Here is a 72089-nt window from a genome sequence, read left to right on the forward strand (position 1 = left end):
GGGAGGATCCTCTTCAAGTACTGTGTGCATGTATGTCCCTGTCACTCTGAACTTCATTATAATTTATGATTACAATGCACCAATAAAAGTATATTGAAAAGTAAAAATAAATCTTGAACTCTAAATAATATATAGTTTTATTTCAGGGCTCTCAATTCTGTGTTTTACATACCAATCCTTCATTTAGTAATATGTTGTCATTATTAGAGTAAGTTTGCAGTAAATTTTCAGTGCAAGAAATATTTTTCTCTCCTACAGTTAAAATTTTTCTCCTTATTTTCTTGGAATTAACATTTTGATTATATGATGTTTGCGTATGAATTTTTTGCATTTATCCTACTCAGAGTTCCTGAAATTTGGGATCGTGTAAATTAATATTTTTCATTTGGGATGTTTACTCACATCAATTCTGTAACATGTTTGCTCCTCTTCTGCCACTTCTATATTGCTGTTATGATAAATGACACCCTCATTTCTCTGAGCCTCTTTTTCTTCACTATTTTTTATCTTCGTTTTTAAACTGATAATCTCTATCAACCTGATTTGTAGTTTGCTGATTTTTTTCTTCTACCAGGACAAATCTGCTGAGCCTCTTTAGTGAATTTTTCATTGTGATTATACAACTTTTCAACTCTCCAATTTATAATTGGTTCTTTTAGAATAATTTCCATATAATTATTACTATTCTCCATTAATTAGACATTGCCATCATATCTTGTTTTAGTTAAACATAATTTCATTTGTTTTTGTTAGTGCATTGTAAACATACATCAGGATTACATGATGTGTGTATACATTTGTATGTTTGTGTGCATTTGTGTGTGTGTGTGTGTGTGTGTGTGTTTATTTGCAACTATATTGTCAAAATTAATGAATATACTGGTTCTGAGCTCAAGAAAAATAAGAGCCAGACCAGTGTGTTTTACTGGTGATTGAACCCAGGGGCATTTTATCCCTGAGCTACACCTCCAGCCCTTCTTATTTCTTATTTAGAAACATAGTCTTACTAGGTTATTGGTCTTCAACTTGTGATTCTTTTCTTTTGACCTCTAGAATTATAAGAGCTGCTTTAATGTCTTTATTAAGTTCTAAAACTGGATCCCATCAACATCAATTTCTATTGAGTGCTCTTTTTCTGTTAATGAGGCATATTTTCTTGTTTCTCTGCATGTTTTCATAGTTTTGTCTGCTATAATGAATACTATAAGCTAAGATGTGTAAACAGCAAGAAAAAAATATGTTTTTATAGTTCTAGTGACTGTGAAGTCCAGGAGAAATGTGCCTGAGGATCAATGTCTGAACAGGCATTTGTCTTGATCTTCTTGTCTCCTCTTGCCAGAGGAGGAAAAACTAAAAGGTAGCTCTTCTCAGGCACTAATCCAGTTCATTAGGATAACTACCACTCAAAGTTTCCATCTCTTAATTCTATCAAGTTGGGGCTTAGGATTTAAACATATGAATTCTGGGAAGATAGGTCCATTCTATTCATATCATGGAGCTTACAATTTTGTGTTGAAAACTGGATATTTGAGATGTTGTAGTGCACCGAATGTGGATATTAACCCCTCCAGGGCTTGTTGTTGCTTAATTACTTGTTGATAGTTTGAGTAGTGCACTTTTGTAAAGTATGTTTGTTCCACAGTGAGAGGCTTCTCATGTTACTCCTCAGATGGCATAGATGGAACTGTATGGTCTCTGGTTCCCCATGAGCTAAATGACGATTGTGTCAGGCCCTTTTGCAAGAAGGGAAATTTAGGCTTAATCTGACCTCATGATAGAAGGGCCCTTCTTAGCATTCTTACCTTCTTAGCATTCTTACCCTGGTTCTGGTAAGCCTGGAATTGGTCTCACTCTTTTTTTCTTTAAAGCTCAGAACCAATATCTCCATTACTTTTGACAAAATAGTTGCAAATAAACATCTACATTGTGTTCCAAATGAAGTTTTTTTCCTTAGGGAAAACTAGGGAGTCTATTCTTATATTCTGATTCTCAGCTGATCCCCAACTATGTGATCCTAAACTGGGTGAGAGGACAGCGACTCACTCCTGGAGAGAAATTCCTCCTCTTTAGGTGCTTGATGGGGATTTTACTCCCTAAGTATCTCAGCTTTCCTTTGCAGTGTGGAATCCCCAACATTTGAGAAAGCCAGATGAGTGTCACCAGGGCTCATTTTCTTCTATCAGCTATGACTATGATATAAATTTTAACCTACCAAGACTCAGGTGGGATGAAAACCTTGTATTTCTTAACTTAGCCTACCTGGAAAAGAGTTTCTACATCAAGAAGAATGGGGAAAAGTTTGAAGAAAAGAAAGAGGAAAGATGTGAGATGCCTGCTCCTAGAACAGGTAATATTTTAGCCCTAATCTGGATTCTAGGGGCAGAAAAAGTATGTTTTCTTGGCCATATAGACATGGAATAGAGTTTTATCACACCAGGTTGAGGCAGGTGGAGAATTGCAACACAGAGTCTGTTTTTACTAAAATATAATATATTCTCTTGAATAATGTTTCTATATTTGCAATATGTCCTTAAGATAAATTTCAAAGATTTTAAATATTCTTTGTTTTCTTCAAATTATCACATTAAATAGTTGTTCCACTAAAAATGTTCTCATATCACCTTTTCCCATTTTATTTTTCCAAGGTGCCTTTGAAATATTTTTTACATTCAATATTTTCAAATGTGGCCATTTTTGTAACATTTTCTTTCATTTTTTGTTTAAAAATAAAAGATGAAAAATTAGAACAATGAATCATACAGAAGTCCAGTTCTGAATCAGATGATATGTATACATAGATTGATACAAACTGTCAAAGTCTAATAATGGTTTGTCAATTCTATAATTCCATATAACTTAGGACCAAACATACTGGTTGATGTTTCCCACCTAGAGAACTGACAAATATACTCTGGTAATAAAAGATTTTACCAGACAGATTGCTATGGACAAAACAAGGTGATGAGAAAAATACTCTGTTTGAGAGAGAGATGATACAAATGAAAGTTTGATCCATAAGGACTAAGCTACTGCAGCCTGTTACATATTAGTTTTTTGTAGCTGGATTTAAAGTCAAACTTAGCTGAATACATTTGTCCTTTGCTCTATGAACTTTACTTAGAGAGTAAGAGAAAGGGATTGAGAGAGCTAGTGAGACAGTCATTGGCGATAGATTTTTACCAAGAATACCAATTTTTTAAAAATGAGCAGTTTAAAAAAGGATTCTTAAAACACAAACATACATTCATAGAATGTACAGTAGATTCAATGAGTATTCAATGAATAGAAGTAGTGGTTTGTCCTTAACAAGAAGCCCAAGGAGAAGACTGGGTCTGAGCTGATGTTCTTGAGCTATGAGGCGAGGTGGATTCTGTTGGATCTTCTTGGGGTTTCAAGAATTTTAAAAGACATCCAATCCCAAATCACACCAAAATCATCGGAAAAACCCATTAATAAAATAAGGATAGACTTATTAAACTTATTTTCATTAGAGAAAAACATGAACTTGGCAGGACTTTGTGTCTCAGAAGAGGAAAGGCAGAGTATGTGATTTAGAATCTTAGGATTTGATTTATTAATTTTTAGGTAGATTATGCAAAAAAGGGGGGCTTGGAATTAAGCAGAGTTTATGACATAATAGCTTTGGATTGCTGGGCACTATGAGAGAATGGGCTTAACATGAATCTTGATCTTGTTTTCAGTTTTGACTTGTAGGATGATTTGAATGGCTTACAGATTTATTCTCTGAGGAAATATTTCCTAAGGCCAACTGCTAGTTTATTTTTGTTTGGTCTAAGAGTTGTTAAACTAGGGATAGGAAAATATGCCTGGTTTCATTTTTTACACAGGGACAGGTAATTATATAAGCTTCATTTTTCATCCTCTGCATCTTATTTTGGTGAAGGAACATGGAGTAAATAATGTCTGAAAAAATAATGTTCCAACAAATCAGCTACATATTCAACACTTAGGACCTGATTACATTTGGTGTTTGAACTCTTTCTACATAATAAATATATTTAAATCAACAATGCTAAAACAAGGAATAATCTTTTAACCTTCACTTTTAACCTTCTTCACTGAAGTTTCATATTTCTATTGAAGTTACTCATGTGAAAATGTAAGGTCACACTTCTCTTCAGGTTCCTTTGAAATGTGGTTCTTTGTTTAAAATTATCCCAAGTATCTGTTTAAATTTGTCCTTTGGTTTTAATAATTTGTTTAATCTAATCTTTGGTTGCTTTTTTTACTTTTGCTAATGGTCCACAAATTAAAGGTATGTAGAATGAGTGTGGATCACCTTCCTTTGAGCTAATTAACAGATTTTTTTATTATAATGAATAAGTGAATATTGTTGAAATCTGCACAAATTAATGTGCTAAGATATCTATCATTTTGGTCACATTTACCATCATTGTCTCATCCCCAGAGTCACTTATTTTCTATATATTTTCTCTGCCTTTTTATCTCATTATTGAGCTGTATCAGTCTATGAATCTAATTTATGACTCTACTTAATCTAAGCTCACAGTGACACAAAATTATTATAAAGACCACTTCTTCCCTCTTCACTTGCCTGCAACAATTATTGCTAATAATAGTCTTCTCTTCTTCATTGTTCTGAGTTCAGCCATTAAATGCTTGTTTGTTTTCCATTTTTTTTAATCACGTGGAATTAATTCCTCATTTTATTGAAGTGACCTACAAGTTATTTCTGACATATGCCATGGAAGAGATAAATTCTAGATGTTTTTGATATCCAAAGTTGCCTTTATTCTGTTCTTCACTTAATAGTTCTATGATATAAAATTCAAATTTTTAATTCTTATTATTCAGAGTATTGTCTTCAGAAACCAGTTTGATGTTTATATGATTAAAATTACTTTGTTTTCCTAGTTCAGAGTTTCTTGAGTTCTCTGTATATTCTAGATATCAGTCCTCTATCAGAGGAGTAGTTGGCAAAACTCTTCTCTCATTCTGTTGGCTCCTGTTTGACATTCTTGATAGTTTATTTTGCTCTAGAGAAGTACTTCAGTTTAATGCAATCCAATGTATTGATCTCCCTTTTCGTTTCTTGTTTTGTACAGAAAGATTTTACCTGTGCTTATGTGTTGCAGTGTTGTACCTATACTCCCTTCAAGAAGCCTCAAGGTCCCTGGTCTAATTTCCAAGTTTTTGATCCATCTTGAATTGACTCTTGTGCAGGGTGAGGTAAAGGGATTTATTTCCATTTTTCTGCATATGGTTAATTAGTTTTGCCAATACCATTTGTTGAACAGGCTATATTTTTTCCAGTCCCTTTATAAAGAATCAGTTGTCTGTAAGTGTTGTTTCTGAGCCTTCTATTCTGCTCCATTGGTCTATGTATCTGTTTTTGTGCCTGTACCATGCAATTTTATTACTATGGCTTTGTAGTATAGTTTAAAATTAGGGATTGTGATTCCTCTTGCATGTTTTTTGTTGCTGAGAACTACTTTGGCTATTCTGGGTATTTTATTGTTCCAAATGAATTTAAGGACTAGTCTTTCTATGTCTCTAGGGAATGACCTTGGTAATTTAATGAGTATTGGGTTGAATCTGTAGATCACTTTTGGAAGTATGGCCATTTTAATGATTTTTATTCTATCTATGAACATGACAGATCTTTCCATCTTCTAAGTTCTTATTTGAGAAACTCAGTACTAAGAAAACAAATAATTCAATAAAAAAAATAAGCAAGTGATGCCGGTCGTGGTGGTGCATCATGTAATCCCCACTTGGGAGACGGAGGCAGGAGGATCACACAGGTTCATAGTCAGCCTCACTGGCTTAAGAGACCCTGTTTCCAAATAAATAAACAAATATAAAATAGGTCTGGGAGTGTAGCCCTGAAGTAGAAGGGCTTCCAGGAACCCCAGTACCATCACAGGAAAAAAAATAGGCAAGTGAACTAAATAGTCACTTTCACCAAAGGAGAAATTCAAATGGCCAATAAAACCATGAAAAAATTCTTAATGTCATTAGCAATCATAGAGACACAAATCAAAACTACCTTGAGATTCCACCTAACTCCAACAAGAATGACAATCATTCAAACCGCAAACAACAAATGCTGGCAAGGATGTAGAGAAATGGGAACTCTAATACATTGTTGGTGGGATTTCAAATTAGTGCAACCATTTTGGAAAACAGTATGGAGAATTTTCAGAAGAATGGGAATGAACTTATTATATGATTCAGCAATGTCACTTTTGGGCATCTATCCAAAAAAATGGAAACCAAACTAGCAAACTAATGCATACATATCTATGTTCAGAGCTGCACAATTAACCATTATCAAACTATGGAACCAGCCAAGATGTCCATCAACAGATGAATAGATTACAAAATTATGGGAAATGTACACAATGATATTTTTCTCAACTATAAAGAAAAAACACAATTACTTCATTCACAAGAAAATGTATGGAACTAGAGAAAATTATGCTAAGTGAAATTAGTCAGTCAAAAAAATAAGAAATCAGATGTTCTCACTAATTTGTGGAAGCTAGGGAGAAAATGGGTCATAGGAGGAACGCTAGATGCAGAAGGACCTACTAAAAATGAGCAAATAAGGTGACCTAACTGAGGGGATTGGAGGGGAGAAGAGAAAAATTCATTAATATTCATGATGTACATTAACAAACACATCAATCAATAAGCCAAAAATGAGAAGGAGGGTAGGGGAGGAAATTGTACTCCATCTTGTACCATCTTGTACCATCTTGTACTTCATTAAGATACATGACTACAATGCACCAATAAAAAATTTTTTAAAATTAAATTACTTTGATTTTTTTTCCTTTCCCTCTAGAAATTTTTTAACATGTTGCCTTATTTTAGTGTTCTAAAATCTCAGAACCATAAGTTTACATACATGTCATGTATCTTTTCATTTGGTATGAAGAATAACAAAACCGGTCTCTCTTCTGATGAAGAATAGTTGTGTAAATTTTTTACAGCCAATCTTTCTGCATTTGAAATTTTGAACATTCTAATTTGATTTTTAGGTATTACAAATATTTGACTTGAGTTATTATTTCTTTTTGCAGTACTGGGGATGCCAGAGGCATTCTACCTCCAAGCCACACCTCCACCCTATTTTTTATTGTCTTTATTATGAAGCAGGGTTTCACTGAGTTGCAAAGGGCCTCACTCAGCTGAGGCTGTTCACAAACCATGATCCTCCTGTCTCATCCTCCCAACTGCTGGGATTACAAGCATGTGGAACCACGCCTGGCTCTACTTGACTTTTATTGTATCTTTTTTTCAACATTTTCTTTGTTTTTATTCCTAATATTTCTGTAATAATTTTGTAATTTAATTTATACTTCTAATATCTAAAAAATCCTTTGCCCTCTCTGATACTTCCTATTTTGTATATCTCCTGTACTTATTTTATCACTATAATATGTTTTACAATTTAACTTAGATGAATAAGTTAAGTTTACATTCAAATTGTTGGTTACCTCTATCTTAAAATCAGATTACATGTTTTATCATCCTGTATATTTTTGTCCTGATTTTTTTCAAACCTTAGGTGACTCTTGTTTCCAACTCATATTTAAGCATAAGCATAGAATAATGAAAAATGGGGAGCAGTTTAGGTGACTCTTGTTTCCAACTCATATTTAAGCATAAGTCATAGAATATTGAAAAATGGGGAGCAGTTTAGACACATCAGTGATAAGCCTAGTATAAAGAATGACCAAAGTTGAGAGTTAGTATCCTGTTTCCTAATTGGAAGTGTTGAAATATTTAGAATTTAGCTGGGTGTGGTGGCAGATGCTTTAAATCCCAGTACTCTGGAGCCTGAGACAGGAGGATCGCATATTCCTGGCAAGCCTTAGCTACTTAGTGAGGCCCTCCACACCTTAGTGAGACTCTGTTTCAAAATAAAAAATAAGACGGGCATGGTGGCGCACGCTTGTAATCCCCGCGCTTGGGAGGCGGAGACAGGAGGATCGCGCCAGTTCGAAGCCAGCCGCGCTGGTTTACGAGACCCTGTTTCAAAATATATAAAAAAAAAATAGGTCTGGGAGTGTAGCCCGGAGGTAGATGGGCTTCCAGGAACCCCGGTACCACCAAAATAAATAAATAAATAAATAAATAAATAAATAAATAATAAAAATAAGGTGTAGATCAGAGGTAGAATGCCCCTGGGGTTCAATCCCCAGTACTGCAAAAATAAATAAATAAAATAAATAAAACATTTAAAAAAGAGCTTTTATTTAGAACACTATAGCACTCTAGAGCCCTTATTATCTTCTCTCCACACAATATAATGCTACATTTTATGCCACCTATTTTATTCTTTATTGAAGACTTTTATTCACCGGTGACTGACTAATGGCTACTTGGTAAAACTTTCACAGAAAGACTGGAGAGGGTATGACTTTTCTAATGTAGTATTATACATTAATTTCCTTCTCTCTCCTCACTCTGCTCTTCACTGCATGAGTATTCATTGACTTTCTGTGTCTCAAAGTTTAAGTGGAACAAAATGAGTGAGCCTATTTCTCTATTCCATTTTGTGAGGCATTATCAGTCCAAACTATTTTCTCAGTATTCTTTCACTCACTGAGAAACTGGTCAAATCTTTTGCTTGCTGATAGCATGGTGTGTGTGTATGTGTGTGTGTGTGTGTGTGTGTGTGTGTGTGTGTGTGTGCATGTACATGTGCATGTACATGTCTACTGCTGGAGACTGAAGCCAGGGCATCTCCTATGCTATGCACAGTGTTCTACCACTGAGCACCACCCAAATCCCTTTACATTTTGCAAAATATCATTATGTTAAATTTTTAATTGGCTAAAAATGAACTCAGAAATTCAGCTTGACATCCTAATATTGCTTTGTTTCATCAATAGTGTATATATTCTTTGAAAGCACTTTTCATCTATTACACAATGGTTAGGATGTATATATTGTATCGTTGAGAGGAAAGTGGAAAGAATGACCACATACTGCTTGGAGTACTATATGTTGGTATACTTCTGGAATGAAATTTGGTTATATGGATTAAGATACTTAAAAACTAATACCTTGTAAGTGACAACATCTATTCTAAGAAAATGTCTAGAAATCTGTGTGGAAAAAATATGAACCATGTCATTTTAACAGTTTAAAAAAATGAGAGGTTTGCAATCGCCTAAATGTTAACAATTTAAGAAATTACATAAGTGACATAACACTCTTGCAAAGAAATTTTATGCAACACATTAAAATTAAAGTATGTTTAAATAATGATGGATTAGTGAGAGTTCTCAAGGGAGACATAACAAATAATAGATGGGTAGATGATGGGTAGATGATAGTAGATAGACATAAATAGATGATAGATGATGATATGTAGGTAGATATATGGATAATAGGGTATTTAGTTAGGTAATTAGCTCAAATGACAATAAGAGATAAGAATTGCCATGACAGGCTAGCTGCTAGCTGAAAACTCTGGGTTGCCAATACTATGACTTTGTCTCATCCCTCAGTATTGAAACTTGGGAGTTACTATATAATTCTCAGTCTGAAGCTGAAGGTCTGAGAACCAGAAGACTACTAGTACAAGTCCTAGAGTCCCAGGGCAGGAAAACTTGGAGTTCTGATAGCCAAGGGCCAAAAGAAGAGAGTTTTCAGGCTCCAAGAAAGAAAATAAAAATCATTTTCTCTATCTTTATCTGGATTATTGGCCTACTGCTGGGTATGCACTGCATTGAGGGCAGGTCTTCTGCTCAGTCTGGGGCTCACAGGCTAATCTCTTCTGAAATTCTTTTGCAGACACACCCAGAAATAATGCTTCACCAATTCTCCAGATGTTCTGCAATACAGTCAAGCTGTCACCTAAAATAGCCATCATGGATAACAATATGTATTTAGTGAGAAAGAAGGATAAGAAATTGTATATTCAAGATAATACAAATTTTGTGCAGATAAGTTAAATCATTTGGATTTTACCATTATATTTATTAAAAACAAATATTTCAATTTTAAATTAAAATGTATAACTACAAATAATCATCATACATGCAATTCTTTACAAAATAAGTTTTATAAATTATATAAAATATGCATTAAAATGTATACAATGAATATACAGAAGAAATGCTAACACTGGCTAGCTTCAAGTGATAGAATTACAGCTCATTTCTATTTTTCTAATTTTCTGCATAGAATTGTATTCATAATTGAAGTAAGAACTGCTGTTTTTATTCATGTTTTGGAGTTAATATTGTGAACAAAAGGTAAATTTTAAATTGTCTTAGTTATTAAATACTTATCTGAAATGAATGATGCAGATGTAGAAAAACATACCCAAGGTTATTCATTATAGTGTTCTTTTAATGTGCATGGACTGTATCATTCAGTTTCCCGGGCATTCACACTAGTAGAATAGTATACGTAGAACAAGTGCACTGATTCAAGACAGGATTTCATATTGATATTGCAGATCCTCAAATTGCTGGGTCCTGGCCGTTCCCCACTCCGTCGAGGGGAATGCATTGGCTTCTCTTTCATTTGGCTTATTTTCTGCTGCTATAGGCAGTTTTCATCTTTTGCACAGAAATCATCTTTTCTCAGTAAAAGTTCAGTGCCATTCAGAAAGATACTGGTTTAGAGGAAGGTTGGAGAAGTAAGATAAGAACATTTTAAATTAATGCATTAACAGACAAGTCTGAACTGAGTCTATTTCTGATATGCTTGCTGAGAAAAGAGCTCAGTTGACTCAATTTTTCTATTCATTCCTTGTACAAAAAGCTACACTCATTTTCAACTGTTGTAAATTTTTGTGGTCCAAAGATTTTTTATTGTTTGGGAGACATATATAAGTACATAATATTTTCTTATGAAAGTATATCTTTAAAACATGGTCAAAATATCTTAGTAGTCTCAAAAAACATATTTTGTAATGAGTTTCTATTAAATTTTCCCACCCCACTTGATAGTATAGTGTCATGACATTGCACATTGTAGATTGCAAAGCACACTTTTCATCAGGCAGTAGTAAAAAATATTTTAGGAAGCAATATATTGAGGTAGAATATGTACTTTATATACCAAATTAATAATTTCTTAGTGATTAGACCATTTCTCTGGCCCTTCAAATTAATTGCTATTCAGTATAACTGAATAAATTTATGCAAACATATCTGTTAAATTTGAATTTAAATTACATCAGGTTTTCTATATATAGCCTAGATAATAAGCTAAGGCATTTTAGTTAGTACATAGTTTTTCAAAAATTTCTTTCATAAAGTAACTTATAAATGGCATACTTCCTGAATTTAAGCTGATAGGATTCAGGTCAACACAAAGAGAAGCATCCTTGTTTGGTTAGAATAAGAGGATTACTTCACATAAAATATACTTGACTCAAACCAAATAGGCTTAAGGCAAAGATTTTCTTTTTCGAATTATGCCTGTTTTCTCAATTTCCAGGCATATGTATTTGGAAACTTAGAGAAACAATTTCAAACATGATATGAAAGCTCTAGGGTGGGTCTCCATGCCACAGGTGACTTCATCTCCTTTTATAACTGACAGTATTACCGACAGATGTGCTAGATAAGATACTAGTATTGGTCAAGTTTATACAGGGGAAGTGTGTATTTAAGGAAATACATTTTAATTACAGTTTTAAAGCTCCATCATTCATACTCTTGTTCAGTATTTAGTTAATATTAAGAAAGCTACTAAACTAAGTTATTAGTATATTTAGAAAGTAGAATAAGAAGTAAAATGATTAGATTAAGGTAGTGATACTGGGTATATTATAAATATTATGGTAGTATATTTTAAACACATAAAAATAGTCTGGCTGATGATATTATCAGATACAATTTTATTAATTGTTATTTAAAATAGCTAATGATGGGAAATTCCATCCTGAAAATAATTTATAGTAACCAGATTCATTAAGCATGTTCATTCCTGTATTCAAGTTGAAAATAACTTTCCAATCAGGGAAAAATTTGAATGTCTGAGCAACATTATTAAATAAATCATCCTCTCCCTGCCAGTGCAGGAACTGTTTCTCTTCATGACTTTTCACAGCTGCTATCTATAATCTATTCATGAAAGGAAAAGTTCTATTTTCTAGAGAAAAACATTTTCCCCCTAAATCCCAGTTTTGCTTCAAATTCATTCTTAATGTCTGTTCCCTTTTTATTTCTTCTCAGAATTATTTTCTTTTTAATTCTTTTTATTGGTGCATGGTAATCATACATCTTAATGGAGTACAGATGGTAGAGGCATACCTGCACACATCACTCATTTAGCCCTTCCCCAATTCCCTCCCCATTCCCTCCCCCTTCCCTCCTTCTCAGGATTATTAATAACTATATTCTGCTGGTAATAGTTGGTAGTTTAAAGAAGCCATAATCATTATAATCATGTCTAAAATTATATTTATTATTTTCTAAACTTTTTTATTTTGTGGATCATTTGGTGATATTATAAAGCAAAGCTATCAAAAATGTTAAGTGAAATTATTCTGTACTACATAATAATTTTCTATTTGGAAGTTTTTAAAAATAATTCCAGGGTAACAAGGTAAATATCATCATCAAAAAAGATTAGGAATTGCAAATTACTGAGAATTGCTACTTTTTATTTCAGTATATTCTGATATCATTTCTCTGACATACATCAACAAAATTGAGCATATTTCAAATATTAGTAATACTGTGTGATCAACTTCTCTAATATTTCTGTAGCAAAATGTGGAAATACACAAAGTGAAATAAATAAAGATGAACCTCAGATTGACATGAGTTATAATGAGGTTTTATAATCTGGTCTATTATGATTTGTGATTTTTCAAAAATTTTAATTTTGTCTAAGAGTCAAATTTTAATCTCATTCTGTTATGAACACATTCATAGATGTGCTAGAACTAAACTGGAAGTGGTGGTACACACTTGGAATCCCAATGACTTGGAAGACTGAGATAGGAAGGTTACAATTTCACAGACAGTGTGCCACTTAGTGAGATTCAGTTTCAAAATAAAGAATAAAAAATAGGGCTGGAGGTGCAGCTTGGAGGCAGATTGCCCCTGGGATTCATCTCATATTTAAATAAATAGGGAAAAAAGAAAAAAATAGCTATTGCCACTGTTGATGGTGTTTGAATTTTTGTCAATTTCTGTTTGTACTTCCCTTCATTAATAACAAAATTCAGTATAATATACTACTATTTATGTATTGGGTCTAGTTTCTGCTTTTATTTATAAAATAAAATTCTACTCTGTACTCCCAACTCTCAAAGACCTCAAACAAACATATTATATTTGATAAATATTTCTCAAGAAGAAAGAAAAAATACAATATAAAGAAGGTATGATAAAATTAGGACAGGTGTGGTGGTGCATGCCTATAGTCCTAGTATGTGGAAGTCTGAGACAAGAGGGCTTCAGGTTTGAGGATAGTGTATAAGTGTTTAGTTTATTTAGTAGTTTAACTAAATTAAAATAAAATAAGGCTAGGAGTGTAGCTCAGAGATAGAACACCCCTGAGTACAATCCTAGGTACCAACACCAAAAAATAACAAAAAAAGAAAATCACTTCTGGGTATCTACCCAAAAGAATAAAAACCAAACTACCAAACTAATGCCTGCATATCTCTATTTATAGTACATAATTCACAAGTGCCACACTATGGCACCAACCAAGATGTGCATCAACAGATGAATGGATTACAAACTATGGAATATGTATACAATGGAATTTTACCCAGCCTTAAAGATGAACAAAATCATGCCATTTGTGGAGAATTGGATGGAAATGGAGAATATTATGCTAAGTGAGATTAGTCAGTCACAAAAAGTAAAAAAAAAAAAAAGTTGAATGCTCTTCCTAATATGTATAAGCTAGGGAGAAAAAAGATCAAAGGAGGAAATCTAGACAAAGAAGGAGAAACAATAGACGAGCTAATAAGTCAACCTAACTGAGAAAAATGGGAGGGGGGAAGAGAGAAATTCCCTAATTTACATGATGTTCATAAACACATATCAAAATCAATCAGTAAGCCAAACATGAAAAAAAAAGAGGGAGGGTTTGGGCTGACCATTGGGGAATGACTAAATAAAGGATGTGTTCATGTTTGCCTCTACCAATTTGTACCCATTAAGATGTATGACTATAATGCACCAATAAAAAAATGAAAAGGAAAATTTCAGACAAAAAATGTTAGGTTGAATGCCAAGAGGTTTCAGGCTATTCAATGATGAGGAAGCAAAAGTCTGTTACAACATCTGCAAGCAGATGGGCTAAAAACAAAAGTGACTTCAGCCCTGAAAAGCAGGGCAGCACTTCTATTTATAGGAGATGGATGTATAACACACACACACAAACAAACAAACAAACAAAAAATACATAGTTTTTTCCAAAATATAACTTCAAGGGCATTCCGCTTATCATTTCAAAGAAAAAAAATGCAATTTGTATTACAGAGTTCAGTATTATTTTATCATAACAATCTATTTAATTTTTTTCATATAAACCTTATCAGATGGCTAGAAATACCCAAAGTATCATATGTGCTACAAAGTAAAGCATTTTATTGCTCTTTTAAGTGGTTGTACAATAGCTAAGTGGAAGAGATTAAACATAATTATATATTACTCTCTTTTATTAAAAATTCCTACAAATGGGGCAAATGTATATGTGTTGCAATTGCACCCAGGGTTGCAAGATGAAAACTGTAACGGAACAACAATAGCTTGCAAAATCCTTCAGGAAAACTTCACACTGACCTGGGTAAGACTGCTAATTTAATTTTATCGTTTCAAGTGAAAGTGACTTGAAACCAAGGGAGACTAATCTGAACAGCGAGCCTAATTGCAAATGCCTCAGTACATTATGCAGATAATAACGGTTCCCATGTGGATAATAGAAGTGAGCAAGAGTACTAAAAATTACACTTTCTTTTGCCATAGTGAAAATGAACTGATATTGCATCTTATCTCCTGATCCACATACTAAAATGGAAATTGGTTTCCAGGTTTTACTGATTTTACAGACAGGATATTATGTGAAGCATTTTTTTATCCTATGAATTTTTCAGTTAAATCTGAAAGCAGAGTCAGAAGCAATGTTAAAGAATAACAACAACCACAAAAACTGAGATGGAAAAGTCTAGTCATGTATGTATCTGTGATTTCACATGGCTTTATCATTAGTATTCATTATGATGTCTAAAGGAAATTGAAAAGATTTCTGTTCCAAATGAGTGTACATTAAACAAAATATATTCTTCTGTGGATTTGACCATGAAACCGGATACACCTGAAATTATCATGAACTGTTATGACACGCACACCTACACCTTACATTGTCAAATTAAGCATCTCAGATGCCACTATGAATAAGAATCAGGATGGCTAATAATTACATATAAATTTAAATTATTTCAGTAAATTATACTTCAATTTAAAAAAATGAGACTTCCATACTTCCAACATAATGATTAAAAACTGCAACTGGCTTTGAGAGTGATTATACCATCACATGTTGCATTAACCTGAGAGACAACGTCATCACCCAGAACTTCTAATGTGATGACAGTGAGAGGAACATCAGGACACACAACATACTTGGGCTTTATTCAAGAAATCTATGGAATTAATTTAATTTGTGATGTCTTATATTTATTTCAATAGTGGCATGATAAACTCAGTAAGTTTCATTAATGAATTTACATTGTACTAGATAAAGCATTTGGTTCATTTTCTAAAAGTCATCCTCAGGCAACAGATTACTTAAAGCTAAGTTATACTATTATGCTTTTATGTTATCTGAGTTAAAAAAGTGGGTGTTTTACCATAATTACATTCTAACATTACAGGATAAAAAAAATCTTTGCCTGATGCACAATTTAGCTAGCTATGTCACTCTAACTAAAAAATTTAATATATTAAAAATTTTATACCTAATATGAAAGAAATATTGTACCAAGTACTGAGAATGGTAAGAAAAACTCATACTATTTTCAAGCCAGTATCACCTACATTCTAGAAAGGTGGTATTATTAAGAAATTTTGTGAATTAATTTTTAAAATTTTTTTATCCCCATTAGGGATAAAAACTTGTGTAGACATACATGGACACATTTCCCAGTTAGTCCCTACCCAGTCCCCACCCAATTCCCTCCCCATCCCTCCTTCCCATGCTTGCCTTAGTGGTTGACAAATAATATTATAGCACTTTATCCAAAATTAACAATGATAATCTCACATAACAGATTCATCTGTCTGATATCAAACTTTTGATCACTTAGAGATAACATTTCAGTATTTCTTTTTGCTTTCTTTCTTAACAGAGAATTTTTTTCTTTTTTTTAAGATAAAACTATCGTATTTTTTTTTCAGAAAAAGTCTATCTGAACATGAAATATGAACTCTAAATACCCAAAACAATCTCAAAAAAGAACAAAGCTAGAAGATGTACATTTTCTGATTTCAAACCTTATAGAGCTACAATAATTGAAACAGTGTAGTACTGCTATAAAGGCAGATATATAAACCAGTGGAGTAAAATAAAAAGCCTAGGAATAAATTCTTCCATATATGGTCAAGTTATTTTTGACAAAGTTTCCAAGAACATTTGGCATAGGAAATAATAATCTTTTCACTAAATATCATTGAAAAATAATAATTACATGAAAAAGAATAAGATTGGACCCTTACCTAACACCATATACAAATATTAACTCAAACTAGATAAAAGACCTAAATGTAAATCTTAAGACTATAAACTTTTAGAAGAAACCCTGGGTCATAACATTTCACAACATTGAAATTGGCAGTGATTTCTTGGATATGATTTCAAAGGCACAGGCAACAAAAGAATAAACAAACTTCCCAAAAAGTAAAAAAAAAAAAAATTGTACATCCAAAGACAATGTAAACAGAGTTAAAAGTTACTGATAGAATGGGATAAAATATTTCCAACTGCTATATCTGAAGGTATATTAATATTCCAAATAGAAATCCTAAAATTAGCAACAATAAAAGCAAACAATACAATTTAGAAATACAATTTAGAAATAGGTAAAAGACTGAAATAAATAATGAATCTCCAAAGATTTTAACCTATAAATATATGAATATATTCTTCTTTGCTTAGTTGTCTGCTGGATGGAAAATCCTGTTTCTCTGGTTCTGGTGTGTATTACCTATTTCTTCTTTGCAGTTAATCTCTTTGAGTATTTTCTCTAGCGCTGGTTTTGAAGACATATATTCCTTCAGTTTCTGTTTGTCATGAAAGCTTCTTATTTCCCCGTCTAATTTGATAGATAGTTTTGCTGGTAGGTAATTTTGGGCTGGAAGTTTTTTTTTCAGAGTTTGAAATATGTTACTCCAAGCCCTTCTGGCTTTCATGACTTGTTTTGGGAAGTCTGGAGTGATTCTAAATCGTTTGCCTCTAAATATCACTTGGCCTTTTGTTTTTGTTGCCTTTAAAATTTCTAGTTTTCAAAAGTCAGATTTGACTTTTGGGATAATCTCAATGTCTTGATTTTTCATCGATAAAGGAGGAATAAAAATAATCACCTAGCTATAGCAGTCTTGTGGAGATTACATATTAATTAATTTAAATTTTTGAGAGTCTAAGATGAAAGGTTCTAGATGAGTGCAAAATATTACTTAAGATGAAGGTTGTAATTAATCTCACATTCAGGTTAATAAGTGTCACTTTCTATCAAAGGTTTATTTTGTATATTTCTGCAAAAATAGGAAGGAAATTATTTATCTTTAATATTTTGCTGGCAAAACATTTTAAGTGTCATGAACTACTATTATGCACTGAAGAAATAGTCTTTGACATTTCCAACTTTGTATTTTGTGGTATTTTCTTGAAAGCTGTACTGTGCAAGTCACTTTCAAATTTATTAAAAGCAGTACTTCTAAATCAAAAGAAAAAAATGTTCCTAACAGAACAAAAATAAGCAATGAGAAATTAAGATTAGACAATACAGAGCAAAGAAACACACACACACACACACACACACACACACACACACACACACACGGCCTAATCAGGGAGATTATATGACCAATATTAAAATTGCTGCATTTATATTATAGTTTATTTTAAATACTATAAACCAAATGAAAATTACTTAACTTTTATTTGATTGTAATGAAATATCAAGGATAAACATGCTTGTTAAGCAAAATTTTACTTGACATATAAAATTCTGTGTCTAATACCATATACATGAGTATATATGGCTATTAATAATAACAGCAAAATCTCAAATTTTATAATCAATTGTGTTCATGTAGGAGAGATAACTTTAATGTGTTTTTTTACAGCATTTTAAACATGTGCCATTTAACATACATGGATGTTGGTGCCTCTATAAATATTATGTAAGATAAGCAAAAATAATGTGTTCTGGCCTAAAAATCTTAAGATTTTAGGTTCATTTTATAAGTAGATTTTATATTCACTCTTCACTAATATATATTGATATTTTCATTTGATTTGGAATTCAGTGATTAGATATGAAAATGAGAATAAAAACACAGTTTATAATCCATATATATTTCTGCATAGCCCTGAGAAAATGTAATCAAATTCCCTGTTGTCCATGCATTGTATAATTGTGTCACCAGGACAAAGTCTTAGATATTCCATATCTATATTAGAATCATAAACTATAAAATATTAATATTTATATGAGTGATTTAAAACAAATAATACTACTTATATTTAGGCATCATAATGATCATGAATAAGCAGAAGCTAATAATGACCTTTTGAGAATCTATGAAAATTTATAGGAAATAATATCTTGAATTAATTTGCAACTGTGACTAGAAGAAATTTTAAAGTAATAATTATTATTATTATTATTTTTTTTTGGTGGTACTGGGGTTCCTGGAAACCGTTGTACCTCCGGGCTACACTACCAGAGCTATTTTATACTTTTTTACTTGGAAACAGGGTGTCTTAAGCCAGTGAGGCTGGCTTCTAACCTGCGTGATCCTCCTGTCTCCGCCTCCCAAGTGCGGGGACTACAAGTGTGTGCCACCACGCCCGGAAAGAATTATTAATTTAATTTAAATATCTAATAATTTTAATGACAAAAGTTTTAAAGATTGATTTGTTGGTTCACTATAATTTTACATAAATATGGAATTCATTATTATATTTAAACATGCATATAACTTAACTTTTTTTCCAGTAAGTCCGATTTTCTGCTTCTCCTTCACCTCCCCCTACTCCTTTATCTACTTTTGGTGCTAGTCTCCTTTTTCCTTTTATTCTCTCTGACTCTCATATATGAGAGAAACATAAATCCCATGTCTTCTGAATATGACTTTTTCTACTCAGCATAATGATCTCCAGTTCTATGTTTCTACCAGCAAATGATGTGATTTTGTTCTTCTTTGGGTATGTATACCACATTTTCTTTATACATCTGTTGATGGACACCTAGTCTGTTTTAATAACTTGGTACTGTGAATTGCGTTGCTATAAACATGAGTATGCATGTGTTGGCTGTGTATGTATTGACTATGCATGTATTCTGACTATGCATGTAGTTGTATTGGATAAGCATTAAGGAATGAAAGACTAATTTGTTTGTAGGGTACAATTCTTTCTGAAGTAGGACCTAAAAATGACTGACAATTTTATGAAAGAGCTCCTGGGCTTCAATGTAGGTTAGACAACATGAGAGTTTGAGCTTGATCTCCTTTACTATCATTCAAACAGAAAGATGATTAGCTCTGAGTTTAGTGTGTGTGTGTGTGTGTGTGTGTGTGTGTGTGTGTATAAAAATATTACATAAAATTTATCATAACAATTTTACTTGAAAAAATGACTAAACTTCTTAAGAGTTTGAATTCCACTGGTTTAACACTATAATTTAGAGATGAGGATTTTTTCTCCCTCTTGTGCTTATGGATAATGTCATGAAGTTAGAAGTTTAACTTGTAAGTTATTAAATATCTTTTCTCTAGACCTCAGGACTTGGGTGACCTGTGTCCCAAGTCCCAGATTGCTTTGCATCAGCTGCACTCACTTCCTGTGCTTCCTTTAATAACTGAGCAGTCCTGCCTGAGGACTTTGCCCTGGATGTTCTCTTCCCTAAGATGAGGTCATATCTCTCTCCCACAACCTCTTTACATTTCCAATCAAATCTCACCCTGTCTGTGAAATACTACATTTTATCCTAACAAATAGCCATAAATGAATCCAAAAGAGCATAAAGGAAAGGAAAACTAAAGATTTTATTTTTACCCAGAGAGATACATTCACACATGCCTGTACACAAGTGTGATGATTCTGATACACTGTAAAAAGATATCAGCATTGTTCAGAGGCCCATATATAATGTATAAATTGTGTGTATATGAGTGTGTGTGTGTATTGTGTGTATATGAGTGTGTGTGTGTGTGTGTGTGTGTGTGTGTGTGTGTATGTGTGTGATTCCAGGGAAAGACTATGAAATCCAGTGGTACTAGATTAAGCATGGTACCCTGAGGCTACTTCATGTAGAAAGTAGGAAAAAGAACAGAGCCCAGGGCTGAATAGGTTCCATACTCGGGGATCTGGGGTATGTCTATATTAGTTGCAGTGTCCATTTTGGGACTCATGACTAAATTCTACATCCCTCCTACCATGACTTAACATCCTCCTTTTGTGCTCTGTTCTCTTCTTCAGGCCTTTTGTATTTAACATATTACATATTTTATTTTGTAGTGTATTATATGTTTTCATTCATTAGAACTTAAACTGTATGAGGAAAAGAAATTGTGTGTGTGTGTGTGTGTGTGTGTGTGTGTGTGTGTGTGTGTGTGTTTGGTATTCACTAGTGTTTCTTTTAAACCTAGAAAAATTATTGGCACATAGTGGATTTTCAGTGATTATTTGAGTTTTGAAGGAAAAGAAAAAAAAATTTAAGACAATGTATGACTAGCCAAAAGTTCAAAATATTAAAGTATTTGTATGCTTATTTATGAAGCTTTTTCTCTTAGGTCAGCTATATAACAGCAGCCTCATTTGCACGGCAAATGCTATTGGTAAGAAACACTTTTAAAGAAAACATCTGTCCTTTTTTCATTAATATATGTGGATTTAATTGGAGAGAAAACTTAAATGACTATTTTTAGACACATGAAAATTTGGGCATCACCATCTAACAAGATTACTTTTTTGATTATTATGTAATCAGTTACTCACTTAGCTCACAAATTTAGGCAAAAATCTTGATTAAAATTACCACTGTTATTTTAAAATAATGTAATTCTGCTTCTTACCCTGAACCAGACACCCACTCTGCCACACACATTCAGGAACTTTCTTGATTAAAACATTGAGTTATCTAATCACTTCAGTGCCCTATAAATGTATAGCATATGTTAAAAAATAGCATCCTATGGATCTTCAGAGTAAATTTTCTACTTTGTCTTCTTACTTCAAATTTTAACTTATGTTATTTGTCTTTAAGTCATTATCAATGTCCAATAAAATATGTTATTTGCCTATATTATGCTCATTTCCATTTTGGGAAGTAAAGTTAACTTTCCTAGAATATACTTGTAGCACTAATCATTGGGGTTCTTTATTTTTTCTTCATCACTTCAATTGGGCCTGGTTCCCTTAAGTTTTATTTTCTCAAGTATGTGGTGATTTATGTATTCTAGAGAAATTATAATTTTTTCAAAGTTTATGCAAAATATTACTCATTGAATAATTTGAATTACTTATTGAATAATTTATACCTATGTAAATCCTGACTGGTTTATTTGTTTTTCTTCATATCATCACTAATTGTGCATTTTCTTCCAGAATATGAACAATTTCCTAAAATTAAATTTCCTAAAGCATACCTATTAAATTTTTACTGTGTGTGTGTATATATATATATATATATATATATATGTGTGTGTGTGTGTGTGTGTGTGTGTGTGTGAAGGGGAGAGGGGAGAGAGAGGGAGAGAGAAAGAGAGGGGGAGAGAGAGAGAGAGAGAGAGAGAGAGAGAGAGAGAGAGAGAGAGGCCAGCTTGTGTGTAAACCAACTTACACTTTGTGATTCAAAACTCTGTCAAGGTATCAAGAGTCAAGGTGTGATGACTTAAATTAGAATCTATTTTACTAGGGATTCAAATAAAATTTGGATGCAGTACTAATTCTTAGGAAAGAGGGTGTCAGACCAAAAGCTAAAAATAATCGTTTCACCATCCCCAAGAATAGAGCCTGATGCATCATTAAGGTTCTGATCAAAATAATAGGGATCAATCCCTTTCATCTTCTTTTATTCAGCCTAGATCTCTTTAAGTCATGAGTGAATTCAAAGGAGAATACAGGAAAGTAAAGGTACTATTTTTACGCAAACACGCATACATGCTGGTACACACAAAATGTCTATGATATATTGCACAAAAAGAGTAGCATTGCTCAGAAACAAATGGAGACATGTAGAAATGTGTGCATGCGTGTGTGTGTGTGTGTGCATGTGCATGTGTGTGTGTGTGTGTGTGTGTGTGTGTGTGTGTGTGTGTGCAACACTGAGCTCAATTATCTGGGGTTTTGCTAAAGCATAGAAGAGTGACCTAGAGGGCATTTATTTTGGACCTTAAACCACATTAGTCTCCTAATCCTGGCCAGTTACTAGTGCCCCCTCCTGACTGTATTGGCTTCTTTCCAGTGCCTGAACAGTCACAGAGTCACTTCTTTTTGTTTGGTACTGGGAATTGAACCCAGAGTCATTCTAATTCTGAGCTATATTCCCAGCCCTTGTTAAAAAATGTATTTATTTATTTTGTTTTGAAATGGGATCTTGCTAGGTTTCTGAGAATCTTGCTAAAATTGCTGAAGCTGGTCTTGAACATGTGATTCTGTCTCAGCCTCACAAATACTGAATCTATATGTATTCTTCGTTTCTTCCTTCCTTTTTTCCTTCCTTCCTTCCACCTTCCTTTTTTCTTTTCTTTACTCTATCTCTCTGTCTCTGTCTCTCATACGCATACTCCTCATTTTTTTAGTTTCTAGAAAGTTTTATACAACTTTTAGTCTAAAATTGATTCTTTTTAAAGGCTTTTCATGAAACTAAAAGTAAAATTAGATGTCAGTTATTATTTTCTCTCAGAGCAGACTGTATTTTGTTCTACATTATTATTTATAATACATATTAATTGTTTACTGTCTGGCTCATCCTGTAGAGCCTGGAATCCATTTAGATTATAAAAGTGAGCTTCTTTATTCAACATTATAACTGAGAATATAACATATAGAGAAGACTTACTAAGACTATATTGAGAGACTTAATGACTGGATACTGGCCTTCAGGGCCAACATCTCTCCTGTCATATCACATCTTTGAGTGTAAGAACTATTATCTAAAATCGAACTGACAATATATCTTAATGAAGACTATTAAAGCAGTAGTGGTCAGCATCCTTAGCAGAAATTATATTTTTGGAAATGGAAGACCAACAACAGTAGAAAGTTCTTGATAAAAGACTAGAAACATGTTTATCCTTATCTTTTATCACTCCTAAATAGTGCCTGCTCTCAAAGCCTTTCTTCTAGATTGGAATTTAAAATAATTTTAAATAAAGCCCATTTTATTAAGCTATGAAAATGACCAGACAATAGAGCTTTCCTTATTCAAGAAATAGCTGGGTGTGGTGGCGCACGCTTGTCATCCCAGCATTCGGGAGACTGAGACCTGGAGGATCATGGTTTGCAGACAGCCTCAGCTACTTAGTGAGGCCCTCTGCAACTCAGTGAGACCCGGTTTCAAAATAAAGAATAAAAAATAGAGCAGGGGGTGTAGCTTGGAGGTCAAATGCCCCTGGGTTCTATCCCCAGACCCGCAAAAAGAAAAAAAAAAAAAAAAAAAGAATAGAGGGAAAGTACTTGAATATGGGACTTACTAAATACCATCCAACAAATACTGGGTAAATACTTTTACTAATATCTGTATGGTAAGTAACTAATGAAAAAAATAAAACTTTTTTGAAACACTATTGACTTGGATAGAAATCACGATTGCATAATCATTGGTAATGTTTATCAATTCTTGGGTCACATCATCTTTGTTTATATTTGGTGATTTTATGAGACTCTTGAAGATACTTATAACCTAGCCAACCAAAGGATGATCTAACAGTTTTCAAATTATTTTTTGTTAAATATTTAGTTACTTAAGAGATGTTACTAATTTGAAGATATTCTATTTTCAAAATACATATGTTTTTATTATTTATTCATATATGTTTTTTATAGTAATTTTAACTTGGTAAATATACACGCCAATGAAACTGGTCATGGATTTTATCCAGTGTATTTTGTTTTTCTTTTTAATGTCATGAATTATACTACTTTTTGTACATTTGACTGACAAAACTACTTTTCAAAGGGAAAATTGGTTTAGAAAATGTTTAGCTATAAATATAACCTTAGTATTACTGTAATTCAAAATATATTTGTCTTCATTGTAGATAAACTGTTGATTTAGAAATATGCTATTTTATAAAAGTATGTGTGTGCATGTGTATATAAAAACATACTTCCGTGATTTTAATGCTATGTCTTAACATAACATTCTCCTTCTCTCTCTCTCCTCTCTCTCCTTCTCTCTGTCTCTCTGTCTCTGTCTCTGTCTCTCTCTCCTCTCTCTCCTTTCTTCCTTCTATCTTCCTTTGTCTCAATCTTCATATGTGATGTGGCACACTCTCTTCCTGTTCATCTCTCTTCCTTTTCTGTTTCTCATTATTGATAGATATTAATGTCCATTTTAAAATCATATCTGTGTCTCCTATTGAAAAAATGGAGGTTTTATGATTTAGCTGTGATTTAACCTAAATTGTGAAATTTTATTGTTAAATTTATTATTTCGTTTTCTTTTTTTTTTTTTTTTTTTTCATGGTACTGGGGATGGAACCCAGGGGTATTCTACCTCCGAGCTACACCCTCAGCCCTATTTTTATTCTTTATTTAGAAGCAGAGTCTCACTGAGTTATTCTTTTTGAATTATTATAGGTTTATTTGAAGTCCTAATGCATGATGGAAGGTGTTTCATTCCTACTGATAGTCTTCAAAAGTGTGGATCATTTTTAGCCATTTCATTATAATTATCAAAATTATCAAATTGAATTCCATGACCAAAACTCTGGCATTCTGATTAGATTCCACTGAATATATAGATAATTGAAAAAATATCTTAGCACATATTTTCCAGTAGTAAAAAATATTTTTATTGATGCATTATAGTCATAAATCTCAATGGGATCATTATTCATATTGTAAATTGCATATTCTTTTAATTATCTTTTTGAAATTACATAACAGCCTTATAGAAACCTTAGCTTTACAATGTTTGACTTGAATATATTTAATATATAAGGTGGTATATGATGTCTTTAGTTTTCTTTTTTACTACTGCTATGAAAAACTATAACTTGCTATTATATATTAATTTCAAATCCAATGTATTTATTAATGTCAAAATTATTTTGATTTTTAATAATTGTTTTTATCTTATATGTAAATGGTCATATCATTTGCAAAAATAAAAAGAAAGTAATATTACCTACTTTACATGCTTATGCTTCTAAATTGTTTTCTGGTCATATACTATTGACTTGATGCTACATATAATACTAAATTAACATGGTTAGCATTTTTCTCATTCCTGATTTATAATATATAAAATTTCCATAGTAAATATATAGTTAGCTTAGTTTTCTTCTTATTTGTTTGATTTATTTACCTGCTTGATTTGTACTTGTTAGTAAAGCTAAGAAATTTGTCCTAACTACCATAAGCTTTTTTTGTATGCAATTCTTTGGTACTACTTTATCAAATATCTTGAGGCAATAATATGGTTTCCACTTTACTCTCTTGATATAAAAATATATTTGACATTTTATAACTAATCTAAGTATATTGGATTATGAGTTGTATTCATTTTATTTTAAATAAATAAAAATGAATAAAAAATGACTATGCATTGAATTATTGTGTCATAAAACAAGAATATTGATTAATTCAGTCCTCTGCATGGGTAATTTATAGATAAAGTGACTTCAAGACCAAATCAACTTCTTCTCAAAGCCATTCATGATTAATTTTATAAAAGTGTGATTAGGTACTGCATATATGGATTCTATGAAGGCTCCTATGTCCTAATGGACATATAATGATTTAGATCCATTCAAGTTTATTTCAAAGAGCTCCTTTCTCTTGACCCAACAGTAGTGTGAGGAAGAGGGGATGAGTGCACGGCATTCATTGACTTTGTTGACTCCCTACCCAGTGTCCTTACTTTGATCTATAGTACTTACTCTTACCCAGAAGCACCAGCATCACCTGTGGACTTGCTATAAAGATGAAGGGGGGCTAAAAGGGAGAAATGAGAAAGGAAACAGTTCAAATAATGCTATGTCAATATATGTGGTAATACTAACAATTTTTACAACATGTATGGAGGGGTGAGTGAGGTGAGATGTGGATAATATTACACAAAGTGCTGTGTGCATATATGTTTGTATCACTTTGAACCTCACTATGATGTATAAGTGGAATGTACTAATAAAAGTACACACACACACACACACACACACACCTTCTGAATTGTAGGAAATGGGCCTAGCAAACTTTTCAAGTGCGCCTGATACATAATAAACCTTCACAGCCACAGCCTTTGACTCTGATCTTTACACCTGTTCTCTCTGTCTTTTATTGTCCTTTATTATCTTTTATTGTCTAATCTTACTATCCCATCTATATCAGGTAAAACATATTTAAATGTAGTGAAATTAAATAAATTAGAGTAATAATTAAATAAATAATTATTACTAAGTTCAAAGCTGTTCACCCTCCATTTTCCTCCCATTGTGAAGCCAGCGTGATCGTGATCTTCTAAACTGTGAAGCTATTACATGCTTCAGTGCCTAACAGTTGTCCCCAGTGTAGCATCTAAATTCCTTGCTGCAGCATCCAGCTTCCTCCACAGCTTGGCAATGTTCTTCTCTTCATAGTCATCTTTTCTTCATTGTCTTAAATTCACTTTCAAACACACTAAACGTTGCACGTGCTTTTCCCGATCTAGTGCTTACCATATCCAGAAACCTTTCCTCTAGCCTTGATCCTGTGAGAGCCTTTATCTGTTGAAACTCTTGTTGATGATCCAATGAGGACCAGTTTCCCTTTTCTGTACATCTCTGCCACCCCCACCCACTATAAACATTTACTATTCTTAATTGTAATTATTTTTAAACTGCTTGTTCTTATATCTGAAGTTAGTCTTCATCTGACTGAATCTCCAGCATCAGTTGTATAATTTACTCATCACTAAAGTGAGTACTTCGTTGCATTTCTAGTATTGCTGTGGAAATTACATTAAATGGATATAATATAGCGCCAATATTAGTGCCTGTGATGTGTTAAATTAATGAAATATAACTCTACCCAATAAAGGTAAGCTGCACACTTCACACTTTACATCATTTTTTATATAACTGCAAACATGCATGACTACATTAGTTATGGTTAAATATGTGCAAATTAGGAAGACAGTTACCCAAAGCGTTGCATATAGAAACACATTTTTCAGTGTATGTGTATTAGAATTTTTCACTTTATTCCATGCTTGATGTATAGGGTAAATGACAAATAAGCTTTGAGTAAATTCTATTAGAAACTACCTACAAAAACCTGTGTGCTGGTGGTCTGCCAAGGAAGAAGCATGTAGCTTTGAAAAGCAGTCAAAATAATGCTTCATTTAACACAGCAATCACATATTCCTGGATAATGAGGCTGGCTTCGCTTCTTGATGATTCACAGGTCTTGGAAGCACTTTGCAGTGTTACTCAGAAGAACTTAGAAGTCCTATCTCTCATAATTAGCAGGTGCTAACTGGCTGGATTGAAACTCTGGAAAATCAAGGTAAATTTGATGGGTAAATATAGGGATGGGTAAGCATAGGGATGTGGTGTACTTAATGGATTAATCCTAAACGAAGCTAGTAGACTTTTGAATCTGCAAGAGATGAGCATGCATACATATATGTGGATACATATGCTTATGCAAATTTATATGCGTACATTATACACACATAGAACTGTTTTATATTCATCAAATAGCTAATAAAATATTTTTTTTAATACTTAAGCAATTTCATTTCTATTTTTTTTTTTTTTTTTTTTTTTTGCGGTACTGAAGATTGAACCCAGGGGCATTTTACTTCTGGGCTACACCCCAATCCCTATTTTTATTCTTTTTTTTTTTTTTTTTTTTTGAAACAGGGTCTCACTAAATTGCAGAGGGCCTCATTAAGTAGTGGAGGTTGGCTGCAAAACTGGATCCTCTAGTCTTAGCCTCCCAAAATTGGGATTACACACATAGGACTCCCCACCTAGATTTTTATTTCTAATTTTAACAAAACAATGTATAACAATATATTTGTGAGCATTGAGTAACCAAGAGATTTTTTTTTCCCTGTGAGTTTCTTGAATGGCACAATGTCTTTTATTCTGCTGATTCTGAAAGTTCATCATTTAAAATGTGTCACTTTGCTGGGTGTGGTGGAGCACGCTTGTAATCCCAGCATTCCAGAGGATGACACCTTATGATCGCGGTTTGCGGACAGCCTCAGCTACTTAGTGAGGCCCTCCCCAACTTAGTGAGACGCTGTTTCAAAATAAAGAATAAAAAATAGGGTAGGGGATGTAGCTCGGAGGTCGAATGCCCTTGGGTTCCATCCCCAGACCCGCCAAAAATAAATAAATAAATAAATAAATAAATAAATAAATAAATAAAATAAATAAATAAATAAATAAAATGTGTCACTTTCAGGCGCATGCTTTTAATCCCAGCATTCAGGAAGAGAAGAGGATCATGCTTCTTGGACAACCTCAGTTATTTAGAGAGGCCCTTCACAACTCAGTGAGACCCTGTTTCAAAAATGAAAAGACTAAAAAATGGAGCTGGGGGTGTAGCTCAGAGGTACTACGGCCTCTGAGTCCCATCCCCCATACTGCAAAAAAAAAGTGTCACTTCATGATAAATCATTTGGTGTTGAATCAATTGGATTTTCTTGTATTTTTCTCCAAGCCAGTACAGAGTAGCTGATGGAATCTGGCATGACAAATTACAAAAGATTAGTCAACTGGGGCTGACAAAAATCAGTATTCATTTGCTTACTTTAAAAGACAGAATTTGTTAAAATCAATAAGATGAAGCATTACCTGTGAAGTATATTAAAGGAGGAAGTATTGGGATGGAAAAATTCATCGTATTTGGTTAAACAAAGATATGCAGAATTCAACTTTTCATTCATAATTGCTTAGTAATTCTTATATTTAAAAGTTTTGATCAAAATTAGATTTACCTTATAATCCCCTTTTTAAAAAGGCAGTTCTTGCTTTGTTTGTATATGACAGGCACGTTTACCACAGATTAGTTAAATAACATCAATCCCCAGCAACATGGGTCACATTTCAGTTACTATGGGACATTAACTGTGAATAATTGCTTAAAGCACAAACTGTTGCTTTCACCTCTATCCACAGATCATAAAGCAAATGGCATATCTGCATCATGATGAATGACCAATCATATTATTCCTTTCAATGTTTGTTGGTCTTTAAACCAGGCATGGTGGCGCATGCTTGTAATCCCCACGCTTGGGAGGCGGAGACAGGAGGATCATGCAGGTTCGAAGCCAGCCCTGCTGGCTTAAGAGACCCTGCTTCCAAAAATTAAAAAAGTATAAAATAGGTCTGGGAGTGAAGCCCAGAGGTAGAAGGGCTTCCAGGAACCCCAGTACTAACAACAACAACAAAAGAGATTGGTCTTTAAGCATAAATTACTCAGTTCATGCATGGATTTTTAGTTTTTGGTGTTGACTACTTGTCATCCAGTTATAAACCCATGTAATATTTCACACAAGGGAAAACTGAAAAGAAAAACTAGCCAACAATGTTCATTATGTTATATATGCCTGTATTCCTGGTACGTGGGAGGCTGAAACAGGAGGATCACAGGATTGAGGTCAGTGTTGCACAGTAAACTTTGTTTCAAAAAATTAGAAAGGACTGGGCATCTAGCTCAGAGGTAGAGCACTGTCGGGTGTAATCTCAAGTGCTAATATACAAAAAACGAATAGGAAATAAATTAACTTTATTTCATAAAATATGAGAGTAAAATGTGGTGGCCAGAAGTTAGAGAAAGTAAGGGGATAGAGAAAGGTTGATAAATGAGTATTAATTTACAGTTAGGAGCAAAAACTCCTGACATACTATTGCTCAGTAGAGTGACTACAGATAACAATAGTATATTATTTACTTCAAAAATCTAAAAGAAGCCAGTCGTGGTGGCACACACTTGTAATCCCAGCATTCAGGAGGCTGAGACCGGAGGATGGCGGTTCACCGACAGCCTCAGCTACTTAGTGAGACTCTGCAGCTCAATGAGACCCTGTTTCAAAATATAGAATAAAAAGAAGGGCAGGGGGTATAGCTCAGAGGTAGAATGCCCCAGAGTTCCATCCCCAGACCTGCCAAGAAAAAAAAAAAGGCTAAAAGAAAATATTCCAAAATACTCCTCCATAAAGACAATAAATGAAGAGGTAGGTATGTTAAACTTGATTTAGACAATATCTGGTATATCCATGTATCAAAACATCACATTTTCCCTGTTATTTTGTACAATATTTGAGTTCTTATGTACTGGTTAAATAGATTTAAATTATTAAAAACACTAAAGCATAGCAAAGAGTCAAAAATTGTTAACACTGAAAGTGAAATTTTAACCAACCTGAGTGAAATTGCAGAAGAAATAGCAGACCAAGGAATTGCTGTTACTGCCAAAACACCGAGGAAGAGCAAACCTGGAGATACCAATGATGAAAATGCATCAGACAAAACAATATGAGGAATTCCCAGAGAAAGTGACACTGGAGGAAATATCACAGTAAAGGAACACTTAGAGACACTTCAGGCAATTGAAAGGGCAAAGGATAAATAATTGGAGTTGATCTAAACTGAAAAAGAATAAAGGCAGAGGGAAAAGTCTCCTCTCTCTCTTTTTCTTCTGCATACTAAGTTATAGAACAAGAAGATAGGCACTGTCCAAAATACTCTTGATAAGTTATTTACAAAGAAATCTAACATTTCAATTCCAGTGTGCATGGAGTTTCTGACATATGCACTATGGGGTTGATAGAAGAATGCAATCACAGTTTCCATTAGCTGTCATGTCTACACGGAGCAGATGCTTCTTATAGAGTACCTGCTGTGCCAGGGATCCGCATACTTCCATTGGGCTTATATTCTGTCACTTACTTTATCTTTAAATTTTTGTTTTTATATTTTGGTGGTTGGGATGGAACCCAGGGCATTCTACCTCCAAACCACACCCCATTCCTATTTTTTTCTTTTAATTTTGAAACAGGATCTTGCTAAATTACTGAACGTCTCGCTAAGTTGCAGGCTGGTTTTGGTAAATTGCCTCCTGAGTACTGGAATTACAATTGTGCAGCACCATTCCAAGTCTTTGTCACTTACTATGGAGTGCCTGTATTTTGTTCCGTGATAACTCTTAAAATACTTACCTAACACATAATGCAGACATCCTGATTTCCATGACAATATACTAGGAAGAAAAAAATGTTTTTTAATAATTGACTGAAATGTTATTTATTTCAATCATCTAAAGATGAGATTACTTTATTACTTTATTACTTTGTTTTATTACTTTAAAAGCATTTCTAAACTTACTAAAATAAATACATAAATTAATGATAGACAATAAAGTAATAGTCTTCTGATTGGTACTTATTCTCAGAAACTTCATTAAAAATGAAAACTTGAGTTTTTAATACATCATACTGCATATTTCATAGTTACACATATTTTCTTCCAAAAATTTTGGCACATTTTCTCAACTTTAATATGGCCATCCACATTCATCTTTTAGGTACAAGCAAAATACCTCATTTTATTGTTAGAAATTGGTAGTCAGAAGCTGGGAGTGGCGCGCATGCTTGTAATCCCCGCACTTGGGAGGCGGAGACAGGAGGATCACACAGGTTTGAAGCCAGCTGCGCTGGCTTAAGAGACCCTGTTTCCAAACAAAAAGTATAAAAATAGGTCTGGGAGCGTAGCCCGGAGGTAGAAGGGTTTCCAGGAACCCCAGTAGCACCAAAAAAAAAAAAAAAAAAAAAGTAAATATCTTCCCCAAAGACATTTGTTTTACATACACCAAATGGTTATTGTTATTACAGAGAAGTCATTGTAAATTTAACTATTTAATATAATCACAGAAGCATTTTTAAAAAATTAAAAAACATATGCATATTATCACTTTTGAAAAATTGTGGACATCTGTTTTATAGACTAATACAGGGTTTGTTTTCTAATATTCTCTGTGAGCTTAAGATGAATGAGTGAGCTCTAATAAGTGAGCACAGGGAGATGTCTATGTCTATTGAAATTACTTGTTAATAATATTATTCAATTTTTTAAAAAATAAAATGAAATCGTGGTTAATTATCAGTAATATCAAGAAAACTTTTACAAGTTTTCAGTTTATTTTGCTATTTTAATTACAACAAGGAAACTCCAATTACTTGGAAAGAGAAGCATATAAGAAGATATAACGAATGTGATTGCTTGAAATTGTAGCTGTGCAGCAGGTAGGCTACGATGCTGCCAGAAACACCCTTTCTGTCTCAGAGCTCATATGAGTTCCTGATTTCTGTTCTCATTATCTGCTTGATCCTATAGCCTCTGGTGTTAAATGACCACTGTAATTTTGCTAGCCTGCCTATTCTGAAATCAATTGAAAAAGTAGTTTCTATTGAATGATTTCTTCCATTTTCATTTATCAGTCTAACTGGTTTCTGATTTTGAATTATTATAGTGTGAAGTCCCTTCCTATCCAATTTTTACTGAGGTTTGGAGATATCAAAAGCTTTTTAAAATTACATTTTAAAAAATAAAAGCCTTTTCTTAATTTCTTTTTCTATGGATTTGATTTTTCCCCAGTTTAGCCATCCTCATATTTAGCCGCTGCATATATCTACCAGGTGGTACATTTATGAATTTAAATTAGTGATGTTCAACTGGCTTGAATTGCGTGTGTTTTTAATTGTAAAGTACAACAAAGCTTTATTTTTAGTTTTGCTTACCAAGCTATTGATATTTTCACAAGGCAACTAGTTTATTTAAATAACATGCTAAAAATATTAATTCCAAAGCATATTTACATAATTTTTCTAAATGTAAGCCTACTTGAATTTTTATCCATTATAAATTATGTATAATAATTTATGATAGAAAATAAGCCTACAGAATGCTATCTCAATATATTTTCAGGATCTTCACTTCTATGCCTGTCAGAAATAAGTCACTGATACTCAATTTTATGTCTTTACACATAGGAATGACTACATATGTAGTTGTAATTTCAATAAAGAAATTTATATTAAGCATAATGCGGGAGCACACTGTATTCTTTACCTTACATTTGCTAATCTTTCATAGTCTATTTGCAACATTCTCGGTGTGAAGTAATTTTTCCTTACTATCCTTGCTAAAACTTAAATGATTCCATATTTCTTTGCCTTTGTGTTCAGAACTAATGTTTCCTCCTTAGCTTTTGGATAATGAATAATTTAATTTTTTGCTTAAGTCAGCAAATGTATTGGCCTATTAAATAATCATGTGTATTTTACTCAGTTTCATCTTCTTGTCACACTGATCTTCTTTACTTTATACCTAGACCTCAAAAAAGGAGAAAAATCTTACTTTCAATTATTTATTTTTGTCTTTTATTTCAAGGAATGCTATATTAGAAATCAGTGCCTGGTATAAAATACTAGCACTAATTGCAAGTTATAGAGAAAGAAGAGAGACTGTACAGTGAATAACAATGAAGATATTGAGGAGTTAGTGAAAGGTAGGCAGAGGATAAGGTCTACTGGGAATTCATTTGAATGTCATCTATGAGAAAGTTGAAATCAAAGAAAAATACAGAAAAGTCAGTCAAAGGTGGATGTGAAAAAGTGACAGAAACAAGAAACCTAAACTCAATGACAAAACCCCAACACAATATAACAAAATCAGGCAAATAACAAAATCAGGATGTGGCCAATGGTCAAAAGGGTATAAACTGCAAGGTCACAATAACAATTTCCTTATTGTGAGCATGAAACACACACACTACTTGCTGACTACTAGCTGAGCATGGAGATGCCTGATTGGCTGGCAGACAGATAAATATTCCTAGACTAGAGTTAGCTGTGTTGTTCTTACTCAAGACACCACCCTCTTGATTGAGGGCTTCCTGCAAGAAAAGGCTAAATAAAGTCATTTTCATGAATAAAAGTGAGTGCTGCACTTGCTGTTGGTAATCTTTCTTGATTTCAGTGAGACAACAAACCCAGCAGACACCAAAAAAGCACATCAGTAGCATGGCTGATGATAAAATTGAGGTCTTCACATATGCAAAATGTACTAATCCTCATATAGGCAAATAGTGGAGATTGGGAAGCAAACTAACCAAGGGAATTATTATAGCAAATTAAAAGGGGTTTAGTGATTGTTAGGCCCAAATTGGGATGCAAATTCTCAGGAATATCAGCCAATTCACTGACAAGAATAGTGTTAATGGATAAGAGAAATTCAAGGAGAATCTTCCTGTAAACTGGTTCCTCAGGAATGGATGGGGAGATTGCCATCTGCTGATGTCTGCTCCAGATCAGCTCCCAAGTCAAGATCTGGTCCCTACTGAGGGTGACACTAACCATAGCCTAAGAAATAGATTGTATGAAGAAGGATCTGTAAGAATCAGGACACAGAAATAATGCGAGGTGATATAGATTAAAAAAGTGACTTTTTCTACCCTCTTTCATGGAAGTGGTCTGAGTAATGATGTAAAAGTGTTGTTTAGGGCTAAAAGGTTTTTTATTTTAGAGAACAACCTAGAATGGAACAAAGAGCTACCTTTAACTTTTGGTACTTAAGTGAAATTAAATAATGCCCTACTTTCCAAAGACACTTTAACCCCCCTACTTTAGAAAACTAGAAGAAAGTAATGCTTTTCATGATGTGATAATTTGCTGCAATCTTCCAGAAAAATCACCACTATCGAAATGTAGTTTCTTATATCCAAAGTGTGAAGGTAATTGTTGCTGACATCTCTGATAAGAAAGGAACATTTTCCCAGAGGACAGTTGCAAACCAGTCAGGAGTGGCAAAAACAGGACACTGGCAAGTAGCTTCTGAGCATCAATAAAAAGGCGAGAGTAGGAGGACGGGAGTGAATTCCCATGTGCATGAGTGTGAACCCTGTAGAGTTACACAATGAACCAAGGGAAATTTTAAAGAGACTCTCCAAAGAAGATACTCATTGAAATGTTACAATAATGTTACAATATTTTCTGATTTTTAATATTACTGGTTACATTAGGAATGATTTAAGTAAAATTTCAGGCCATGCACCATTCATAAATCTTTTGGTAGGGTATTATTGGGGGAAAATAAACAAGACTAAGTAAATAAATATTAAACAAACATGTCTCAATAATGATCTAAGTCAAGCCCTTTGAAATTTATTTTCAATCATTCAACTTCATCAAATATTGTTGACATATTATTTAAGGAATATTATTTATACATGGATAATTGTTAGATGAATTGTAGATCATTAGAAAAATACAAAAATTTCTGTAAATTTTATCCTTTGGTTTTGACATAGTAATTTTTTTTACCCCTTATAGGCATTCAAACATTTTTTATTCATATATTCTAAATTTAAGAAGCAACATGTTACCCATCACCGGTGGCACATGCATATAATAGAATGTATGGAAGGCTGAGACAGTATACTTGTAGGTTTAAAAGAACCATAAGAAAACTTAGAGAGATACTGTTTAAAATAAAGTAAAATAAAAATTAAATTTAAATAGGGTTGAGGGTATAGTGGTAGAGTGCCCCAGATTTCTATCCCTTATACCAAAGTTGGGGGGGATAATATGTTTTTCCATAAATTTAATCCACTTGCAGTAAGGAATGCAAAAGTGATCAGGGGAAGTTGTGACAATGTTCAGTGCTCTTTACCTGGTAAACCCCATGATTTATTTATATAGTTATTTCTTCCTGGGGTCTACACAATTAACATTTCTATCTAAATGTATAGTTTAAGTCTGAAGAAGCTCACAATCCTTCATTTGCTTGGCCTCCTTCTTCAGCAGGTTATTTTGTCACTAGAATTCCTTGGTAACCATAGAAAGACACTAATTGGAATCTGCTATGGCAATCATAGAAATTCTACAGAAGTGTTACTTATAAAATTCACTAGGGCTGCATTATCATATTGGGTTTATCTTGCTTAAAACATCGTCATTATTTTCTTCTCGCCTACACAGAATGAAAACCTAACAATTTTGCAACCCAAAGAAATATAACAGATTCTATTCTATATGACAGATAATTGGAAGCCGTTTTGATTTTTCTGACCCTTATAAGCTGTAAAAGTTGAGGATTCTTTCTCCCCACCACACTTGATGCTCTGCAGACTGCAGGGCACTCACACATTCAAGGGTCTCTGCAGATCATTACAGGCTCCATGGAGACTCTCACCTCTTAGCTCAAATGCACTACAGACACACAATTGTCAAGGAGCTGCCTGGAGACCACATCTTTTGAAACAGAATGAGGCTTTCTCAGGACTCAAACTGTGTATGTCATTTGCAGTATTCTTATCCTGAAGATCACTGCCATTTATACAGTATAATTTAAGTTGATTCTAAGATGCTTTGTATATTCTATTCAACTGGCTTGCTGTTTCAATTAGTATCTTCCAGACTTTAGCCAATAACTCTTGTTTGTCACACAGTTTATATTTAAGGGGATGACTAAATTTCTTAATTACTCTAAGACCTGGTTTATTCAATTTCTTTTCCATCAATGTTACATTTGTTTGTTTTTGTTTCATTTTGTTTTATATGTCCATCAATCTCCTATCAGTAAACTGTTTCACAGAAGAATTCTTAAAATTCTTAAAATTTTTAAAGCTTCCATAGCACCTATCACAGTTGAAAACACATGATATAAACTCAAGATAAACAGGATTTCTGTCTGTCTGTCTGTCTGTCTGTCTGTCTCTTTCTCTCTCTCTCTCTCTCTCACACACACACACACACACACACACACACACACACACACACCCTCTATTTTATATTTCTTTGTTATAGCTTGAACATATTTTCTACATGTAATTTAAGTATGAACACAAGTTTAAATAACTAATGTTTGCCGGGCGTGGTGGCACACGCTTGTAAACCCCATGCTAGGGAGGCAGAGACAGGAGGATCACGCAGGTTCGAAGCCAGCCGCGTGCGCTGGCTTAGGAGACCCTGTTTCCAAATAAAAATGTAAAAATAGGTCTGGGAATGAAGCCCGGAGGTAGAAGGGCTCCCAGGAACCCCAGTACCACCAATAAATAAATAAATAAATAAATAAATAAATAAATAAAGTTTGAAAGGATGACTTTACCCACTGATTGATTCTTAGTAGTGTATGAAAGATAAGATATCACTTAGAGGAAAAATAAGGAAAAGTAAAAAGGGAGAGGAAAATCCATATTCATTGCTTCTGATACCCTTTAAGAACTACAAAGGGAATCATTATTCACTTATGCGTATGATTTCCAAAGCGTTATTCTGGCTTAACAGCATCAATACCACCTGAGAATTTGTTAAATATGTACAATTTGTGCTCAACTGAAGACTAGCAGTTTAGCTTCTTTCCTTCCTTCATTCCTTTCCTCCTCCTCCACCTTCCATTCTTTCCTACTACCTCCCTCCCTCTCTTCATTTTTTCTTTCTTTTATTGGATTCCACCATGTTCCCCAGGCTGGACCCAAACTCCTACTTATGCTAAAATGATCATTCTGCCCCAGTGTTCCAAGTAGTATATTTGAGTTTTAACAAATATTCTTGCTGAATCTAAGGGACACTATTTGGGAACCACTAACAAATAAAACCTTACACCTACAGGTATGGAATAGAGGGTAGAGAAATTCTCTATTGACTCAAGGTCACATATTCAGTTAGCTGGAATATGCTTGCCTACATTTCATGTTCTCTTACTGTAACAAAAAATTACTCCAAAGATTTCTTGTGATTTTTTTGGCTATTCTTCTAACCTTAACGTGTTTTATAACACTTCATTTTTAGATAGAAATATGGTTAAGAATTTCAATTGGCTGAATGATTTCTGAGTATCAAATTGTAAATTTTCTCTTATGTTTTCTTTGATAATTTGACTTTTTATGCCTAAAATAGTCTTACATTTATAGTTAATGTAAATTATAGAAAAGCTACTCTAAGAGAATTTTCTTTTGATTCATTATTTTATATCACATTGTTTTTCACAAATCCTATTCCTCTACCATAAATATTGTTGCTTGCTTTCTGAACATCTTTTTATAATATGGACTTTTCTGGTTTTTTTTATTATTTACACAGGTCTGACTACTACTTATGTTTATATTTACTTGAACTATTTTTTGTTGTTGTTGTTGTTGTTTTTGCGGGTCTAGGGATGGAACCCAGGGGCATTCAAACTCTGAACTATACCCCCTGCCCTATTTTTTATTCTTTATTTTGAAACCGGGTCTCATTGAGTTGTGGAGGGCCTCACTAAATAGCTGAAGCTGTCGGTGAACTGTGATCCTCCGGTCACAGCCTCCCGAATGCTGGGATTACAAACATGCACCACCACGCCTGGCTTGAACTAAATTGTTAAAAGAGTGCCTATGCAAAAATATTTTAGAAATATACATGAGAAAATTCCTTAATGATTTTTCTTTATAAACAGTACTTTACTGATGCCAAAAATTTCTATCTACCTGCTGTGCACGGCTATCTGCATCTTTCTGGCATCCTTGTGTTTGTACTTGTCAGGAGAAAAAAGTGTTCAGTTTGTGAAAAAATATCCCTGCTATGGTGGTTCATCCCTGTAATCTCAATACTTAGAAAGCTGAGAAAAGAGTATTGAAAGTTTGAGGCCACTGTGCAAAAATGTATCTAGACCCTGCTTCAAAAAATAAAATAGAACTGTTGGTGTAGTTTACTAATAGAAATTCCTTGGATTAAGTTTCCAGTCTTTCTCTCTCTCATTCTGTCTGTCTGTCTGTCTGTCTGTCTGTCTCTCTCTCTCTCTCTCTCTCTCTCTCTCTCTCTCTCACACACACACACACACACACACACAGATTTTCAATATAAGCATGTTGCCAGGCGTGGTGACACACTCTTGTAATCCCTGCGCTTGGGAGGCAGAGACAGGAGGATGGTGCAGGTTCGAAGCCAGCCTTGCTGGCTTAAGAGATCCTGTTTCCAAATAAAAATATTAAAAAAATAGGTCTCAGAGTGTATCCAAGAAGGGCTTCCAGGAACCCCAGTACCACCAAAAAAAAAAAAAAAAAAAAAAAGTATGTTGACAATAGATAAAGCCTATGTAAAGATAACTTAAAATCAAGAAGAAGATGTTATGTTTTTTTTTTTTTGGGGGGGGGTTTGGTGGTACTGGGGTTCCTGGGAACCCTTTTACCTCCAGAATACATTCCCAGACCTATTTTTATATTTTATTTGGAAACAGGGTCTCTTTAGCCAGTGAGGCTGGTTTCAAACCTGCACGATCCTCCTGTTTCCACCTCCCAAGCGTGGGGATTACAAGCATGAGCCACCATGCCCAGCGAATAAATGTTATGTTTTGTAGCACCAATTGAGGAACATCTTTTGGCATTATTTCATAAGTATCATTACATACATGGATTTTATCCTGAGTAGTATATATAAGTAAAGGGTGTGTTTGGGAAGTGTGATGGACAGAATAACAGCCTCAGATATTCTCATACTCAAATCCCTGAGTACTATGAATATGTTAAATGGCATGGCACAGATAAATTAAGCATTAAGCTTGCAGATGAGATTAAGGTTGCTAATTAGCTGACATTAAAATAGAGAGTTTTTCTGGGATTTCTCAGGTGGGCCCAAAGTAATTATAAGATTCAAATGGAAGAGGAAGGCAGAATATAAGTGTGAAGAGAAAATGTGACTCCAGGGAAAAAACTTTCTGTATAGCTGGCTTTGAAGATGAAGAGTCAAAGAGCCAGGGGGAGTGGTCAGTTCTAGGACCTGGAAAAGATAAGGACACAGCTTCTTTATTGCAGCATTAAGAGAGTAGCTCTGCCAACATCCTTGATTTGACTCAGAGAGAATCCTATAAGACTTCTGTCCTACAGAAGTACAGGTATTACAGTTTTATTGTTTTAAGCCACTATATGTGTGGCTATTTGTTACAGTAGAAATACATAAGAATTAATGAGATCCAGAGCTGAGTCTCATTTCTACCTTTAATTTACTTTGCTCTTGAGCACATTTCTACAAATCTGAGCTTCAGTTAGCTCGTTAAAGAAAACAAAGCGTAGAATTAATATTTTTTCATATCACTTCTTTAGGAGTTAAGAAAACTTCCCTAAAAGTACTATCAGCCCTAGAATTTGTATATATCATATATTTTGTACAGAAGCAGTATTTTATTTAATGTGTGATTAAAAGGCAAAATATTTCTAGAAATGGCAGGACCTTTAATATAATATTGAGTATATTTCAGAATAGGTATATGTTTTACACAGACACATATAACATCTGTGTAAAATTGTTATATAAATTGATTACTAGAAGATATTTATCATAAATACATGCCATTAACTTTATTGGGAACTAATATCTGTATAAAGAAAGGATATTGAATTTTTTTCATTTCAATTAGCCGATTTTACTTCAAGTAATTCTAGCTTCTGTCACACACACACACACACACACACACACACACACACACACCAAACACTATTTTATTATGCCAAACACTATTTTATTATGCTTAAAATTAAAACAATGTAGACTATTATGGCGGAATAGAGGTTGTTCTGAGACTCATAAGTCAACCAATGAGAATAATTCTTCACAAAAGAAGAAAAGCAGTCAGAATTCAACAGAAGAAAGACAATAGAAACATGGTAGAATTGGACATAGCACAGTGAGCAGAGGACTGAAAAGACCTCCACATGTTTCATGTGCTGGGCAGAGAGTGGAGGCAGGCATCTTCTTAGTAACCTCATGTCAGGGTTGAAGTTGCTAGAAACCAATGGTTTTCAGAGAACAACCACAGCAGAGAAAATTTAGAATCTTGTTGAGCCAGTTATCATAAAAAAAATCATTAAAACAATTTCATTCTCTCTACACTCAAATACCTCAAGATTGCCCAGACTGGCCAGACAAATGCCCAGAAAACTTCTGTAGCTCTAGCTGAATTCAACCAGAAAAAGACAGGATTTTCCTGCAATGACCCCAGGGACTACAACCTATCTCCTCAAGACCACTGTGAGTCTATATATTAAGCATCTAAATTACCTAGTGAACTCCTATGTCTGCAGCTTAACTCATCCCTTCCTGCAAGGACACAAATGGCACTTGTCAAGACTATGAGTTTATAAATTGTCCTAGTAGAAGCCTCCATGGCCACAGAGAATTGCAGGGTAACAAACACATACACACACACACACACACACACACACACACACACACACACAGGATTTGTGGGTTTACAAATTATTTATGCTAAGATAGAAGTTGGGGGTATAGTTAGACACAGAAGGGATGAGAAATAGCAGACAGTCCCTAGGGAAACTTACTCTGGAGGATGGGATCAACAGTTTGCTATGCCCCTGCAGGATAACATATAATTACTACATGACAATAGGAATGGTGTTTGTGGAATGAAGTAACTCAAAAAACTATGCTGTAGGCTCAAAAGACTATGAACTCATGCCCAACAGTGTTTGAGTAACACAAGCACCAAGACTGGAGGCTAATACGGACTCCCATAATCACAGCTGCCCAGAGCACCAGAAGTGGGGCTAAATCATGAAACCTCTTATGCCCTAGGCTGAAAATTTACAATCTATCTCTGCAAGAGCTTTAGTCATGAAATCAGAGAAGCCAGGGGCCAGCAAGGATCATGTTATTATAGTCACTGGCTGGAAACTCAACACTGTCCATCAGCAGAGTTAATGCCTTTTGAACACTCATGAAAGTGGTTGAAAGTGCTCCACATGATCACAACCATCAGATCAGTAGTGGTGTCTCTGGGCCATAAAATATCAGCCAGCTGTGAGAGTCTCATGAGTTCACAACCAGCAGAGAAATGTGCTATCTTTCAGGAATTAGATCCCAACCAAAGGCCACAGGCTCTAAATGAAACATCATACTCTTTGGCCCTGCTGAATTTGTACCTAGAGAGCACAGTATCCTGAAGCCAATCAAAGTACTAACTATGAACTAAATTTTTTAAAGAGGTTCTTGGGGAAAAACTAAAAAGTCTGCTTGTATAACACAAATTCATTGAGGCCCCAGCATAAGTCTTATTATAAAGGGACAACAAATAGACTTAGAACTCTCACACAAAGAAAAAGAGAATGTCAACACAGTGAAAGAGAATGCTAATACAACAGAAATACAAACCTGAGAACTCTGACATCATGAGAATGAAGACCAACAAGGAAATAATATACTTCAACAACCTAACCACAAGGAAGATCACCAATATTGAGCTACAGAAAATGCCAGAAGATAATTAGAATTTTGATTTCAAATATAATTAAAACCCCCAGAAATGAAATCAGAGAAAGTGCACAAAAATGAAAAAAAATAACATATGAATTGAGAAATTGAGGCCTTCAGTAAGAAGCAAACAGATGCTCAAAATGAAAGAGACAATAAATGAACTAAAGACCTCAATAGAAGCTACCTCTGGCAGACTAGACCATATGGAAAATAGAGTCCCATTCTTGGAAGACAGCTTTAAAAACTGACCACACAGTCAACAATATATGGAACACAATATGACAACACAACCAAGACATCCAAAAAATATTGGCTAATATTAAAAGACCTAAATAGTGGATAATAGGCATTGAAGAAGATATAAAAGCACAAACCAAGGGCTTTATAAACCTTTTCAGAAAAATAATATCAAAGAATTTTCTAAACATAGAAAAAACTTGGACATCCACATTTAGGAGACTTTCAGAATACTAACAAGATAAGATCAAAGAAGAACTTTTTCGTGTCATATAATAATCAAAATTACTAACATAAAAGCCAAGAAAATAATCGGAAATGTATAGAAAACAAAAGAATGTGTGATACTTATAGGAAAAACTGTAATAATCATTTTAGACTTCTCAACACAAGTAATAAAAGCTAAGGACTGGTATGATATACTTCAATTCTTAAAAGAAAACAAGTTTCAACCAAGACTGCTCTATGCAGCAAATATATCATTCAAAATTAACGGAGAAATAAAAAGCTTCCAACTCAAGCAGAAATTAGAAGAATTTATGACTACAAATCTAGCCCTACAGAAAATATTAAAAAAAGATACAGAGAATAAAAAAATAAATACCAGAAACAGAGACGGGACAAATTTTTCCAGCTTGGAAACTAAGCAAAGAAAAAGTAACATTATATTAAACAGAAATTATAACTCCAATACAAGAAAAAATTATCTTTAATAATAACATATCAAAGGTCTAAATTCCCCATTTAAAAGCTATAGACTAAAAATGTGGATTAAAGAACATAATTCAACTACATGCTGCTTGCAAGATATTTATCCTCCAGTTACAGATGTCTATAGACTGAAGACAGAAGGATGCAAGAAGATATACTGTTCAAATTAAGGCCAAAAATAAGAAGGGGCAGCAATGTTTATATCTAACAAAGCTGTCTTTAAGCTAATAGTTATCAGAAGAGACAGTGTCATTTTTTAGGCCAGTACCAGGGCCAGTGAGGCTGGGATTGGAGCCTGCTGTGAGGCAAGGCCGGTGCTGGGGTCTTTGAGGCCGGGATCAGAGTCTGCTGAAGGGTTAGGCTGGTGCCGGGGCCAGCTGCTGGCATCGGAGCTTGCCTTGAGGCAAGGCTGCTACTGAGGCCTTTGAGGCCAGGATCGGAGCCTGCCAAGGGGTTAGGCTGGTGCCGGGACCAGCGAGTCTGGGAGTGGAGCCTGCCATGAGGCAAGGCCAGTGCTGGGGCCTCCGAGTACTGGATTGGAGCCTGCCAAGGGATAAGGCTGGTGCCGGGGCCAGTGAGGCCAGGATCAGAGCCTGCCATGAGGCAAGGCTGGTGTTGGGGCCTCCAAGACCAGGATCAGAGCCTGCCAAGGGGTAGGCCAGTGCCAGGGCCAGCGAGGCTGTGATGGAGCCTGCCTTGAGGCAAGGCCAGTGCTGGGGCCACCAAGGCCAGGATTGGAGCCAGCCGAGAGGTTAGGCCAGTGCGGTGGCCAGCGAGGCCAGAATCGGGGCCTCCCATGTGGCAAGGTCGGTGCTGGAGCCAGCAAGGTCTGGATCAGTCCACCGGGTGGCCAGGCCACTACTGGGGCCATCAAGAGTGGGATTGGTACTTGCAAGGTGGCATGCACAGAGAAATATCACAGAAAATAAAAACCAGAAGCTTCCCCTAATTAGCAATAACTGGGAGGAAAGGGGTAACAGGAAGAGGTCGAGTTATAGAAAGAGCCCTATAGCGAAGCAATTAAGGTGACCAATCAGAGGGTATGTGATAGGGGATGATGGAACCTCTTTAAAACTCAGGAGTTATGTAAACAAATGTATCAAAGTTAATCACCAATCAAGCATGGGATTGAGGGAGGGGGAGGGATGGGATGGGGATTGGATGAGGGCTAATTGGATGATGTGTGCTTGTATGTCCTGTCAAGTTTTGTATTCCAATGTGATGTATGATTACAATGCACCAATAAAAATAAATTTTTAAAAAGCTGATTAAATATACATGAAAATTAGTAATTCAATTTTAAAAGCATGAATGCCTTGTTGCCATGCGGATATTACTTCTCAAATATTCTTTGCTCTGTTATATAACAAAGATCTTTATGAGTTGGCTTTCCTATAATTTGGATATTATTCCCAAAATATATGTAAATTACATATATCATCATATATATAGTTACAGTATCTGAATAATAAAATATGAGGGAAGAAAAAAAAATAATCCAACAAGAAAATCTAATGTTAGTAAACATATCTACCCAAAATGTGAGTGCACCCACTTTAATAAAATAAAGTCTTTGAGATATTAAATCTCAAACAGACAAAACCACAATAATATTGGGAGACATTAACACACTGCTTCACATCACTAGATTCAACTTCTAGGCAAAGTATGAGAAAAGACTCTTCAGAGCTAAAAAATACCATAAACCAAATTGACTTAGTAGACATATATAAAATATTCCAACTAACAATGGATTAATACACATTTTTCTCAGCCACTCATGAAACCTTCTCTAAAATGGAGAACATTGAGGACCCCAAAATGTGTTTTGAATTTGCTGGTTCTTTTTTTGGGACCCTGAATATGGGACTTTTCTTTATAATCACATAAAAGGAAAAGATACTCACTGCCAGCACCACTTTTTAATATATTACTTGAGATATTTGCCAGAGAGATAAGGCAATAGAATAGTATCAAAGGAATTCAAATAGAAAAAAAAAAAACTGAAATTTTGTCTACTTAAAAATGATATAACTATATTTAGAAGTTCCCAAAAACTCAACCAAAAGACTTCTAGAGTTGAATAACATAGTTGGCAAAGTTGTGGGATAGAAAAAGTCAATCATCAAAAATCAGTAGCTTTTCTATATGCCAACCATGAATTTACTGAAAAAAATATAGAAAACAATTTCATTCACAATAACCTCAAAAGAACAACAATAATGGCTAAGAATAAATTTAACCAAGGTGATAAAATACCTCTACAATAAAAACTCTAATACACTAAAGAAAGAAATTTAAAGAGCTTGTAGAAAATGGAAGGATTGTCCATGCTCTTGGGTGGACAGGTCCAGAAGTGGTCTACAGAGTCAATATAACCCTTCTCAAAATATCAAACACATTCTTCACAATCCTAGAAAAATCAGTCCTAAATTTTACATGAATGAATAAAAAAATAAAACAGAACAAAACAATTCTCAGCAACAATCCTAACTTCAAAGTATACTAGAAAGTTATACTAATAAAAACAGCATGATACTGGCACAAGAACAGACACAATAGACCTTGAAACTGAAGTTACAGAAACAAATCCACATGCTTATAAACAATTGATTTTTGACAAAAGTTCCAGATACATACATTGGAAAAAAGACAGCCTTTTCAACAAATGGTGTTGGGAAAACTGGTTATCAAGTTGTAGAAAAAATTAAATCTCTACATCTCACCTTTAACAAGAGGCAACTCAGCATGTATCAAATACCAGAAAATTTGACCAGAGACTGAAATTATTAGAGAAGGGCATAGGTACAATATTGCAATATCTAGAAACATGAAGACATTTTTTCCCATAAGTTTTTCAAAGCTCAAGAAATTAAAATAATAATAATAAAGTAGGGTAGCATTACTAAAAAGTTTCTGCTCATCAAAGGAAACCATAAAATGTCTAAAGAGAAATCCTACTGAATGAGAAATAATTTTTGCCAACTATTTCCTTTATAAAAGATTAATATCCAGAATATAAAAAGTACTTAAAAAACTTAACAGTGAAAAAATAAGTATCTCAATCAAGAAATGGACAATTCAACCAAATAGAAACTTCACAAAAGAAGCAAAATCTGGGCATGGGGGGTTCACATTTGTGCCAGAACTTCGGAGACTGAGACAGTAGAATCACAGGTTCAAGGACAGCCTCAGCAAGTAGCAAGATTCAGTTTCAAAATAAAAATAAAATAGAACTGAGAGTTTATCTCAGAGGTAGAATGCCATCCCCCCAGGTTCAATCCATAGTACTATAAAATAAATAAATAAAATAAAACTACAGATAACCAGAAGAAGAAACACAAATGAACAATAAATACATGAAAAAATGTTTCACAGCATTAACAATCAAAAGATCTAAATCAAACTTTCACTAACATTCCATGTAACCACAATCATAATGGCAATCATTGAAAAGTCAAACAACGAATGCTGGTGAGGATGTGGGAAAATATTGTGTTCTACATCATTGGTATGTTTTAAATTAGTACAGTAGCTATGAACATCAATGTAAAGATTCCTCAGAGAACTGAGAATGGATCCACAGTATGACACAGATATACCACTCCTGGGTATCTTTTCAAAGGAATTGTAATCACTTTATTGTAGTAATATGTAGTAATATATGCATATCCATCTTTATAGCAGTATAATTCACAAAAGCCAAATTATGAAACCAACATAGATGCCCATCAATGGATAAAAGGATTAAAAAAATTATGGAATATTGACAGAATGAAATTCTACTCAGCCTCAATGAAGAACAAAATTGTGTCATTTGCAGAAAAATGGATAGACCTGGAGAGCATTATGCTGTAAATGAGATTAGCCAATCACACAAAGTGAAGGGTCACATATTTTCTCTCATATGTGGAAGCTAAGATGTAATGGGATATAAGAGGGACTTTAGATAATGGAGGAGAAGCCTCAGAAGAGCCAGGGAAGTGGTCTAGAGGAAGGAGGAGGAGAGGGAGGAATAATCAATCACTTCTATTTAAGTTTTGTACATATTTGGGAATGTTAATGCCAATCTCATTGTCTTGTATGAGGAAAAGGGGAATGAGAAGGGAATTTGGGGAAAGCTCACCAAATGCTCTGTGCACATATTTCACTATCCCTTTGAATTCTATTATGATGTGCAACTATAATGTACCAATAAACATATGCAAGTAAAGAAACAAATACATGTCTCTCTCAGGTAAAAGACCAACACACATGTTTGGACTCTTCTAAATCTAGCTTGAATTCAGGGAAAAGAAGAAAGAAAGGTAATATAACTTCTTAACCTTTTTTTCCCCTAGAAATACCACTTCTCACTTGTGATCACAGTTATTTTACAAAGCCAAATGTAAGAGGGACTACAGAGCATGGATCTCAGGTGGTGAGCACTGTATTTCAGTACCTCTAAACTCTGGAAAAAGAAGCATATCTTCTTGGTGAGCAGTTAAATTATTTTCACTACCTTACCATGTAGAAAGAAAGGGCTGAGGCAGGGCTAGAATACAACTACTAGAGACCTAATTTTATTAGCACTGTTTTAATTTTTCCATCATCAAAAAAATAGGCAACACATTCTCCATTAGTAAACATCTTGCTGTGTTAACATGTTTAATTACTAAAATAACAAGTGGATGTAAAATAATTTTCTTATGTTTGTCACATTGTTAGTATGCAAAATGTTAAAAGAATTACATTATTATAGTGAAAATAGAATATATTTATTTATACTTTACTTGTGAAATGTTTATTTAAAGCCAGTAAATGTATACATGACTCTAAAAAGAAAATGTTTTATTTTCAACCATTTTAAAGAAATGGTTGAGATAAATTTTACTCAATATTAATATCACAGCTCCCAAGGTTTACCTAAATTATAACTAATGCTGACAAACATGAGAAGTAAAATTATATTTTTATTGAATATATAATTCAATCTGTTGTTTATTCATCATTAAACTTATGTAGTTTTGGTTAATAAACAGTAAAAATAAAGGTCCAATTGAAAGTGACCACAATTTATTTGAAAAGTTTTAAATAATTTTACTGGTATCTTATCATGACATGTATTTATGCATGTCCTTGTTAGCTTATTTTAAGGTGAGTAAGTGCAATAATGCTGAAAATATGCAATATATTTTTCACTTTTATGAAGATTTGTTTATTTTTATGTGAATAAATACGATTATTATATGTGTTTAGCAAAATATAACTGGAGGAAGATAATGTCCCTAGGGAAGGTACATCATGAAAAATTTTCAAGAATAATCACTTTAATAAGATTTTGCAAAAATGTAACTATATGTTTTATAAATATGCTAATGTAATTAATTTTAACTGAGTTAATAATTACTGATGACCCTTTTAACTCTGAACTACAATTTGCCATGATTCTCCTAATATCAATTTTTATTTTATTTTGTGTTTTCTCCAGTTTGAAGATTTTTTAAAAAATCCTGTTCTTGAAAAATAATTACAATATTTTAGAAATCTCAAAGTCTTCTTAAAGTAAACTGGAGGAAATGTCCAGGGACAAGGGTTTTTTCTCCAGCCTTCAATAGGGGCATCTTTAATTCTACCCTTTTAAATAAAATACACATTATTAGTATATTTGGATGTTTATGCAGTGTAATATCTGTTTCAAAGATATGTATGTGTTTTTTCTAAGCTTTTAGATATCTTTTTACATAGACTATATATTAACATATGCTTTCAAGTATTGTGGGGGTTGTAACAGAAAAGTAATTATTTAAATTATCAAATCTGAATGCAATTATTATTTAGTGGAACATATTTTTACACTTTTGAGAGAGTTCAGGAATCAGTCAGGGCTATTTGAAGGAAGAATGAGAAAAGGTACATTTTGTTCTTGAGCATCTGATGAATTCTATGCTGTGTCTTTCTTTGCCTTGGAACAGGGATGGTGTTTGACTTTTCATAATAATAAACTATCTTGACAGATGTGTGCTCATCCAAAGAGATTATTGTTAGGAGATTCTTCAGCAATTGTTTATGGGCAATATTATTTTCTTATTTAGTGCTGTTTCTTGCTATTTTGATGACTTCATGCTCTCTTTTTAATCTAATTATCAGATATCAATTCTGAGATCTTTATCTCAGGATAGAATAAATTAAGTAAAAATAAAATTAATATACCTTAATTCAACAACCATTTTCTCTCATGAAATTATTTATATTATATTATACTAAATTATTTTATGTGGAACTATTCTTTCAAAACATCCAGTTGCTCTTAAAGAGAAATATCAGTATTAAGAAATGTTTTTTTCTATAAAGTAAAAATATATTTACTATCTTGGATAAAAGACAGATTTTATGCTTCTACTATCTTTTTTTCTATTTTTAATTAAGGAAAAATTGCATACAGTGAAATGTAGGGGCCTTAAACATAAATTCAATTATAATAAATGTAATCAAACCCTATTAAAATATCAGACATTTTTCTCCACTATAACATTTTTTCTTTCTCTGTCTAGCCAGCTCTCATTCCCTTGTTATGGATAAAGACTGATCTCAACCACAATAGATTAGCTTTTTCTGTTTATGAATTTCATGAAATGAAATGATATAAAATATTCTACATAATATCTGAATTCTTTGTCATCATTATCATTCATGAGAAACATCCCTATGGTTACTTATTTAAATAATTCATTTTTATATTGGTGAAAAGAATTCTATAATATAGCTCTATCACAATTATGTTTACCATCCTGTGCAAATGAATATGTGAATTATTACAAATTTTAGCTATGAGAATAGGCGGAAATAAACCTTTCTTCATATTTTTCATGGAATTGCACATTGTTACAACTCTCAGAATTTTTAAAAGTTTATGCTATACAAAAAAAATTGTTCATGTGAAATTTTCAGGTAAATATTTTGAATGAATTTCTATTTAATAGCTTTGACTTAAATTTGATTTTGTAAGAAAATGACAAATACTTATTCAAAGTACAGTTTTCACATTATATTCTTACTTCAAAGTATCAGGGTTACAGTTGATACATAGTCTACCCTTGTCTACTTTTGGAGTTCTCAGTCTTTAAATTTTAGCTATTCTGATTAGCATGAAAGGGTCAAAATTGAGATTTTCATTAGTATTTTTCTTATTGCTAAGATTTTGTACACATACTCATGTATTTATTGAAATTCTATTATCCAAGTTGTATGCTTCAGTCTGTTCCCACTTTTTAAACAGGTTGTTCTCTTTATAATTTAATTCCAAGCACTCATTATATATTTAAAAGAATAGTCCTTTCTCAAGTATATGATACAGAACTCTTCCCAGTTTGCAAATTGTGTTTTTGTTTTTGTTTTATCAGTAGAGGTCCTTGATGGGTACAATTTTTAAAGTTTAAGTTTAATCTATTATGTTTTTAATTTTATTGTTAGTGTTGTGCACTCTAAAAATATTTGCCTAGTTTAAAATAGTGAAAACACACCCCTGTGTTTTATTCTAACAGCTTTACTGTTTTCACTTTTCTCTTCAGTAGAACCTATCTTAAATTATATTTGTGTGAAATAAGACTTTTTACATAATGAAGTTTTAAAGAACTCCTTACAGAGTGTCCATAGTAGCAGCTATGGTTTAGATTTGTTCTTTTTCTTGCTTTATTTTTATTTGTATTGACATAGTAATTGTTATATTTATGGAATAAAATGTTATAATGTATTAATACACACACATTTGAACATTCTGCAATGTATAAATCAAGATAATTAGTTTATTTTTTATCTTCAACATTTTTTCTGTTTTTTGAGAACAAAAAAATCTGTTCTAGTTATTTTGAAATATATAATGCATTGTTATTTATTCCAGGTGATATTCACCAGAAATTACTTATACAATTGTAATTTTGTTATTATTGACAAATTTCCCACCATTTTTCTTCTTTCTTATTCTCCCTGGTGTCCAGTAATCTCTACTTTGCTATTAAATTCTATAAGATCAGTATTTTTATATTTCATATATAAGTAAGATCAAATGATATTAGTCTTTGTGCCTAATTAATGAGGCACTACATAATGCCTTCAGGCTTGTTCTTGTTATAAAAATGACAGGATTATTTCTTTCCTGGCTGAATAGTATATTCTACTGAGTACATATGGCATATTCATTCAATAGTTCCAATAACACACAAAGGAGAAAAGACAATCTCTTCAAGAAGTGTTTCTGGGAAAAATGCACATTTACTTCGGGAGAATAAAACTGGACCCCTTTCTCTTACCATATAAAACAACCAGCTTAAAACAATTTCAGGAGATAAGCATAAGACCCCAAACTATGAAACCACTACAAGAAAACATCAGGTAAAGTACATGCGGCATTGGTCTGGGCAAAGATATTTTATAGAAGACATCAAAACCACAGGCAGCAACAAAAAGCAAAAGTTGTTAAAATGATTACATCAATCTGAAACACATTTGTGCAACAATAAAATAATCAACAATGTGCAAAGATAATCTATTGAATGGGGAAAAATTTTAAGCTATAATATAAGGTGATAATACAAAGAATTTATTAGAAACTCAACCAACTCAAAAAGCAAAGCATCATCATCATTATTATCATCATCATCTAATTTAAAATGGTTTAGAAATGAAGAAAAATGGTGACTGTGGGATGCAGCACATCTTAGTAGCTGGAACAAATAAAATTCAACTACTGAGAAGGTACCATTTGACAAACAAAATAAACAAAGCTCACAAATGAAAACAGAAACAAGAACTATGGCAGAAGAAATTCAGTATTCTGAACTGCAAGATCCACTACAGAAAGACCAAGCTCACGACTGACCTGGTGTAGCTGCTGACCCGGATGCCTGTGCCATTCCAGGTTGCCAGCCTGAACTTCGAGTGCCAGATACAGCATTGCTGACTCCAAGGCTGCAGCCAAAATTTCCCCAAAATATAATCCAAGAACTTGAAGTGCAGAAAGCTGCACCATAGCTCCAACATTTTAAGCTACTAGCACCACCCTTCAAGGATGCAGAAAAAGATCCAAAGCCCCTGGGCTCACCAGAGGTGGCACCTGCAGCAGTTCAACTTGCCCTCCAGAGACCTGTCAGCAGGAGAGCCAGCTAACTGCTTGCATTACTCATTACTCAGCGGAGGCAGAAAACCACACAGAGCAGCCACAGGGCCCTAGAGGGTTAAGACTAGGTGGTCCATCCCTGTGATAGTCCAATTAGAACCTCTAGAGACACAGAAAATGTGTTCAAGGAATGTTACCTGCAAAGGGTCACAGAGGGTCTCTCCAAGACTACAGTGAATGCCCTATGGTGGTATGATGCCCTAACGCTTAAACACAGGGCTGTCAGAGGTGAAAGAAGGGCACAAACACTCATAGAGTGGGTTCAAAAGCTGACAATAGGTTATGGAACAAATGAGAAACATTAGAATATCCTCCAGAATCTACCACAGTGAAGAGACATACAGATGTTATATGGGCCCCTGCCATGTATAGTTAAATTAGCAGAACTGCAGCATTTTTTTTTGGGGGGGGGTGTTTTGTATGTTTGGTTTTGTTTTTTTGTTACACTGTCGTAAGATCTTTTTATATTTTTTTCTTTTTTTTCTCTTTTTATTCCTTTTATTTTCTTTTAGTTGCTTTTTTGTCTTTGATATATAATTGTTAGTTTTTGTACTTTGTTTTGTTACTTAATTTGTGTTTAGTTGCTCCTTCCCCCTTTTTCTTTTACAAACTTCCTCATCCTAGCCTATCTACTCTCTTCTCTCAAAACTTTTCTTTTTTCCCCTACAGTATCTCCTTGTTTTATATTCAAGCTATTTAATATCTACATACTTAAATATTCTACTAAAACATAGCAGAACTACAAGAGTCCTATTATCTAATCTTCTCTCATTTTCAACCAGATACTACCTTATTTTACTTTAATTCTTAGTCAGCCTAATCATAACCTCTACGTTACCCAACTCCTGTACCTATCAACCCAGCTCCTCCCCCTTTCCCAAACCTCAACATTGAGAAAAGCACTACTTACATGCTGACACCTTTAAATTCTTACTACTAAGATTGGATAAGACAGAATACCCATGAAATCATAGACAAAAGAAAATATACCAAGACATCAGAAAAACAAGGCTGAGAACTCTGAAAATATAAAGACTAGAAACAGTGGGAAAATAAGGGAAATCATGAATATTAACCTACAAGAAATGCAAGAAAAAAAATTCCAAATTATGATCTTCAATATGATAAAGTCCTCAAAGCAAGTACACAGAAAATGAAAGAGGAAATGGAGACATTGAGAAAGAATTAGAAAGAGGTATGGAATGAAGTGAAAAAGTCAGTAAATTAAATGAAAATAGGAGTACAAAGAAATTCTAGAAAATTAGATGAAATAAAAAACTATGTCACCATTAGAGATAGAGGAACAGACCAAGGGTATTTGTAATTTCTTTAGAGAAATAATTTCAGAGAATATTCCAAGCATGGAAAGAGACACAGATAGATATACATGTTCAGAAGACATACAGAATACCATTAAGAAAAGATCAAAGAAGGACCTCCCCACACCATGTAATAATCAAAATAACCAACATAAAGGCCAAAGAAAGAATCTTAAAAGCAGTGAGAGAAAAAGAATGGGTAACATATGGGGGCCAAACAATAAAATTCACCCCAGACTATACAACCCAAGGCATTATACTAAGAGAGACTGGAATGATGTAATCCAGAACCTAAAATACAACAATTTCAAATAAAACTGCTATATCTATCAAAGTTATTATGCAAAATTGATGGAAAAACAAAAGTGTTTCAAGATAAACAGAATCTCAAAAAATCCATAAATATGAAGCTAACACTAGAAAAAAATACTTAAAGAAATAAAACATAAAGAAGAAAAAAGAAACAAATTTCTGAACCAGAGAAGAGATGAAGTTGAACAGCGTGGCCACAAAATAAAGAAGAAAAAATATTATACAAAGAGACGATAGTACACAAAATGAAAGAAAACAAAAATTATATTTTAATAATAACTCTGAATGTCAAAAGACTTAACTTCTCAATCAAAAGATATAGACTGGCAATGTGGATTTAAAACATAATACAAATATATGCTCCTTGCAAGAAACTTACCTTACAGCCAAAGACATTCATAGACTGAAAATGAAAGGATGGAAAAAGATATATCATGATAATGGAGACCAAAAATGGGCAGGAGTAGCAACACTGATATCCAATAAAACAGACTTTAAACTAAAAAACATCAAAAGAGACAAATCTGGTCACTTCCTTTTATTAAAAGGAACAATTCACCAAAAATATATAATGATAGTAAATGTTATTTCCCCAAATGTGGATGCACCCACATTTGTAAAACAAACCCTTCAGGACATCAGGTCTCAAATAGACCCAAATAGAATAATATTTGGAGACTTTGACACACCTCTGAGTCCACTTGATAAATCCTCAAGGCAAAAGATGAGTGAAGACTCTTCAGAATTAAAGAAAACTGAGCCGGGCATGGTGGCACACACTTGTAATTCCCCCGCTAGGGAGGTGAAGACAGAGGATTGCACAGGTTTGAAGCCATCCACGCTGACTTAAGAGACCCTGTTTTCAGACAGAAAAAGTATAAAATAGGTCTGGGAGTATAGCCTGGAGGTAGAAAGGCTTCCAAGAACCCCAGTACCACCACCAAAAAAAAAAAAAAAAAAAAAAGGAATTAAAGAAAACTGTAAACCAAATGGACCTAATAGACATTTACAGAATATTTCAACTAGGAAAAGCAGAATAAACATTCTTCTCAACAGCCCACAGAACCTTCTCCAAAATAGTTAACATCCTGGGCCATAAAGCAAGCACTAGCAAATTCAAAGTTGTAATATAATTTTCTGCATTTTTTTCAGACCACAATAGAATGAAAGTAGAAATCAACACCAGGAAGACCAAAAGAAACTATTTAAATACATGGAGACTGAATGATATACTATTGAATGATAAGTGGGTAAGATCAGAAATAAGGGGAGAAATAAAGAAATTACTGGAATTAAATGAGAATAGAGACACAACTTACCAAAATCTATTGGACACTTTGAAGGTGGTGTTAAGAAGAAAGTTATAGCATTGAGTGCCCACATAAGAAGAACACAGAGTTGACAAGTAAACAAACTTATGACACATCTCAAGGACCTAGAAAAACTTCAAAAGTCTAATCACAGAGACATTAGAAGGCAGGAAATAATTAATATCAAAGCAGAAATAAATAAAATAAAGAATAAAATAAAACAATTCAAAGAATCAACAAAACAAAAGCTGGTTCTCTGAAAAGATTGACAAATTTCTGGCCAACCTAACCAAAAGAAAGAGATAATCAACTCAAATTATTAAAATCAGAAATGAAAAAGAGAACATCACTACAGACAATGGGGAAATTTAAAGGATTACCAGAAATTATTTTGAAAATTTATACTCCAAGACTGGAAAACATGGAAATAAATTGATAAATTTTTAAGCACATATAACCTACCTAAACTGAACCAAGAGGAAATAGAAACCTTAATCCAACCAATAGCAAGCAAAGAAAGAGAAATAACAATAAAAATTCTGCCATCAAAGGAAAGCTCAGGCCCTGACAGGTTTCCAGATGAATTCTACAAAACCTTTAGTGAAGAACTAATTCCAATACTTCACAACTTGCCTTGGGAAATTGAAATAGATGGAATTCTCTCAAATTTATTCTACTAGGTCAATATCATATTAATAACAAAGGCAAATAAAGATGCCTCAAGAAAGAAAAATTAGAGACCAATATTCTTGATGAGCATAGATGCAAAAATCCTAAACAAAATAATAGCTGTATTCATTCAAAACCATACCAAGAGAATTTGACACCATGACCAAGTTGATTTCATCCTAGAAAAGCATGTTATTGATGTTATTCACCATATAAATAGAACTGAGAACAAAAACCACATAATCATATCAATAGATGCTGAGAAAGCATTTGACAAAATCCAACACCCATTCATGTTAAAACCACTGCAGACAATTGGAATAGAAGGAACATATTTAACATCATTAAGGCAATACACAATAAACCCAAAGCCAACATCATATTGAATGAGGAAAAACTGCAAGAATTTCCTCTAAAATCAAGAACAAGACAAGGATGCCCACTATCACCACTTCTTTTCAATATAGTCTTTGAGACACTTGCCACAGCAATAGAAAAGAGGAGGATATTGAGAGAATTTAAATAGGAAGAGAAGAATTAAAACTATTCTTGTTTTGCAGATGACATGATCCTTTATGTAGAAGACCTAAAGAACTCAACCAAAAGACTACTGGAGCTGATTAACCAATTCAGCAAAGTTGCAGGATACAAATCAATCTACAGATATCAGTTGCTTTTCTTTATTCCAACAATGAATCCACAATGAAAGAAATAAAGAAAACAATTCCATTCACTGTAACCTCAAAACCAATAAAATACATTGGAATAAACCTAACCAAAGATGTTAAAGACCTCTACAACAAAAACTATAAAACATTAAAGAAGAAATTGAAGAAGACCTTGGAAGATGGAAAGATCTCCCATGCTTATGGATAGGTAGAATAAATATCATCCAAATGGCCATTCTGCTAAAAATGATCTACAGATTCAATGCAAATATTTTCAAAATACCAACAGCATTCTTCATTGACCTAGAAAAATCAGTCATGAATTTTATATGGAGAAAGAAATGACCCAGAATAGCCAAAGCAATTCTCAGCAATAAAAACCATGAGGGAGGCATCACAATCCCTGATTTCAAATTATACTACAGAGAAATAGTTGTAAAAAAACAGCATGCTATTGGCACAACAACAGGTAAATGGACCAGTGGAACAGGATAGAAGACAGAGAAGCAAACCCACACAACTATAGTCAATTTATCTTTGACAATGGGGCCAAACTCTTACTCTGGAGAGAAGATAGGTTTTTCAACTAATGGTGCCAGGAGAACTGGCTGTCCCTTTGTAAAAAGATGTAACAAAATTATTTCCTCTCACCATGCACAGGAATCAACTGGAGATGGATCAAAGACTTAGAAATTAGACCAGAGACTGTGAAGTTATTAGAGAAGGGCATAGGCTCAACTCTCCAACATATAGGCACAGGCAGTAATTTTCTCAACAAGACCTCCTAAGTGCAGGAAATTAAAGCAAGAATTAACAAGTAAGATGGCTTCAAACTAAAGTTTCTACTCATCACAGGAAACAACCAAGAACCTAAAGAGAAAGCCTACAAAATGGAAAAAGACCTTTACCAGCCACCACTCTGATAGAGGGCTAATATCCAGAATATACAAAGAGCTCAAAAGACTCTACACTAGTAAAACAAATAACCCAATTAGGAAATGGGCAATTTAATTGAAGAGACATTTCACAAAAGAAGAAATACAGATGGCCAATAGATACATGAAACAAACTTCAACATTATTAGCCATCAGGAGATGCAAATCAAAACTACACTGAAATTCCATCTAACCCCAATCAGAGTGGCAAGCATAAAGCTGTCAAATGACAACAAATGCTGGTGAGGATGTGGGGAATGAGGAACTTTTTTACAATGTTGGTGGGAGTGTAAACTAGTTCAGCCACTATGGAGATCATTGTGGAGATTTCTTAGAAAACTGGATATGGATCCATCATATGATCTGGTTATACCACTTCTGGGTATCTTTCCAAAGGGGTTAAAATTAGAGAACTACAGTAACATTAGCATACCCTTGTTCATTGCAGCATAATTTGTAGTAGCCAAAATATGGAACCAACCCAGGTCCCCATCAACAGATGAATGGAGCAAAATTATGGGAAATACACACAATGGAATTCTACTGAGCAATAAAAAAGAACAAAATCATGTCATTCGCAAGAAGATGAAAAGACCTGGCAAACATTACATTAAGTGAGATCAGAGGTAGAAAACCTGGGAGTTTAATTCCAAGTACTTCCAGGAAGAAAAAGAGAAAGTGTACAAAAAAATACTTGGTATTTGTTCATAAAGATTTGAAAATAGAGCTTCAAATTCAATTTTTTTTATTTTTACAACCTGATGGTATGGAAATAAGAAGATCTTTTATTACCTGCCTCTTGTTCAGGCCTCCCCATCTTTCTTTCTAAATGCCAATTCTTTGCACTTTCAAGTTCTGTCCTCATTCTCTGTGCCACTCCTCAGAACTAGAAGGTCCCTTACTTGCAGCATAATCTATTTTTAATATTGTCCTTAAAATGGTCTTGGGAAGCTTTGAACAGAAAACACCAAAATCACAGATGTTTAGAAAATAAACTGAAAAGTAATCTTACTTTCAGTTTGGACAGTTAGTTTGGACACATGGATGCCTCAAATGAAGAAGGGCAGCAATGAGGAACCTGGATCACAGAGCACCCGGTGTATCTACCTCTAAAGGTGATTCAGCTTGGTACTAAAATATTCAAAATTCTGTGCTGGACTCTACAGTATGCTGAGAAATAAAGAGCAGAAAAAAACAATAGTCTATTTTCTCATTATTCAGGTGAAGAAAATTGCTTGTTTTCAAGTTGTTCTATTGCTTATATTTGTTTTGAGCATATAGAAGTTGTATAAAACAGATTGAGAAAATATGTTTTCAATGTCTGAATCTTGTAATGATACTGGGTACACCGGAAGTCTTAGTACTTGGAATCAGAAACAGGAGGATGGTAGGTTTGTGGCTAGCGTCAGCATCTTAGCAAGGCCCTCTGAAATTTAGTTAGACTCTGTTTCAAAAATAATAAATAAAATAGAGCTGGGGGTGTAATTTAGAGGCAGAATGCCCTTGTATTCAATTCCCCAGTATCATAAAAAATTTAAAAATATATAATTCATGATAAAATAATATAAAGACTGTTAAAATAATAGCAAATCAGTATAAATATAAATAGTGTAAGATATTTTGATAAAGTCTATGAACAATTTAAAATAAAGAAAAATCAGAGGACTAATCAACATAAGGAAAATAACTTCCACATCTCATCAGTAAAAATTGAAATAAAATGGCTGGCTGTGCTGGAACACGCTTGTAATCTCAGCTCTTGGGAGGCTGAGACAGGAGGATCACACAGGTTCCAAGCCAGCCTCAGCTATTGAGTGAGGATCTCAGCAACTTAGTGAGACCCTGTTTCCAAATAAAGTATAAAATAGGTCTCAGAGTATAGCCCAGAGGTAGAAAAGCCCCTGGGTTCCACCCCCAGAACCACCAAAAAGAAAACAAAACAAAACAAAAAAAGAAACAAAGGCGAAATATCAGTTATGTGTTTTACTGACATATTAGTCAGTTGCATAGACATATAAGAAGTGTTGCACAGCCGGGCGTGGTGGCGCACGCTTGTGATCCCTGCGCTTGGGAGGCGGAGACAGGAGGATCGCGCAGGTTCGAAGCCAGCCCCGCTGGCGTAAGAGACCCTGTTTCAAAAATATGAAATAGGTCTGGGAGTGTAGCCCGGAGGTAGAAGGGCTTCCAGGAACCCCAGTACCACCAAAAAAAAAAAAAAAAAAAAAGAAGTGTTGCACAGACATAAAAGAAAGGAAAATATGAAACATGCTGTAGAGGTGTTTAAAGACATATGGAAGATATATTTAGATATATTTACCAACAGTATGATAAGAAAGGAGAATATCTAATGTGATAGAAAACTGTGTGCAATTCCAATTTGATCTATGTCTCAAAAAAAGCTAAGGGAAGAGGTCAACAGAGAAAACTCAGAATTCAAAAAGGCAGAAGTCTGTGACAAAGGTGGAGTTTACTGAATCAAATTAGATACTTGATGAATACTATAATAGCATTAATATATTGGAATATATTGATATAGTCATAGTAAAATTTTAGGTTTCTATGCCTTATAAGAGAATAGAAGGCAAATTACAGGTACACATAAAAGTATATTTTTTGCATCAAAATTATAGATACCTGGCCAGGCAGGGCATCACATAATCCTAATGCCTGGGAGGCTGAGATAGGATGATCATAGGTTTGATACCAGCTTCAGAAATCTAGGGAGACCTCATCTCAAAATAAAATAGTAAAAGAAGTCTGGGGATATGCCTTTGGGTTTAATTTTTGGCAACATATTCACACACACACACACACACACAGAGTAGGTATCCATTAGGTAACTATAACTATTTGTTTGTCTATAGTTTAAATTTTTTTTGAGTCCCTTTGACCTTCCCTTCCCTTGTCTCTTCATTTTTGCATGCCTGGAACTTTACCAGCAGTTGGAGTTCAGTAGTTGTGTCAGTGCAAATGCTAGCCTATACCTGAGGGGTTAAACAAGGCACTTACTGGAGATATAAATCAGATTCTATTCAAGAAGAATACAAGATATATGCTTGCAATAGGCAAATCATAAGAGCAGAAATTTTCTTATATTACTCTACTTTATATTCCTTGGCTTTACCTGATATACACATCACCATTTACATACAGGCATCCACACATTTGAAACAAGATTAAATGGCTCAACCAATCTAGTATTTTACCTTCTGGAACATACTATTACTGAATCAATTGATTACATACTTCCAATGAGAGGAATTCTAGAAAGACATTTCATAGATTAAGTCAACTCAAGAGTTTTATTGTTTCAGTACCAGAAACCTGGATGCAATCGGCCACAGCTCTATGGGTTTGTTGCTCTATAATTAAATAAACAACACCATTGATTTTTTTTCTTGCAGAAGTTATCTTAAGCAGCAGGAAAAATTGGTTTTATATAGTTTTTTTTTCTCAATGTTAAAATACACACATATCAAAAACCAGGAGGAATCTTGTCTATTTGGAGACACTATCTGATGAGTGCATTTAAAAATTGTTTTTACATAACAGTTGTTTCTTCAAAACTTTACTATGTTAGGAGAATTACCTATTTATTCCACCACATATATCTACTCTTATAGTTAATTAGCATACATAAGAGATGCTTAAAATGATAAAAGATAGAGTCAGATATTGTTAGAATTGATATGAATTAATTATTAACATAAAAGCAAGACAACCACATAAAATATCATTTTGTATTGTGTAATTACATATAAAAATCAAACTGGAAAATAATTGAAGACAATATGTGAGCATAATTAAATTATATTTAGTGTCCATTAGCTGAAAAATACTGTGTGCACTGTCTATTGTCTAGAAGAGTATTTTTCATCAAGACTTGTATTACAGACATATTTTTCCCATAATTGCCTTTATGTTTTACTGAATTTCAGGCAGTTGTAAAATTCTTAACATTCATCACTATTTGAAATACCATTTGTAGTGTTTAAGTTAGACAAATATTATATTAATTTGCTAATATTCCTAGTTGAATAAAAGAAATAATGTGTTGTTTAACTGTATTTTGTTTAAAATTATTTTTATCTATATAGTTGGAAAATTATTTTGTTCCATTCCATTCTATACTGTATTTTAAAAGGTCAGCTATATGTTTGTGAAAATGTATCATTACTTTCACTTCCATAATAGTAATGTTCTTTGGTTAGCAAAACCAGTTTATATTTATTGCATTCATTTCAGACTTTCTGATTAGATCTTAACTGAAACACTTTCAGTTGCCTGGGGCTAGAACATTGAATGGAAACAATGTCCCTATTTATTTATTTTTCTCTTGTATGCAAGAAAAAGATCTTGTACAGTTCTTGTTTTCTGTACTCATAGGGAAAAGCCTACTAGAAATTATTGCTGCCCAGGGTTCAGTAGACCAGCATCTAGTACATAAACAATTGGATAAAACTGACACTGGCCTGTTCATTAATAGTTTATTTTATTTTAGGTACTAAAAGAGTGTACATAATTCTGGAATTCAATAATGAATGATTTTCATTTGATAAAATATATTTTGTGTGTGTTGAACCATTGATATTTGGCCTTTTTCTTATTTGTAATATATCTGCAACATTTTCCTGGTAACTTGTCTTTTTCTGTCTACAAAGCATCACATTTTTAGATGCTTTATTGGTGCATTCTATTCATACATTTTAATGGGATTCAAAATGGTGGAGACATACACGCACACATCACTCAGTTAGCCCTTTCCCAGTTTCCACCTATTTCATCCCCCTTCCTCCTTCTCATGTTTGGCTTGGTGATTGACATTGATATATTTGTTAAAGTACATCATGTGCATTAGAGAATTTCCTTTTTCCACCCTCCCATCACCTCAATTAGGTCACCTTATTTGCTCATCTATAGAATCTCCTTTTTTGTCTAAAGTTTCTTCTTTGACTTATTTTTCCCCTAGTGTTCATATATTAGAGAGAGCATCCCACTGCTAATTTTTCGTGATTGACTAAACTCACTTAGCATATCCTTCAGTTTCATCCATTTCCCTGTAAATGATATTATTGTGTTTTTATTTATGACTGAGTAAAATCCCACTGTGTACATATCCCATCATAGTTTTGTAATCTATTCATATGTTGATGGACATCTTGGCTGGTTCCATAGTTTGGCAATGATGAATTGTGCAGCTATGAACATAGATATGCATGCATTATTTTGGTAGTTTGAATTCCGTTCTTTTGAGTAGATACCCAAGAGTGGTATTACTGGATCATATGGTAAGTTCATTCCCATTCTTCAGGGAATCCTCCACACTGTTTTCAAAAGTGGTTGCACTAATTTTCAATTCCACTAACAATGTATTAGAGTTACCACTTCTCCACACCCTTTCCAGCATTTGTTTTTCTTTGTGTTTTGAATGATTGCCATTCTAGTTGGAGTTAGGTTTTTTAGAAAATACCTTTCCCTGCTGCATTCTGACTTGATCTAATTCATTTATATCTTATACTCAATTCTTCAAAAAATACTGTTGTCCTAATGTTTAAACTATATCTGGAATTTTCCCATTCTTGCTATCTTCAAAGCTGCCTACCATTGTCTCTCACTACATCATTTCCAGAGCCTCTAAGTGGTCTCCCTCCTCCTCCTCCTCCTCCTCCTCCTCTTCCTCCTCCTCCTCCTCCTTCTTTTTCTTCTTCTTCGCCTTCTTCTTTTGGGAGCCATTAAGGCCTTACCCTAGATTGGTGTCTCTGACTCAGCTGATTGTCTTTCACCCAGAGTTAACAAGGTTTGGGGTTATGGAAAGTTCAGAGGTCTGAGAGAGGATCAGGTGGTGATGACACGAGGGTACTGATAGACCTATCTCTAATATGTGTTTTGTATTGGCCTTTATTGTATTCTGGTGGTGGTAGCACAAGAATGTTGATTGACCTGTAGCTGTGTATAAATACCTCTGGAAAAACAAACCCGAGGTTGGTGCAATAAAGACGAGATTGACCTAGATTGGCCAGGAGTGTCTGCGCAACAGAGAATACTGACCCAGGCATAGTCATCGACCCGTAGGAAATATTGACCCATGAACAGGAGTTGACCAGTAGAGAGCTGGCGGCTCCCCCACATAAGGGTTAAAAACTCTTCATCCTCACGCCTCACTTCAGAACCCCTACTCTTGCCGGATAGCTCCGGCATTCTCCTTCTTTTTCTTCTTCTTCTTCTCCTCCTCCTCCTCCTCCTCCTCCTCCTCCTCCTCCTCCTCCTTCTTAGTAGTGGGGGTGGAACCCAGGGGTGTTCTACCTCGAAGCTACACTCCCAGACCTATTTTTCATATGTTTTATTTTGAAACAGGGGCTCATTAAGTTGCTGAAAGCCTCACTAAATAGCTAAGGCTGGCTTCAAACCTGTGCAGTCCTCTTGTCTCAGCCTCCCAAGTACTGGAATTATAAGCATGCATCACCATGCTTGGCTGGTCTCCAAGCTTCTTAAGCTCAGCTCTTTATAATCTGCTTTTAACATGGCAGGCAACTTAATTCTATCAAAAATTAACTATACTATGTCACTCTTCTTCAGAAATCCATTATTTTTTCCATTTAAAAATATAAAGAAGTTACTGGTGGAACTTATCTGTTCAGATTTTCCTCCCTCACTCCCTTCTTTTCTTCTTTTTCTCCTTTACTCTGTCAATTTTTACAAGTAATTGAACCTGGTAACATTCTACCTCTGAGCCAGAACTCCAGCCCTTTTTTATTTTTTATTTTTATTTTTTAAAGTTTTTTATTGGTGGATTATAGTCATACATCTTAACAGGTTACAAAATGGTAGAGGCATACATGCACACATTACTCATTTTTTTTTCCTCAATTTCTGCTCCATTCCCTTTCCTCTCCATTCTTCTCATGTTTTTTTTACTGATTGATTTGATATGTTTATGAATGTACATGAGGTACTTTAGGAAATCTCCCTCTTCTCTTCCATCTCCCTCAATTAGGTCACCTTATTTGCTCATCCATGGTTTCTCCTTCTTCATCTAGAGTTCCTCCTTTACACTTTTTCTCCCTAGCTTCTGCATATTAGGAAGAGCATCACATTTTTTTGTTTTGTGGCTGACTAATATCACTTAGCATAATGTTTTTTAGTTCCACTTATATCCCCACAAATGAAAAAAAGTTGTTGTTCTTTATGGGTGAGTAAAATTCTATTGTATATATATCTCATAATTTTAAAATCCACTCATCTGTTGATGGATGTCTTAGCTGGTTTTATGGTTTGGCAAATGCGTGGCTAACAATATAAATAGACATGCATTAGTTTGGTAGTTTAGTTTCCATTCTTTGGGTAGATACCCAGAACTGGTATTGCCGAATCATATGATAAGTTTGTTTTCATTCTTCTGAGGATCCTCTATACTGTTTTCCAAAGTGGTTGCACTAATTTGCAATCCCACCAACAAACTATTAAGAGTTTCCACTTTTCCACATCTTTGCAAGCATTTGTTGTTGTTTTTGTTTTTAATGATTACCATTATAATTGGAGTTAGGAAAAATCTCAGGGTAGTTTTGATTCACATCTCTCTAACTGCTAATGACATTCAGCATTTTTTATACATCTATTGGCAATTTGAATTTCTTCTTTTGAAAAGTGTCTATTTAGTTTACTTGTCCATTTTTTGATTGGGTTATTTGTTTTCTTAGTGCTGAGTTGTTTGAGTTCTCTGTATTTTCTAGATATTAGTGCTCTATTAGAGGCCATTTTTTTCTCCCATTTTGTTAGCTCTCTGTTGAGGTTCTTGATAGTTTTGTTTGTTTTACAGAAGCTCTTCAGGTTGATGCAACTCCACAGATTGATCATTCTTTTAATTTTGTGTGTCTTTTTTTCTTGCTGAATTGTTTATTTTGAAGGGATGCAGGAAGAGGAGTCTTCCCCAGCATGAGAGTTTAGTTGGGAAGAATTTCTCTGCTAATGAGGATGAGGTGTGAAATAAGATATTGACAATATTAGTGTATGGAACCTATTAGAAATAAGAAAGTAGGATATTAGAATTAAAGTAGGACCCTTGTAGAAGTAAGAGAGTAAAATATAGAATTGAAATATAGAAGTAAGGTAAGAGTGGAAACAGAATTAAGATCTGTGAGCCCAGATGCCCGAAGGCCCATCCAGCTTGTCAGACAAGGTCTCTGTCCCCTCCGCGCCCAATATCTCTGAGCTAGATCAACCCTCTCCCTCCCAGCCTCCAGAACAAGATAATACTAACTTACCCTCCAGACAGATTCCTCAGCGCGGAGGTCAGCCTGGCCTAGCTGAGGTGAGGGGGAAAAGGTAGCCCCCCCTTGGACTGGGATTTTCCAGTCCAGGTTTGGAGAGGTCCTCCTCCATCCTCCCAACCCTGGGGTGCCAGGGCCTGGGCCAGGACCCAAGCCCAGACCCTCGGGAGGGATCTGGGTGCCAAGGCCTGTGTGGGCAATGGCAGGGATACTGAGTATTCCTGACTCACAGGAACAGAGTCCAGACCCTGGCTAAAGGGAAAGTCTGAGGGGTCAGGAAGAGAAGGGCAGCAGGAAAGGGCCAGATGGGTCTAGGACAGCAGGCCTAGCCCAGGGAGTGGAGCAGGCTGTGGGTCAGGACAGCCTGGCCTCGCCCTTCCACTACTCCTCTGATGGTACAAGGCAGGGACCCCTGTCGTCCACCATGGGCCACTGCCTCGGACCTGACCCCTGATTTCTGGCCAGGCTTCCCTGGTACTGTCAAGAATGGCTTTAGAGAATTAAGACATTGGGATTTAGGAATGTTCAGCAGGTCCCCCACAGGTCCCCGCGAGAAGGCCCCAGCGTGCACGGCCCTGTGTGGGGACAGAGCGGCTCCCGACCGGGCCCAGGGTGGCCGCATGGCAGTATGCTGGGAATACACAGGAGGCCACATGTGGGCCTTCCTCGCCTGCTCTCACTGTAACTTGTAAGTCCCGGTCTTTCTTTAATAACTGCCCGCTCAAGTTCTGACTTCTGTACAACTGCTTATGTGTATGTTCAATATTTGTTAGGCAGTAGGCTTTCTCATTTCAAACTGGCTTGGTGTTTAAAGAATATTAGAACTTGCTATTTAGGAAAAGTAGTTCTTCCTAAATTACAAACCTATACCTGCCTGGAAACATCTGCATTCCACACAATTGGCCAGAGGCGATCCTAGGGAAGGAGCACATACCAAAAGGGAGATAAGCAGTCTCTGGCGGGCTCGGACTCTGGGCAGGCTCCGACTTCTGACTTCTGGTGGGCTCAAAATTATTGGTTGTACTTGTTTGTCCTTGTATCTGATTGGTTGTACTCTAAGGCTAGCGGGCTCTGACAGGGATGGATGCATGTTTCAAAATTATTGGTTGTACTTGTTTGTCCTTGTACCTGATTGGTTGTATTCTAAGTTTGGTGGGCTCTGGTGGGTGTATCCACTCCCTCCTGGGGCTATAAAGCCAGACCCTGAAGTGAGCCCTGGGTTGAATTCCGACCCACTTTCCTTGCTGTCTACTGAGGTTAACGCTAGTTCGGCCAGAGCAGTCTTGCTCTGGTAGCCGCTGGGCAATTCCTTGATTGACAGTCAAGCTAGTGGAGGAATTTCGACCACTGGCTAGCCAGTAAAGAGCTGCAGCACAATAAAACTCTGCCTGTGTGTTACATCCTTGGTGTGTTCTTCGTTATTTGGGCAAGAGGGGGCGCATCTCAGACCCTAACAATTTTACTAGTAAAAATGACTTGATTTGTCTCTTCTGATAAGCTTTGTCCTCCTCCTCCTCCTCCTCCTCCTCCTCCTCCTCCTCCTCCTCCTCCTCCTCCTCCTCCTCCTCCTTCTTCTTCTTCTTCTTCTTCTTCTTCTTCTTCTTCTTCTTCTTTTGCGGGTTTGGGGATGGAACCCTGGGGCATTCTACCTCCAAGCTACACCCCTTCCCTATTTTTTTTTCTTTATTTTGAAACAGGGTCTCACTAAGTTAAAGAGTGCCTCACTAAGTAGCTGAGGCTGTCCGTGAACTGAGATCCTCCAGTCTCAGCCTCCCAAATGCTGGGATTACAAGCATGCAACACCACGCCCAGCTAAACTTTGTCTTTCAGTCTAATTTGTCTGATATCATAGTTGCTACTCTGCTTGTCTTCAAGTTCCTTTGGCACGAATTATCTTGCTCCAGTCTGTAACCTTTAATTTAGGACTATCTTTACTTGTAAGGTATGTTTCTTGCAGGCAGCATATAGATGGATTCTAGTTGTTATTCATTTTGCCACTTTAAGTCTTTCTATTCAGGAGTTGAGGCTATTTATGTTCAATGTGATTATTGAGAGATGGTTTTTATTTCCTAAACTAATATTTTGAGTTTTAAATTCCATTTGAGGTAATGTTTGTTCTTCTTTGTTTAGTTGTTTGATGGAAATTATTGTTTCTCTGGTTTTTGCATATATAATTTATTTCTTTTTTGCAATTAGTCTCTGAGTATTTTCTCTAGTACTGGTTTGGAAGACATGAATTCTTTCAACTTCAGTTTGTTATGGAAGATTTTTATTTCCCTGTTGAATTTGAGAGATACTATTGCTGGGTAGAAAATTTGGGGCTGCAATTTGTTTTTGTTCAGAGTTTAGAATATGTTACTCCAGGCCTTCCTAGTTTTGTTGACATGTTTTGAGAAGTCTGAAGTGATTCTAATTAGTTTGACTATGAATGTCACTTGGTGTTTTGCTTTTTAAGATTCTCTCCTTGGATTCTACATTAGTCAGTGTGACTTTTATGTGACCCAGTGAACATTTTCTTTGATCACGTCTAAAGGGAGTTCTATTAAGTTTCCTATACCTGTATATTGACCTCTTTTTCTGTGTTTAGATAATCTTCTGTTTACATCTATGTCTATTATTTTTAGGTTAGCTTTTTAAAATAGGCCCATATCTCTTCAATGTCTAATTCATGCTGTCAAATTGTTTTTACAAAATTATATACTATATATTAATTTTTGGAGTGATTCCATTCTAAAAGTAAGATTCTATTTTCCATGTGGTATAATCTATTATTTATAGTTTGTATTCATGCCTTCACTTCAATGATTTTACCCTTTACTTCCTTCATAACTTCTTTCTGATTCCTGTTCAGGGAGTCACATTCTTTTTTAGATTGTTCCTTTATTTCTTTTAGGATCTCTCTAAATTCTTTTTGAAAATACTATATTTTTTCTACTCTTAAATTTCTGATTTGTCCTTCTGTTGATCTCTGCAATTATATTGTTAGGTTCTGTTATTGTGGGGTTGTGGGAGCTCATTGATTTGTTTAAATTCCTCCTTATGATTTCAGATTTCTTAAGGTTTTATCTTATCTTTGTTGCTTTTGATAGCTTTATCTCATTCTATTGGTGTCTTTTTGTATATACAATGGCAAATTGTGTTGTATTCCATGGTGAAGTTTGAGTGAGGAGGAAGGTTATTAAGTAATACATGCAATAATAGAACAAAGTAGCAGATAGCAGCAAATATAATAAGAAATTGTGTTTGGTAAGGTACTATATAGTAGACTTTAGAGATAGTGAATATGTAGTAGGATTCTAGTAATCAAAGTAAAGTATTTAGTATAGTGATATAAAATGGATTTAAAATAAGAAAAAAACTCAGGGAAAATAGGATATACATGAGAAAAAATATTGTAAAAGGGGTGGGAAAGAGAGCAAACACACATACAATAACAAAAAAGATAACGACATCAAAATAATACTACCCTGCAAATATATGAGTACTGAGAAAAAATGGCCACTGCTATCCTTGTGGGTCTGTGTGAATTTTTTCAGCTATTTAAGGTTCACATTGTACAATAGATTCTTGAGCATGTTCCAAGCATTCTCATTTGCTCTGTAACCTATAGTAATGTTGTCCATTTATAGCGCTACTTTTTGTCTCCTTCAATGATTGGAACCCTTCCTGGTGTCTCTCTCTGTGCAGGCACCAAGTGCCACCAGCAACTTTTCTGCTGCAAACCTGGATCTCTGAGTTCTCTAAATGGACTTATTGCCAGGTATGGTGGCACATGCTTGTAATCTCAGCATTGGGGAGGCTGACACAGGAGGATTGTGGTTTGTGGACAGGCTCAGATACATAGTAAAGCACTTTGCAACTCAGTGAGACCCTGTTTCAAAATTAAAGAATAAAAAAATGGGCTGAGGGCCTAACTCAGAGGTAGAATGACCCTGAGTTCCATCCCCAATACCAAGAAAAAAAGAAAAAAAGGAATTTGTCAGCCTTATATGGTAGTGCAGGCTTGTAATATCGGTATTTTGGAGGCTGAGACAGGAGGATCACACTCCTAAGCTACTTTGTGAGGCTCTTTGCAACTTAGTGAGACCTGGTTTCAACATAAATAGGGTTGAGGGTTTAGCTTAGGAATAGTTTTCTTCTGGGTTCCATCCCCAGTACTGCAAAAAATGTGGGGGACCTGTCTCTGAGATTTTTTCAGTCTATTCAGGCAGCCTGTATGGCCTGTATCACTGGGGCTGGATCTAGTGTTAAGTATAGGTCTCCAAGATTTCCCCCAACAATGTGCCCATGTCTCTCTCTGCCTATCTAGGAAGCAGGTGCCACTGGGTCCAGAGCCAGTGTATACAGGGTGAATCACAAAGTCTCAGGCCCTGTGCATTTATAGCTTGCTGCTCAAGTGCCTGAATGGTCTCCTGCAGGGGTAGCTTGTTTATTTATAGTGTTGTTCAGTGCTACTCTGGATCTCTGGAGAATATGGTGAGCTCAGCCGCCAGTGCTGCAAGTTGTTGCTGGGATTCACGCAGTAGTTTCAAACTGCTTACAATTCTGATGAGCTGCCATCACTTACTTCAAGTCATTGGCTTTTTTGCCAGGGGTTTCTGGAGGCACAGTGCCAGGAGGCTCAATGTAGTGAGACAAGATGGTGCCACTGAGGCACTCCACGATGGAACCAGAGGTGGGCAGGGTACTCTTCTGCTCTCTAATCTGTCTTTTAGCTTTCTTTCCACTGCCTTTTGATTCTCAGTGCAGCACTCTGTTCAAATTATACTGGCTTCCTTCTTTTGTCAAGATGCTGTTTTTATGGGGACTGAGATCAAGTGTCAGTAGGACTGATATGTGCTGCTTCCCTTAGTCACCATTTTCCCAGAAGTTGTATTGTTTATTTCTAAACAGGCTATCACTAAATTGCAGAGGGTCTCATTAAGTTGCTGAGGTTGTTCTCAGACCAGTGATCCTCTTGTTTCAGCCTCACAGATAGTGGAATTCACCACACCTGGCTCCAGTGTTTCAGTTTCTGTTGCTTCTGCCTGGAAATTTATTCAACCAGATATTTTTATGAACAGCTTCTTTACTGTTTGAAAGTTTTTATCTAAATATTTGGTAGTGCTCCATATATAGTGGGAAATTATCAAATATTTATTGAGCATTTTGAATGATTGCCAAAGTTCTCTGTCCTTCTCTGAGAAAAGTAGTTACATTACTAAGAGTACATTTATTAACCTCTCATATCTATTTCTCTCTCCAAGGAAATTGATTGTAGAGTGAAGTTAAGCTTCTTCAAAAGACTTAAAATGGACTCTTCATGATAAGGAGGGTTTGTCACCTATCCACAGAGTCCTGACCATGAGAACCAGTCCTTTTTGATGGACTGGCACAATTTCTGATTGGCCCCTCTCTTGCCTTTGCTAGCTTCCAGTTTCATGCTGCCCTTGTGTGCAAAACCAGGTGATAGAGCTGCTCCTTTATATTTCATTACTGACTGCTTCTTGACACAGGTTTCATATTTAGGTACTAGAGACAGGCAGCAGAGACAAACCTACTGTATAAAGATACTATTTTCAAAAAAAACAACACTTTCACATGAATTTTCTCACATTTCTGATGGATTTAAGGAATAAAAGCATAAAAATAAAGACTTAGAAAGGACATCAAGCCGGGTGTGGTGGTGCATGCTTGTAGTCTCAGCATTTGGGAGGCTGAGACCGAAGGATCGTGGTTTGCGGACAGCCTCAGCTACTTAGTGAGGCCCTTTGCAACTCATTGAGACCTGGTTTCAAAATAAAGAATAAAAAATAGGGCAGGGGGTGTAGCTCAGATGTCGAATGCCCCTGGGTTCC

The sequence above is a fragment of the Muscardinus avellanarius genome (genome assembly GCF_963383645.1).
Source record: "Muscardinus avellanarius genome assembly, chromosome: 1".
In the NCBI taxonomy this organism is placed as follows: Eukaryota; Metazoa; Chordata; class Mammalia; order Rodentia; family Gliridae; genus Muscardinus; species Muscardinus avellanarius.